Raw genomic sequence first — 68574 nt, 5'->3', positions numbered from 1 at the left:
GCTAGTTAGATCAATTTTATTAATCTTTCCAGGGAACTAGCTTTTGGTTTCATTTATTTTTTTCTATTGTTATTCTATTTTCAATTTTCTTGATTTCTTCTCTTATCTTTATTATGTTCTTCCATCAGCTTGCTTTAGGTTTAATTTGTCTTTTTCTCATTTTGTAAGGTGGAAGCTTAGATGTGAGGCTTCCGTTTCTATTTTTTCTTCCCATTGTCCAAATCCAAGCTTTCATTTCTAACATAAGCATTTCATGCTATAACTTTTCCTCTAAGCACTGCTTTAGCCTCATGTCACAAATTTTGATATGTTGTATTTTTGGTGTCATTTAATTCAAACTATTTTCTAAGCTGCTTTGCGACTTATTCTTTGACTCATAGGTTATTTATAAGTATGTTCAACTTCCAAATATTTGGAGATTTTCTAGATATTTTTGTCATTGATATCCAGTTTAGTTTCGTTAGAAAACATCCTGTGCATTATTTCAGTTCTTTTAAATTTGTTTAGATTTTTGTTATGACCTAGATAATCCAAGATTATCTCCCCATGTCAAGATGCTTAACTTAATCACATCTGCGAAGTTCCTTTGCTGTGTAAGGTAATATATTCACAGATTCTGGAAATTAGGACATGGGCATCTTTGGGGGCCATATTCTTCATACCACACCCAGTTTCCCTCCCTAAGCCTTTGTGGTGACTGTCACTGTCCCCACATTGGACCACAGAGGTGGACACAGATGGGGCCTAGCTCTGTGAATAGCAAGGAGAAAAATACAGCAGTGGTTGACAGCCACCAGGAATAATAATAATGACAATGTTGATAATAACAGCTACCATTTACCCCAGGCTTGGCATGTGCCATCACTTTGCAGGGATCATAGGTGCCACCATCCCCATTTTACAATGAGAAATCTGAGGCCCAGGGAGGCTCTGTGATTTGCCTGGTGTCACACAGATGGCAGGCAGCAGAGGAGCCAGAGTTAGTGCTCAGGTTTTCTCTGCAGCCTGTGCCCCTAAGCCCTACCTCAAGTCATTACCCCCGAGAAGTTGGGGAAGGCCTCCTCAGAGTGGATCATTTATGGAGCTAGAACTGTAGGATGGATTTTAGGAATTTGCTAGTGGCCAAATCGCTATCACTTCTGGACCTGCAAAGAGGCTGTTTGACTCCACCTTTCTCTCTCTCCCCCTTCCTCCTTCTCTCTCTCTCTCTGACACACACACACACACATACACACACACACACACACACACACACGCCATGGTGTCTTATATTCATGGTTTAACCTCTATTACTCAGGGTTGTTTACGAGTGGGTCATGACCCTCAGCACACATGGGGGCCTGCCTTACACAAAACTCTGCAGCTAGTGTAGAAAAACCCACAGCTCTGTCTCCCATTAAAGTGGCCTCTGCTGTTGAAGGTCAGCGGGAGGCAGTCAGGGGGAGTTAGTTTCCTGTGGGCATCTTGGGAACGGGTGAGCAACAGACTGTGAATGATGCAGGTGTCTGGACCAGGACTTCTGGGACACCTCACCATATCTTTCCCCAAATCCCTATGCCTGCTGGCTACTGGGGTCTGTCACAACATCCTTATTAGGGCAGAACTGGAAATGTCTCCCAGATCCAGATGATACTCCAGACCCAGACTGAGAGTCCAGGGCAATTCACCTAGGGCTGGAGGAGGCGGTGTGGGATTCCTGAAGGAGATGCTGGGGTGAGTGTCACCTCAGGAGATGGAAGGACACTGCAGAGCTGGGTCTGTGAGGACAGAGAAGGGACCCTGGGAGGGACAGGGGCAGCGTGAGCATAGGGAGTGCCCCAAGTGCGGTCATCCTGGCATTGGCATCTGGCCCCAGCTCTGCCCCACCCTAGCTGGAGGGCCTGAGCCAGGGACCTGCCTTCTCAGTGCCTCAGTGTCCTCATCAGTGACAGGGGTGACAGGGTTTTCTTCCAAGGGTCCTGGTGGGAATTAAATGAGATAGCACAAAAGAAGTGCTTAGGATACTGCAAGTCAGATCTGTGGTGACCTAAAACAAAGTTGTTCTTTAAACTTAAGATTGATGCTTTCTTGTTATGGCCCATGGAAAAAATTAATTAATTAATTAAAAAATAAATTTAAGATTGAAAGCTTCATGACACTTTTACCATATCTCATCAAATCTCAGATGCTACAGATTGTGTGTCACACTCTTCTTGTAGGCAACCCTAAGAAAGCATGCTACTAATTGAACTATGGCCTGTTGCCTTCTCACCTCAGTGACTGTACGATGCATTCCTGATTTCAGATACATTAAAATATTTTAAGATTGGGTGCACTGGCTCACACTGGTAAACGCAGCACTTTGGGAGGCCAAGACAAGATGATCACTTGAGCCTAGGAGTTCCAGACCAGCCTGGGCAACATAGAGAGACCCCTTATCTACAAAAAAAAAAAAAAAAAAATTAGCCAGGCATGGTGGTGCATGCCTGTAGCCCTTGCTACTTGGGAGGATGAGGTGGGAAGATCATTTGAGACCAGGAGTTTGACGTTGCAGCGAGCTATAATCATGGCACTGCACTCCAGCCTGGGTGATAGAGTGAGACCCTGTCTTAAAGAAATATATATTTATATATAATATCAAAATATATTTTAAAGTACATTTTAGAACTGATAAAACAGGATATTTTTCATTGTTTACTTTTACAGTTACCTTCTGTGGCAACTGTTTCTAATTTTGTATAGTGATAGAATCTTTTCAAAACATTTAATTTAAGAACAAAAGCGATTTGACCTTAGGGAAAATTTGAGATGGCTCTATTAGTCTGAATGGGATTGTGACAGAGCAGTTCCCTCAGGTGGGAAGTGAGTGACTGGAGTTCAGGAACCACTGCTGAAGTCACGCCTCAGGGCACGCCTGGCCCCTCAGCCTCTCCCAACTGCCCAGAAGGACCTTCCTGGGGGCAGGTACACAATCACACCCCATGGTGTCCACTCTGAGGATGGATGCCCAGGATGGAAGGAAGAGGAGTTAATTCACTGATTCAGCATCTGTCCAGGGATGCCCACACAATGTCAGGTGCATCCTGACTGCTGGAAACCCGGCAGTGACACAAGCATCACACAAATCCTCAGGTGTCACAGTGTGGTGAGGGAGACTGACACACACAAGCACAACAAAAAGAAAAAGAAAAGGCATAGCAGTAGGTAGTTATGAGATAGAACTCTGGATCCAGATGGACTAGGTTCAAATCCTGGTTCCATGATTTCCCAGCTGTGTGATCTCTGGCGGGTTACTTAACCTGTTTCTCAGGTGCCTCATTTGTAAAATGGAGGAAACAACATTATTTATTTCATTAGGTTATTGTGAGGACTATTAGGTGAGTTAATATTTGTAAAAAACTTAGAATGGGTCTTGACATAACATTAAATGGTCAATACGTGCTTGCTAGTGAAAACACTTTAAAGCATTGAATTAGAAGTGCAGCCCATGAGGCTGGGCACGGTGGCTCACGCCTGTAATAACAGCACTTTGGGAGGGCAAGGCGTGCAGATCACCTGAGGTCAGGAGTTTGAGACCAGCCTGGCCAATATGGTGAAACCCCTGTCTGTACTAAAATACAAAAATTAGTGGGGGGTGATGGCGCATGCCTGTAATCCCAGCTACTCGGGAGGCTGAGGCAGGAGAATCACTTGAATCTGGGAGTCAGAGGTTGCAGTGAGCCGAGATCACACCACTGCACCAGCCTGGGCAACAGAGAGAGACTCTGTCTGAAAAAAGAAAAAGAAAAAGAAAGAAATGCAGCCCATGGAAGATCAAGAAGGGACACGGGAAGAGAACATAATGTAAAGTGGGGATGCTGAAAGCACTACCCTCCAAGGTTTGCTGTGCTTATTTCATTACGTCTTTCTTAACGTGTAGTCGTAGTGTTAAGTCCCCATCCCTTAGCAGGAGCCCTGTCCCCCTCCTCCATTCTGGATGCCACTTTTGTTATTGTGGCTCCAGGCTCTGAGATTTCCCTGTGGCTCCCAAGGGCCCTTTCCGAACTGATATGGAGTCCCCTTTCCCTGCCTGAAGTCCAGCTGGGCTTCAGGGCTTTACACCCGGCTCCCTGGAGGAGGTCTGTCTCCTCCCCTCCTGTTAGGATCTGGAGATTCTTGTCCTCTCATTGTCAGTCTGAATGAGCCTCATTGTGTCTTCATCCAAGTCATAAAGGTAAATGTCAGCCCACAGTATTTGTGAGTGAGTGAATGAAGAGTGACCAAATGAAGCAAAAAGAGATGGCTCACCCTCTCCCAAGCTCCTGAGTCAGCCCTCCCTAAGCCCACCCATCTGAGACAGCCTACGGAGTCGTGTGGGGCCAGACCTCAGGTTAACAAAGCTGTCTTCCCCTCCTTTCATGGGGATGAGGCACTAGCCTCTTGGGATTGGAGACACACACACACACACACACACACACACACACACACACACACACCCCCATCCACTTTTCCCTGCTTACAGTGTTGTCTTGTAAAAGGCATTTCCCCTGCCCCCTGTCCCCTGCAGGCGCACACAGATCCTATTCATTCTGTTTCATGTCCAGTGAGGGGGGTCTGTGGTATAACATGAACCCCATCGTTAATTTTACTCTGCAAGTCATTGGCTATAAGTGGTCATTTAGAGTCTCCCCCACCTCAGGCCAGTAGTTTGCTCTGGACATTGTTGTCCACATTGCTCTGTGCACACGTGCGAGCGTTTTTTCTTTTTCCTTTTCTTTTCTTTCTTTTCCTTTTCTTTTCTTTTTTCTTGTTGTTGTTTTTGAGACCAAGTTTCATTCCTGTTGCCCAGGTTGGAGTGCAGTGGTAATCTCGGCTCACCGCAACCTCTCCCTCCCAGGTTCAAGTGATTCTCCTGCCTCAGCCTCCCCAGTAGCTGGGACTACAGGCATGCGCCACCGCGCCCAGCTAATTTTGTATTTTTAGTAGAGCTGGGGTTTCCCCATGTTGGTCAGGCTGGTCTCGAACTCCCGACTCAGGTGATCCGCCCACCTCGGCCTCCCAAGGCGTTGGATTACAGGCGTGAGCCACCGCACCCGGTGAGATTTTCTTTTAAGGTCACATTCTTAGAAGTGGAATAGTTTCGTCAAAGGAGCCATTCATTCAACAAACACCTAATGACTGCCTACTATGTGGTGGGTGCTGTTCTAGGTGCTGGGAAGACATCAGGGAATTAGAAAGTCACATGTGCCTGCCTTGATGGAGCTGACATTCTTGTGAAGGATGTTTCCAGTTTTTATTTTGGTAAATGCTGCCACATTGCTGTCCAATTACCGGCATCCTCGGCTCACCCCTGGGGTGGGGGCTTTGAGGCAGGTGAATAAAAGCCTTGGCCTTTGCTCTCTGCATGATCTTCAGGGCCAGGACCTGGGACGGGCGATCCCTCTGGGGTCGTGAGTATGAAATGACGGGAGGTGGGGATGGAAGGGTCCACTGGAGAGCAGGGAGGCGGAGAAGGAACGGTTTCCAAGGCATTTGCACAGAAGCTTCCTCGATCGCACCACTAGGGGGCCTACGGGAGGCGGGGACAACAAATCAAGGATGGAAACATCCTGCCAGGCGATACCACTGCGGTAGGCAGAGACAGAACAGTCAGCTCTGGGAGGCACCACTGGGTAGGGGGCTTGGATCAAACCATTGTGTGCGTGTTGGGGGGACTAGAAGGGCCGCTTCCACCCCATGCAAGTGGTTTCAGCCCAAGCCTCTGAAGAAGGCAGGAATGACACTACCTTGACGGTCCGTAGCCCACACCCATCCTCTCGTTTCCCATCCCAGGCAGGCACCTGCTAGCATGAGAGGCCTCCACCTCTCCTCGGCTCCAGTTCCAGCTCCTCTGGCTCCGCCTTTCTTGGCTTTTTGACTTTGAAACCGTGGCTTGCGCGTGCAAGGGCACGCGATTGGATCCCAGCAGAAGGGAGCGGACCGCAAGGCTCGTTCTGGGATCTGACTGGTCAACGCGAGCTTTCATTTCTCCTAAGCTTTTTCTGCGCGCAATAGGGGCAAACTGCCGCACCTCAACTCGGTGGCGCGCCGAGCTCCAATTGGCCGCTCGTTCGGCGCAGGCGCAATAGTTGCTTGGCTAGAGTTCCGGGCTGCGGTTCCTGGGACTTTCGGGATGAGAAGAGAGGTTCGAATCCTGTCTCGATGCCTCAAGACTGACATTTGTCAAAGGGGCCAAAGATAGTAACTCCTGTAGTAGAATTCACAGAGATCACTGGCTCGTAGCCGTGCTCTGCCTCTTAGTGCACGGGTGATGGGGGCTGACTTCATGTAAGCTCCTGCAGTCTTGTGCTACCCATTCATCCCTAAACTCAGTCACAAGCCCAGCAGGCGCCTTGCCTCCACTCAGTCATTCTTGCAGTGTATTTATTCTTCTTTCCTTCCTTCCTTCCTTCCTTCCTTCCTTCCTTCCTTCCTTCCTTTCCATTGCTAAAATTGCATCGTCGGATTTGGGATTTAGGGAAACTTCAAAGAAAAAATTTGATTAAGTAGAATTCCTGCCCTGGTAGACGCCCCTCACCCCAGGACCACAGAGCAGGAGTCCCTTAGACAAGCCCAGTCTCCAGCAGCTGGTACTTCTGTGATGAAATATTTTCCCATGTGGGTTTTCTTTCTTTGATTTTGATTTTTCCATCAAATATGGCTTTGTGATTTTGTTATTTATTTATTTATTATTTTTTAAAATTATACTTTAAGTTCTGGGTTACATGTGCAGAACGTGCAATTTTGTTACATAGGTATACACGTGCCCTGGGGTTTGCTGCACCCATCAACCTGTCACCTAAATTAGGTATTTCTCCTAATGTTATCCCTCCCCTAGCCCCCTACCCCCCGACAGGCCCCAGTGTGTGATGTTCCCCTCTCTGTGTCCATGTGTTCTTATTGTTCAACTCCCACTTATGAGTGAGAACATGCAGTGTTTGGTTTTCTGATCTTGTGATAGTTTGCTGAGAATGATGGTTTCCAGCTTCATCCATGTCCCTGCAAAGGACATGAACTTATTCTTTTTTATGACTGCATAGTATTCTACGGTGTATATGTGCCACATTTTCTTAATCCAGTGTATCATTGATGGACATTTGGGTTGGTTCCAAGTCTTTGCTATTGTGAATAGTGCCGCAATAAACATACGTGTGCATGTGTCTTTATTGTAGAATGATTTATAATCCTTTGGGTATATACCCAGTAATGGGATTGCTGGGTCAAATGGTATTTCCAGTTCTAGATCCTTGAGGAATTGCCACACTGTCTTCCACAATGGTTGAACTAATTTACATTCCCACCAACAGTGTAAAAGCATTCCTATTTTTCCACAACCTCTCCAGCATCTGTTTTTTCCTGACTTTTTAATGATAGTCATTTTAACTGGCGTGAGATGGTATCTCATTGCAGTTTTGATTTGCATTTCTCTAATGACCAGTGACGATGAGCATTTTTTCATACGTCTGCTGGCTGCATAAATGTCTTCTTTTGAGAAGTGTCTGTTCATATCCTTTGCCCATTTTTTGATGGGGCTGTTTGTTTTTTTCTTGTAAATTTGTTTAAATTCTTTGTGGATTCTGGATATTAGCCCTTTGTCAGATGGATAGATTGCAAAAATTTTCTCCCATTCTGTAGGTTGCCTGTTCACTCTGATGATAGTTTCTTTTGCTGTGCAGAAGCTCTTTAGTTTAATTAGATCTGATTTGTCAGTTTTGGCTTTTGTTGCCATTGCTTTTGGTATTTTAGACATGAAGTCTTTGCCCATGCCTATGTCCTGAATGGTATTGCTCAGGTGTTCTAGGATTTTTATGGACCTAGATCTTACGTTTAAGTCTTTGGTCCATCTTGAGCTGATTTTTGTAAAAGGTATAAGGAAGGAGTCCAGTTTCAGTTTTCTGCATATGGCTAGCCAGTTTTCCTAACACCATTTATTAAATAGGGAATATTTTCCCCATTGCTTGTGTGTGTCAGGTTTGTCAAAGATCAGATGGTTGCAGCTGTGTGTTATTTCTGAGGCCTCTGTTCTGTTCCATTGGTCTATATATCTGTTTTGGTACCAGTACCATGCTGTTTTGGTTACTGTAGCCTTGTAGTGTAGTTCAAAGTCAGGTAGCGTGATGCCTCCAGCTTTGTTCTTCTTGTTTTCTTTTTGCTATTAATTCCAGAAGTACATTAAGGACCTGGAGCCAGGTTTGATATCTTGAGATGGTATAGCAATCTAGTTTTTTTTTTTTTTCTTTGAGACAGAGTCTTACTCTGTTGCCCAGGCTGGAGTGCAGTGGCACAATCTCAGGTCACTGTAACCTCTGCCTCCCGGGTTCAAGCAATTCTCCTGCCTCAGCCTCCCAAGTAGCTGGGATTACAGGCATGCACCACCACGCCAGGCTAATTTTTGTATTTTTAGTAGAGGTGAAGTTTCTCCACGTTGGCCAGGCTGGTCTCAAACTCCTGACCTCAGGTGATCCACTCGCCTTGGCCTCCCAAAGTGCTGGAATTACAAGCATGAGCCACTTTGCCTGGCCCAGCAATCTACTTTTAAAACACAACGTAACTCTTTATCTAAAGGCAATTAAAATTTCTTCTGTTTGCAGTGTATGTTTCCAACATTTCCTCTTGTGATGCATAGGAAAATGAAAAAAAGCTACGTAGTTTAAAAAAAAAAAAGGTAAAAGTAAATGGGAGAAATAAAGCAAACCCCAAAAGTGAATACAAGCATAAGTATATGAACCTAACTCTTAATCAAAGCCATAACCCACAAGGAAAAGTATTCTTCCAGATAACTTTGAATACAGTTTCCTGGCTGTGTCAGTCTTGGTTATCACGGAGGAAGGGCTCCATGTGCACAGCCTTCATTATTCAATTTTATTTTCTTTTTGTCAAGAGTTCTGAATGCTTCCTGTTTCTTTTAATCAGACGTTGACATTTACCTGAAGTCAATTTCTCCAGGACAAGGGCAGCAAACTGTTAGCAAACAATCCGGACTGTTTTCAAATCAGTTCTTTGTTGGGAATTGCCTGGGAATACAAGTCAGAACTCACAAGAAGGTGGCTGGAGCAATCTCACTCTTCTCCCTGGTCCCATCACTTCTCCAGCCCCTGGAGTAGCCCAGGCCACTTGTTTCTGGCTGCTGAAGGCCATGCTTGTCACTATCCCTTTCCTAGGATCCCACTCTAAACTTTGTCTTTTCATATCAAAGTGGCTGCTGAGAAGTCATGATTTGTGACTGCTTCTTCTTGCAACTGTCTGTCCTATTGGCCCTAATATGGCTCTAAAACCCCACATTATACTCCTCTGCTGGAAAAAGCATAGAAATGGGACTGTTCACAGTGCTATTAGCAGCTATTAATAGCCTGATTGACCAGATGAATGAATCACTTAGCACCTGTCTAAGAGAATGAAACATTAGAGGGGTAATGAAGCATTGGTCCTTTTTGGTGGACAGGGGAAGGGGATGGAGGAAAAGGTCCTGGAGATTTTCTGGGGACCCAGGTCGCGGTGCAGTTGGCATGGATAATAGAGAAGAAGGAAGAGAGTGCAGAGGGGATGCCAAAAGGATAAAGGGAAAACCCTGAAGAAACACACCCTCTTTACAATGTTACTGAGAACGTTCCCTTTCCTTTACATCTTTTAGTGTATGCACTGCCCTTTCTCTGTTAGAGAGCCTCAACGTGTTCCCAAGGCAGGGTACCCAGAACATAGCAGTTTTGTTGAGATAATAGTAAAGATATCAATTGACCTCACACAGGTCTTTTTTTTCAAAACAAATTAAGTTCTGGGATACATGTGCAGAGCATGTAGGTTTGTTACATAGGTATACATGTGCCATGATGGTTTGCTACACCTATGAACCTGTCATCTAGGTTTTAAGCCCCGCATGCATTAGGTATTTGTCCTAATGCTCTCCCTCCCCTTGCTCCCCACCTTCCGACAGGCCCTGGTGTGTGATGTTCCCCTCCCTGTGTCCATGTCACACAGCTCTTAATAAAGAACTGATTCTCTGTCCTATCCAGGCGCTTGCCCTTGTAACATTTCTATGCTGCCTCTGATATCTGTTGAAGTACACTTTTCAAGAAGTCACAGGCATGGCCCTGATACAAATATGGAGCGAACATGTATCACAAGGTGCATTCTCTGGCAACTGTTGCTGAGATGGAGTCTGTTGGCAAGACTTTGCTTATTTATTTAGAGACACGGTCTCGCTATGTTGCCCAGGTCGGAGTGCAGTGGCAGGATCTTGGCTTACTGCAGCCTCCAACTCCTGGGCTCAAGTGGTCCCCCTGCTTCAGCCCCCAAGTTGCTGGGACTATAAATATGCACCACCATGGCCAGCTAATTTTTTTTTTCTTTTTTTAGACAGGGACTTGCTCTGTCATCCACGCAGGAGTGCAATGACATGATGGCTAATTTTTTTTTTCAGAGATGGGTGTCTCTCTGTGTTGCCCAAGCTGGTCTTGAACTCCTGGCCTCAGGCGATTCTTCTACCTTGGCCTCCCAAAGCTCTGGGATTGCAAGTGTGAGCTACTGAGCCTGACAAGAACTTTAGTAAGCATCAGTACCTGTAAAAGGGAGGGGACAGAAGTATGACTGGGCAGAGGAACAAACAGAACTACAATGGAGAGCCCAACAAAGCCCTGGCCAGCTAATCTGGACAGGAGTTCTGGAGTAAGTGTCTTAGCTTGGGCTACTGGAACACATTAACTATAGATTGGGAGGCTCAAACACAAAAAGTATTTATTTCTCCCTGTTCTGGAGGCTGGAAGTCCAAAATCAGGGTGCCAGTATGGCTGGGTTCTGGTGAGGGCCCTCTTACGGTTGCAGACATGCCTACTTCATGTTGTGTCCTCACATGGTGGAAAGAGAGCTAGCTAGCTCTCTGGCCTCTAATCCCATTAGCAGGCGCTAATCCCATTAGCAGAATCCTCATGACCTCATGACCTCTCACAGGCCACACCTCCTAACACTATCACATTGGGATTAGGGTTTCCATATGTGAATTTCGGTGGAGTGGGGAGTGTAGAGGAACAAACATTCAGTCCATTGCAGTGCGTACTGCTCACCTGAGTGTCTTGTGTTGGGCCAAGATGGCTGGCCCTTTATTCCCCCGTGGCTTCACTGAGTCACTGCTTGCGGGCCATCCTAGGAAACATGTGAACTCAGCCCAGGCAGCTGTGAAGCTGAGGCAGGCCCTGAAAGAACCTGAAGGGGGTCTGGTGGTATGGGTTTGTATTTGCATGGTCTATTCCTCTACATATAATCAAGGAGCTGTTCCTTTAAAATTGTGGTGGCCTGGTGTTCTTTCAGGGTAACTTAATGAGGGCAACTAGTGGGATGAATCATAACCCTTGCCACTGGAGCTGGTCTTAGACAACTGCACTAGGAAAAGAAAAATATCCAGACTTTTTAAGGACTATTGGACACAGGGTCTGAGTTTACATTGATATCTAGAGACTCAAAGTGTCATTGTGGCCCCTCTGTTAGAGTGGGGTGTACAAAGGCCAGATAATGAATAGAGTCCTGGCCCAAGTCCACCTTAGTGGGACTTTATGGTGCTTACAGTGGGGCAATGGGGCCAAGGTCCCAACTGGTTGTCATTTTACTGGTCTTTGAATATATAATTGGGATTGACATAATCGGTAGTTAGTGTAACTCCTACATTGGTTCCTTGGCCTGTGGGGTAAGAGCTGGGATGTGGGGAAGGCTAAGTGGAAACCTCTGGAACTGCCTGTATTGGTTTCCTGGGGCTGCCATAACAAAGTATTACAAACTGGGTGACTTAAATAACAGAAGTTCGTCATCTTACAGTTCTGGAGGCCAGAAGTCCAAAATCAAGGTGTTGTCAGGGTTGGTTCCTTCTGAGGGCTACGAGGGAGAATATATTCCCTGCCTCTTCCCCAGCTTCTGGTGGTTTGCTGCCAATCTTTGGCTTCCTTGGCTTGTAGAAGCATCACTCCAATTTCTGCCTTCATCTTCATGTGGCATGTGTGTGTGTGTGTGTGTCTATGTCTATGTGTGTCTGTGTGTCTGTGTCCAAATTTCCCCTTCTTATAAGAACACCAGTCATATTGGATTAGGGGTCCACCTGCTTCAGTATGATCTCATCCTAACTTAACTAATTTACATCTGTAATGCCTTTATTTCCATATAAGATTACTTTCTGAAGTACTGGGGGTTAGGACTCCAACATCTGAATTGTAGTGGGGTGGAGGAACACTATTCAACCCACAACACTACCCTCCACTCAGCAGAATATCAAAAGCAATATTGGATCCTGGGGGTATGGCTGAGATTAGTGCCACCTTTAAGAATCTAGAAGATGCAGGGATAGTGAGTCTCATCGTGTCTCCATCTAATTTGTCAGTCTGGCTCCTTCAGAAACTGGCTGGATCCTGAAGGTTGACAGCGGACTGCCATAGTTCAACCAAAAAACAGCAGCCCCAGTGGCAGCCAGATGTTGTATCATTTCTAGGGAACCTTAACCTGGCCTCAGGTCCATGGTATGTGGCCCTCAATTTGTCGAATGCATGCTTTTCTATTCCTATCAGAAAATAAGATCAAAAACAGTTTACAATCATACAGAATGGGAGACAATATTCATTTACAGTTTTGTCCCAAAGGTATTTTAACTCTCCTGACTTCTGTCATAATTAGTAAAAGGGGATCTGGACAGTCTGGATACCCCACAGAACATCACATCAAGTCATGATGTCGATTACCTTATGTAAGAGGGGGCCAGCACAATGAAGGACTTGGTAAGACACATGGGCTCTAGAGGGTGGGAGATGAACACTTAAAATTCAGGAACCTGCCACATGCCTGTCAGGAGTTCAGTGGTCTGGAGTTCAGTCCTAGAACGTTCCCTCCAAAGTAAAGGACAAGTCAGGCATGGTGACTCATGCCTGTAATCCCGGCCGTTTGGAAGGCCAAAGGAGCCAGATCGCTTGAGGTCAGGAGATCAACACCAGACGGGCCTACATGGTGAAACCCAGTAGCCGAGCATGGTGGTGCATGCCTGTAATCCCAACTACTTGGGAGGCTGAGGGAGAATTGCTTGAACTCAGGAAGCGGAGGTTGCAGTGAGCTGAGATTCATTTGAATCTATGTTGAGTTTCATCAAACAGTGGATCTATTTCGATTACCACAGCATTTTTTTTTCCAATTCATCTGTTAATATAGAGAATTCAATTGATAAAATTGTACGTTTTTATGTTCAATTTTTAAAACTTGAGACAGGGTCTCACTCTGTCATCCAGGCTGGGGTGCAGTGGTGTTATCAGAGCTCACTGCAGCTTTGACCTCCTGGGCTCAAGTGATCCTCCCACCTCAGCCTCCTGAGTGGCTGTGAGTCTAGGTACATGCCACCATGCCCAGGTAATTTTTTGACGGCTTTTTCTTTGTTTTTTTTTGTAGTGATGACATTTTCTGATGTTGCTCAGGCTGGTCTCGATGGAAGTCCTGAGCTCAGGTGATCTGGCCATCCCAGCCTCCCAAAATACTAGGATTACAGGCGTGAGACTTGGCCTGATCAGGTTTTTCTTATATAGGGGTCTTATCTATATAAAGACTAAACTTATCTGTATCTTTGTGCAGGTGGGCAAAGAGCATGATGAAATTTATCATTCTGTTGATTTAAAGACAACTATCCTTGACTTACCAGTGTGTAAGTCCATGAGAGCATAATTATGTTGAAAGCATGTATCGTTATGGGTGTTGGGAACCCTGCAGCTTCCGCTGCTGTGGGGGCATGTCCGTGGAGGTACCTTTCGTCTGTTTTCTCAACTCCAAACATCTTAGGACCATGGGTTGTGACTGGTAGGACTATGTATCTTGCTAGTTTCAAGACGGAGTTGATTTTCACATGATGCCACTCTGGCTGTCCCGTTTCCCTAATACTGTCACTTCTCCTTCTGTGACTCTGATGCTACAAATGATAGATATCGTTTTAGTATTTCTTTACAGGTCCTAGAGATTGTATTCATTTTTCTTTCAGTCTCTTTCTGTGACTTGTTCACATTGAACAATTTCCTTGTGGGGTAGGTTGCTATTGCCATTTTTGCAGGTGGTCTACCTGTCTTCCCAGGCAGTCACCATGGTTCTTGTCCCCATGATGGGGCCAGGGCAAGAGAGGACCCTGGGTGTGTGTGTGGGGGGGGGGGGGTTCAGTTGAAGATCAAGTGAGTTTTGAGGGGAGCACTACTTGAGGTATTTGAGTCCCAGAAGCATAGGAAACAGCAAAGGGAGGTTGGATTCCATTATCCTCAGTGTGGATGCGAATCGGGGGTTGGGGGCATGGGGCTTCGAACGGCAGCCCGCCCAGGCCCACAGCCGCGCATGCTCTCTGGGCTCCCTTCTCAGTGCGCATGTTCACTGGGCGTCTTCCGCCCGGCCCCTTAGCCCACGTGAAGAACGCCAGGAAGCTGTGAGGCTGTGTGCTCTCGTTCCTGCCGTCCGGACTCTTTTTCCCCTACTGAGATTCATCTGGTAGGTCTGCAGGCCAGTTATCCCGGGGGCTGAAGTGTGAGTGAGGGTGAAGAGGGTCTCGGGTGGGTCCAGTGGATCCCACTTCCTGGTCTGTGGCCTCTGAGGGAGGAGGGCCTCGAGGTCGTCCTCCTTCTCTTCTCAGGCTGCTAGGCACCAATCGACTTTGTGGTCGTGAGGGGGCCTGGACAGGGAGGAAGGTGGGCCACAGAGGGAAGGCAGTCAGGGGCTCAGGTGAAGATGGGGTGAGTGCTGTTTGGGGGATGGAAGTCCCGAGGTGCCCAGAACCCCTGACAACACAGGGCAGATCCCTGAATGGGGTGCCCGGTGGGGGCGGGGTGGGCGGTAAAGAAGGAACCTGGCACCTGGGAATGCTACGGCCTGGTGAGCGCCCCCCAGCGGTGTGGAGTGCGGGGCGCCCGAGTGAGAAGCACTGCAAAGTCTCACCTCCGCCATGGAAAGTCCGGGAAAAGTGGGAAGGAGTGGGCGAGGCAGTGCGGTGCAACCAAACTTAATGTGAGAGGGGGTGAATGGCTCTAGGAAGCGGGAGTTGCCCAAAGCAGCCATCACGGGAATTGTGATTCACTAGTGTTTTCGTGGGGAGTCAGCTTGTGAAACTAAACCTCATCAGAAATGACCTCTATCTGCGGGGCACAGTGGCGCTCGCCTGGTCCGAATTACTCAGGACACAGAGGCGGGAGGATCCCTTGAGCAGGAGGTCGAGGCTGCAGTGAGCTGTGATCGCGCCCCTGCACTCCAGCCTGAGCACCACAGCGAGACCCCGCGTCCGAAAGAAATTTAGAAAAAAAAGTCCTTTGCCTCTTGCCACATGCCTTAAGATGCCTGCTCTGCCAGCTTGGCCAGCATAAATGGCTTTGTAGGCACTTAGAAAACATACACACGTATGCTTAACTCTGGGACTTATTTTGAGAGTATTTTCAAAATTAAAACGACAAGTTAACATTGATCCATGGAAGTGATGGAATATAGCAGCCCTCTGGAGCGCATGTTCCCAATCACGGTTGTCTGTTTTCAGTGTGAAATATGAGTTGGCGAGGAAGATCGACCTACCGGCGTAGACCAAGACGCTATGTAGAGCCTCCTGAAATGATTGGGCCTATGCTGGTGAGAGCTTAAACGTTAATTCAATGTTTTCTGTTAGGAGAAATTAATTTTTGCAAAAGTGTTGTTGCATTAGTATGGAAATGCTGAGAAACGTCTTTCCTGCTGATAAAACATGATTATGGCGTCTCATGAAGGAAACATTTATTCTGGAGGATTTTTTTGTTTTTCCTCTCGTGTTCTTCAGCTTTTGCCCATGACTTCTTTCTCATGCTTTGTTTGTTAATTACAGATCGTACGCATGTATTCCAACATAGAGTATAATAGCTTCCAAAGTCCTTGTGTGTCACTTTTCTCACAGTAACCTCCCTGTGGGTAGAGTAACGTTCTTGGCCATAGAGAATAGAGTTGGAGAAATGTCTTTGGGCTTAGTTATGATCAGAAACAGCTATGTATTCTGTGTATATATGTAAAATTTTGCATCAGTAGCAAAACTTATTATTTTTTTTTCTTTGCACACCCACACCTATTCCTCAGCCTGAGCAGTTCAGTGATGAAGAAGTGGAACCACCAAAACCTGAAGAAGGGGAACCAGCAACTCAAAGTCAGGATCCTGCACCTGCTCAGGAGGGAGAGGATGAGGGAGCATCTGCAGGTCAAGGTGATGGAAAGGGAAGAAGAATGCCCGCTGGTGTGTGTGTCTGTGTGTGTGCATGTGCGTGTGTGCATGTGTGTGTGTGTTATGCATTGGCGCATAGGAGGAACAGAGGAAAGCAATCAATGGAAAGAATGCCTGAAATTGACTGCAAAAGCAGGAGGCTATGTAGTTTGCAGCTTAGCTTAGGCAAATCCCTCACTATGATAAAATTTCTCGACTTTATGAATGAGAGAATAGAGGTGCCGGGATTGTGTTTTATCCGAGAACCCTTGACTGGTGAATACACAATTTGTACTTTTTTCCAAGGTTTGTGTCTTCCTATCATCTGTGTTGTTATACAGAAGGAAAGATTTTGCTGAAAATGTTTAAAACTCAAATGCTTTCCTGTAAGGTAGCTTAGTACTGGCCCAAGAAGAGACCCAGCTCAGAGGAGCAGGAGCAGTTCCAAAAACCGAGTCACTGAATGTTGGCCACCGTTGCCTTCGATTGATATTTTTATATGGTACGTTCGATAAAAGCTGGGTACACAAGGGTACTGCCATACAGGTAGCTGGTTTAATGATTTTCTAAGTGGCTTGTAGGAGGTGATTAAATACTTTTATGGTTAGAAAAGCAAAAAAGGAATTATCCTGAGATTAACATGAGATGGAAATAATTTCTCCGAGATAAAATGTTTTGAAAGGAAACATTTATGTAACTGAGGTCATGGATTATTCCAGGGATTCACTGTTAAAAGTTTCTACAATATGATTGACAACAATGCCCATTACTTGCTGTCCACCCACTCCCTTATTCTCAGTGCGGGACAGTATATTTTGTGTGATTCACAAACAGTGTTATATGTGGTGCTTTGTTCTTCATGGGGTTCATGTATGGATTATAACATTTAAGACCTTCGGACCTAAATATAACTTTGTTTGAACAAAGTTAAGTTTCTCTGTACCCCAGTAGGTAATGGGTGTCATGACTGTAATTTTCCATAGTCCTCAAATCCATTCAGCTAATCAATCCTTCAGAAATTGACATTGTAATTGTAACTGAAATCCTGTCCATGTTGTAGACTTCAGATTTCTTAGGTGATGCACACTGCTCTTGGTACTCTACGGCTGAATATAAGCATTATGCATGTCCTGTGGTTTATCCTCAGATTGTCATTTAGGAGAAAGGTCTCAAGCTGGGCTGAATGCCGTGCACTCATAGTCCCAGCTACTTGGGAGGTTGAAGTGAGAGGATCGCTTGAGCCCTGGCGTTCAAGCCCAGCCTGGGAACACGGGAAGACTTCATTCCTAATAAACAAACAAACAAGTAAATAAAGATTTCATGGTATAGGAAAACACAGATTCAAAGTTTGTGCCCAGTGGCTGGTAATGTTGCAGACATAACTCCTTAGTGAACCGTACCACTTAAAAATAGTTAAGACGGCAAATTTGATGATATGTGTGTTTTTTACCACAATTTAAAGAAAACCTCCTGTCTTTCTAAAGTTCAGTGTAGTTGTCATATATTCTTTAAAAGTTTTACTGTGTCTATATTCAAGACATAACATTTTTAGAAAATTTGCAAGAATAGTACAATGAACTCATATACTTTTCACCGTGATTCACCAATTGTCAATAGCTTTCGCTCCGTAGATTTCATATCTCTTCCCTCCCTCTCTTACCCGGATGCCCCCACACTCACACCCACACGCGGATATATGTTTACTGTTATTAATGCTGACTTGTTTAGATAAAGTTTCAGGTATCATGGTCCTTTCCCCTATGTACTCGAGGGTGTGTATATCGTCAGCACAAAGAGAAAGTCATTTCTTGGATCATCACTGCAGAAAGATCAAAATCAGGAAATTTAACAATGAGAAAATGCAGTCATTTAATACACAGTGGATACTCAAATTTTGCCAGCTCCCCAGACAACTTCTTTCTTCCTTTCGTTATTCTTTGTTGAGACGGAGTCTCCCTCTGTTGCCCAGGTTGGAGTGCAGTAGTGCGATCTTGGCTCACTGCAACCTACACCTCCCAGGTTCTAGGGATTCTCACGCCTCGGCCTGCCGTGTAGCTGGGCCTACAGGCGCCGGCCACTGCGGTCTTGAACTTCTGACCTCACCTGATCTGCCCACCTTGGCATCCCAAAGTGTTTGGATTGCAGGCGTGAGACCCCACGCCCGGCCCAGATAATGTTATTGATAGGATTTCTTTTTCTGATCCAGAGTCCGGTTCAGGATCACGTCTTACCTGTGCTTTTCAGGTGTTTTTAGTTTCCTTTAATCTGGAATGTTTCCTTAATTTTTCTTTGTCATTCATGATACGGACATTTTTGAAGAGGATAGACCAGTTGGTTTGCAGAATGTTCTGCAGTTTGGGCTTTTTCGTGTATTTTTTAAAGACCTTTTTTCAACTCAGCGTTGATTGGTGGCTACTCAGGCCATAGGAGAGTCTGAGTGCTAGGAGTGTAAGTGCTGTGAGAGACAGGATTTCAGCCTTGAGTCATTTGATGAGGTAAGGACAATCAAAAGAAGAATAACAGAGAAGAGCAAAGGAGGCCACAACGTTGTCTGAGGGCAGTCTTCGGAAAGGAAGAGGGTAATATTTGGAACACCTTGTTTTCCTGTTTTCTGCTAACAGACTCCTGAAATAATGTTCCTGGGATTCTTGTCAACACATCTATTATTACAGTAGCTAAAGCTTTGATAAAATAACACCGAGAGCATGAGTATTATTTTCTTATTGACATTTTATGTTTTACTGCTTAAATTGATATGTATTTTTTATTTTCAAGGGCCAGAGCCTGAAGCTGAGAGCCAGGAAGAGGTTCGCCCGACGCCCGATTATGAGCGTGAAGATGGTCCTGATGTCCAGGAGATGAGCCTGCCAAATCCAGAGGAGGTGAAAAGGCCTGAATAAGGTAGGCACTCCATTAGACATGCAGATCGTGGGGTGTCTGTTTCCACAGTATTGTATAATAATAATAATAGTTATTTTTTGAGACAGAGTCTCGCTCTGTCGACCAAGCTGGAGTGTAGTGGTACCACCTCGGTCACTGGAACTTCAGCCTCCTGGGTTCAAGTCATTCTCCCGCGTGTGCCTCCCGAGTATCCAGGCTTACAGATGTGCTCCACCGTTCCCAGCTAATTTTTGTATGTTTAGTATTGATGGGGTTTCGTTCGGTTGCACAGGTTGGTCCCGAACTCCTGGCCTCGGGTTATCCACGTGCCTCGCCTTTGAAATTTCCGGGATTACAGGCGAGAGCCACGGAGCCCGACCCAGCATTCTATTTTTAATAGCAGAGAGGTAACAGTACTGCCTCTGTAATACTAGAGTTCTTATATAGAAAGGTTATTTGAAACGTAGTTCAGGCCCCAGCACCCGACTGATAGGCTGTCAGATATAGAAACAAACTGAGTCAAAGCCATGTTGAATGAAGATTTGAGTCTAAATCCTTGAACCAATAGCTCATAATTTTCAGATGCTTTTGTAAAGATCTGCTTTTAACAAATACATAACACATTTGTAACACCCATCGCTTGGTGTGAAAAATGCCGAAGCACTGATGCGGGTTCTAATACCAGTTCTTACAGCCTTGGCGAGATGCTGAGTGAGTCCTTTCACTTCTAAACCTGTCTTTGGTTCTTATGAAAATAGTGAGTTGAAGTCAGAGATTTTAAAACCATTTTCCCTTCTGGTTCCTTCATACTCTGATCCTGTTGTATAGAATGCATGGGATACAGAGATCATCTGCTTCGCATGATGTGTTGATCCCAAATCATGAAACCCTGCCTGAGTCATCTGAAAATCTCTAAATTGAGATTTCATTGCTACTAAGAAAGTGAGCGGTCACTCTGCTTCATCTTAGTTTTTCCGTGTGGAGAGCTGAATATATATGGTAGCATCTTGTCAAATTGTGAATTCTCCCTCCTCTTTGTTTGTTTGAGACAGAGTCTCAGTCTGTCACCCAGGCTGGAGTACAGTGGTGTGATTTCAGCTCACTGCAACCTCTGGCTCCCTGACTAAAGCAGTCCTCCCACCTCAGCCTCCTGAGTGGCTGAAAGTATATGCACAAGCCACCGTGCCTAAGTTGTTTTTTTCTTTTTTTTTTTCTGTTAAATTAAAAAAAAATTTTTTTTTGTCGAGATGAGGTCTCACTATGTTGCCCAGGCTGGGATTCTCTGGCTTTTAATGAACAATTGCTTTTAAAATCTTTCCTCACGGAAACCTTGAGTGATGAAATTATCAACTGGCGAGAGACCGGTTAGTTCCTATCCTCTGTGGCATGTAGGTCAGTGATGCTCAGCATGGGTGTGAGTAAGATGCCTGTGCTATGCACGCTCCCTGCCACACTGTCAGTCTTCATGAGCCAGTATTTCTAATAAGACTGTTGACACATATGTGATATAATCATCTCTCACCATATCAAATGTTACATGTAAGTTTCAGCTTTAGAGACATGGATTGATCAGATTTAAAGTTGAAAGACCATGACTTTAGGACTTCCTGACTAATCAACTGAACTATGTTTTACACTTGTGTTTTCCAAATTCCTGACTGTGAATTGTAAGTGCTTTTGAATTGAAAGGAAGCACTGGATGTTTAGGGAAGAAATTACCTTTAAATTCTACAGGTCCGTCCTCAAAGTGTATTGAGGTTTAATTGGATGTAAGACACAGGATCACCCTTTGGGTTTTGTTTCTAGTCCATTTAACAAAATCCAAACTGTAGTGTGTTTTGTATGCCTTTAGGGTCATTTAATCTGTTGCTAAGTCACGTTGCTAATTGTTATGTTTCTGTTACAGGTGAAAAGCAATGACAGTGTTAAAAGAAGACACGCTGAAATGATGCAGGCTGCTCCTATGTTGGAAATTTGTTCATTAAAATTCTCCCAATAAAGCTTTACAGCCCTCTGCAAAGAAGTCTTGCGCATCTTTTGTGAACTTTATTTCTAGCTTTTTGATGCTGTGAGACATGTATCATTCTTTGAAATGTTATATTCCAACTGTTTGAGCTGGTATGTAGACACATCATTCTTTTTTCTTTCTTTCATTTTTCCCTTTGGCGACAGAGTCTCGCTGTGTCACCCAGGCTGGAGTGCAGTGGCGCGATCTCTGCTCACTGCCACCCCCGCCTCCCGGATTCAAGCAATTCTCTGCCTTAGCCTCCCAAGTAGCTGGGATTACAGGCGCCCACCAGCACTCCCGGCTAAGTTTTGTATTTTTAGTAGAGATGGGGTTTCACCATCTTGGCTAGGGTGCTCTTGAATTCCTGACCTCGTGATTCACCCGCCTCGGCCTTCCAAAGTGTTGGGATTACAAGCGTGAGCCACCATGCCCGGCGGAGACATAATTCTTATATATTGGTTTTCTATCCAGCAGCCTTGTGAAATATGCTTATGAACTCTAAAAGTTTATTTCTAGATCATTTTCAGTCTTCAACATACAGAAGCATATCATCCTTCAATAAGAGCAATTTTATTTCTGCCATTTATTTTTCTTTGTCCTTTTGTATTGTTTGTAGAGACGGGGTTTTGCCATGTTTCCCGTGCTGTTCTTGGACTCCTGAGTGCAAGTGATGCACCCGCCTTCCCTCCCACAGTGCTGGGATTACAGGCGTGGGCCTCCGCACCAGGACTGTTGCTGCCGTTGTGAAGACTTTTATTTCCTTTTCTGATTTTATGGCATTGCGCAGACCCACCTGTTCCATGGTGATAGTGGACATCCTTGTCTTATCCCTGATGAGAAACGGAAAACTTTCAACATTTCACTGTCATATTTACTGTCCTTTTTTTGTAGACGGACTTCTTCAGAGTAAGTCATTCCATTCTGTTCTAAATATGCTGAGCGTATTCATTTGAATCTATGTTGAGTTTCATCAAACAGTGCATCTATTTCGACCACAGCATTTTTTCCCATTCATCTGTTAATATAGTGAATTCGATTGATAAAATTGGATGTTTTTATGTTCAATTTTTAAAACTTGAGAGAGGGTCTCACTCTGTCATCCAGGCTGGGGTGCAGTGGTGTTATCAGAGCTCACTGCAGCCTTGACCTCCTGGGCTGAAGCGATCCTCCCACCTCAGCCTCCTGAGTAGCTGTGAGTCTAGGTACATGCCACCATGCCCAGGTAATTTTTTGATGGCTTTTTCTTTGTTTTTTGTAGTTTTGAGATTTTCTGATGTTGCTCAGGCTGCTCTCGATGGAAGCCCTCAGCTCAGGTGTTCTGGCCAGCACAGCCTCCCAAAATACTACGATTACAGGCGTGAGACTTGGCCTGATCAGGTTTTTCTTATATAGGGGTCTTATCTCTTTAAAGACTAAACTTACCTGTACCTTTGTGCAGGTGGGCAAAGACTTGCATGATGAAATTTATCATTCTGTTGATTTAAAGACAACTATCCTTGACTTACCAGTGTATAAGTCCATGAGAGCATAATTATGTTGAAAGCATATATTGTTGGGTGTTGGGAACCCTACAGTTTCTGCTGCTGTGGGGGCATGTCCGTGGAGGTACCTTTCGTCTGCTTTCTCAACTCTAAACATCTTAGGACCATGGGTTGTGACTGGTAGGACTATGTATCTTGCTAGTTTCAAGATGGAGTTGATTTTCACATGGTGCCACTCTGGCTGTCCCGTTTCCCTAATACTGTCACTTCTCCTTCTGTGATTCTGATTCTAAAGAGTATAGATACCGTTTTAGTATTTCTTTACAGGTCCTAGAGATTGTATTCATTTTTCTTTCAGTCTCTTTCTGTGACTTGTTCACATTGAACAATTTCCTTGTGGGGTAGGTTGCTATTGCTGTTTTTGCAGGTGGTCTACCTGTCTTTCCAGGCAGTCACCGTGGTTCTTGTCCCCATGGTGGGGCCAGGGCAAGAGAGGACCCTGGGTTTGTGTGTGTGTGTGTGTGTGTGTGTGTGTGTGTGTGTGTGTCGGGGTCGGTTCAGTTGAAAATCGAGTGAGTTTTGAGGGGAGCACTACTTGAGGTATTTGAGTCCCAGAAGCATAGAAAACAGCAAAGGGAGGTTGGATTCCATTATCCTCAGTGTGGATGGGAATCGGGGGTTTGGGGCATGGGGTTGGGAACGGCAGCCCGCCCAGGCCCACAGCCGCGCATGCTCTCTGGGCTCCCTTCTCAGTGCGCATGTTCACTGGGCGTCTTCCGCCCAGCCCGTTAGCCCACGTGAAGAACGCCAGGGAGCTGTGAGGCTGTGCGGTCTCGTTCTTGCCGTCCGGACTCTTTTTCCCCTACTGAGATTCGTCTGGTAGGTCTGCAGGCCAGTCATAACGGGGGCTGAAGTGTGAGTGAGGGTGAAGAGGGCCTCGGGTGGGTCCGGTGGATCCCGCTTCCTGGTCTGTGGCCTCTGAGGGAGAAGGACCTCGAGGTCGTCCTCCTTCTCTTCTCAGGCTACCAGGCCACCATCGACTTTGTGGTCGTGAGGGGGCCTGGACAGGGAGGAAGGTGGTCCGCAGAGGGAAGGTGGTCAGGGGCTCAGGTGATGATGGGGTGAGTGCTGTTTGGGGGATGGAGTCCCGAGGTGCCGAGAACCCCCGACGACACAGGGCAGATCCTGAATGGGGTGCCCGGTGGGGGTGAGGCAGTCGGTAAAGAAGGAACCTGGTACCTGGGAAGGCTACGGCCTGGTGAGCGCCCCCCAGCGGTGTGGAGTGTGGAGCGCCTGAGTGAGAAGCACTGCAAGGTCTCACGTCCTCCGTGGAAGTTCTGGGAAAAGTGGGAAGGAGTGGGCGAGGCAGTGCGGTGCAACCAAACTTGATGTGAGAGGGGGTGAATGGCTCTAGGAAGCGGGAGTTGCCCAAAGCAGCCATCACGGGAATTGTGATTCACTAGTGTTTTCGTGGGGAGTCCGCTTGTGAAACTAAACCTCATCAGAAATGACCTGTATCTGCGGGGCATAGTGGTGCTCGCCTATAGTCCGAGTTACTCGGGACACAGAGGCGGGAGGATCCCTTGAGCAGGAGGTCGAGGCTGCAGTGAGCTGTGATCGCGCCCCTGCACTCCAGCCTGAGCAACACAGCGAGACCCCGCGTCCAAAAGAAATTTAGAAAAAAATGTCCTCTGCCTCTTGCCACACGCCTTAAGATGACTGCTCTGCCAGCTTGGCCAGCATAAATGGCTTTGTAGGCACTTAGAAAACGTACACACGTATGCTTCACTCTGGGACTTATTTTGAGAGTATTTTCAAAATTAAAACGACAAGTTAACATTGATCCATGGAAGAGATCGAATATAGTAGCCCTCTGGAGCGCATGTTCCCAATCACGGTTGTCTGTTTTCAGTGTGAAATATGAGTTGGCGAGGAAGATCGACCTACCGGCGTAGACCAAGACGCTATGTAGAGCCTCCTGAAATGATTGGGCCTATGCTGGTGAGCGCTTAAATATTAATTCGATGTTTTCTATTAGCAGAAATTAATTTTTGCGATAGTGTTGTTGCATTAGTATGGAAATGCTGAGAAACGTCTTTCCTGCTGATAAAACATGATTATGGCGTCTCATGAAGGAAACGTTGATTCTGGAGAATTTTTCGTTTTTCCTCTCGTGTTCTTCAGCTCTTGCCTATGACTTCTTTCTCATGCTTTGTTTGTTAATGACAGATCGTACACATGTATTCCAACACAGAGTATAATAGCTTCCAAAGTCCTTGTGCGTCACTTTTCTCACAGTAACCTCCCTGTGGGTAGAGTAACGTTCTTGGCCATAGAGAATAGAGTTGGAAAAATGTCTTTAGGCTTAGTTATGATCAGAAATAGCTATGTATTCTGTGTATATATGTAAAATTTTGTATCAATAGCAAAACTTGTTTTTTTTTTCTTTATTTGCATACCCACACATATTCCCCAGCCCGAGCAGTTCAGTGATGAAGAAGTGGAACCACCAAAACCTGAAGAAGGGGAACCAGCAACTCAAAGTCAGGATCCTGCACCTGCTCAGGAGGGAGAGGATGAGGGAGCATCTGCAGGTCAAGGTGATGGAAAGGGAAGAAGAATGCCCGCTGGTGTGTGTGTCTGAGTGTGTGCGTGTGCATGTGTGTGTGTGTTATGCATTGTTACATAGCAGGAACAGGAGGAAAGAAATCAGTGGAAAGAATGCCTGAAATTGTCTGGAAAAGCCAGGAGGCTATGTAGTTTGCAGCTTAGCTTAGGCAAATCCCTCACTGTGATAAAATTTCTCGACTTTATGAATGAGAGAATAGAGGTGCCGGGATTGACTGGTGAATACACAATTTGTACTTTGTTCCAAGGTTTGTGTCTTCCTATCATCTATGTTGCTGTAAAGAAGGAAAGATTTTGCTGAAAATGCTTAAAACGCAAATGCTTTTCTGTAAGGTAGCTTAGTACTGGCCCAAGAAGAGACCCAGTTCAGAGGAGCAGGAGCAGCTCCAAAAACCAAGTCACTGAATGTTGGCCACCGTTTCCTTAGATTGATATTTTTATGGTACGTTTGATAAAAGCCGGATATACGAGGATACTGCCATACAGGTAGCTGGTTTAGTGATTTTCTAAGTGGCTTTTAGGAGGTGATTAAATCGTTTTATGGTTGGAAAAACAGAAAAGGAGTTATCCTGGGATTAACATGAGATGGAAATCATTTCTCCGAGATAAAATGTTTTGAAAGGAAACATTTATGTAACTGAGGTCATGGATTATTCCAGGGATTCATTGTTAAAAGTTTCTAGAATATGACTGATAACAATGCCCATTACCTGCTGTCCACCCACTCCCTTATTCTCAGTGCGGGACAGTATATTTTGTGTGATTCACAAACAATGTTATATTTGGTGCTTTGTTCTTCACGGGGTTCATTTATGGAATATTACATTTGGGACCTTCGGACTAAATATAACTTTGTTTGAAGAAAGTTAAGTTTCTGTTTATCCCAGTAGGTAATGGGTGTCATGACTGTAAGATTTTCCATAGTCCTCATATCCATTCAGCTAATCAGTCCTTCAGAAATTGACATTGTAATTGTAACTGAAATCCTATCCATGTTGTAGACTTCAGATTTCTTAGGTGATGCACACCGCTCTTGGTACTCTATGGCTGAATATAAGCATTATGCATGTCCTGTGGTTTATCCTCAGATTGTCATTTAGGAGAAAGGTCTCAAGCTGGGCTGAACGCCGTGCACTCATAGTCCCAGCTACTTGGGAGGCTGAGGTGAGAGAATCGCTTGAGCTCTGGCGTTCAAGCCCAGCCTGGGAAACATAGCAAGATCTCATCAGTAGTAAACAAACAAACAAACAAGTAAATAAATAAAGGTTTCATGGTATAGGAAAACACAGATTCAAAGTTTGTGCCTAGTGGCTGGTAATGTTGCAGACATAACTCCTTAGTGAACTGTACCACTTAAAAAAAGACGGTAAGTTTGAGGATATGTGTATTTTTTTTACCACAATTGAAAGAAAACCTCCTCTCTTCCTAAACTTCAGTGTAGTTGTCATATATTCTTTAAAATTTTTACTGTGTCTATATTCAAGACATAACATTTATAGAAAATTTGCAAGAATAGTACAACGAACTCATATACTTTTCACCTAGATTCACCAATTTTTAATAGCTTTCTCTCCGTAGGTTTTATATCTGTTCCCTCCCTCTCTAACCCGGCTGCCCACACACTCACACACACCCACACGCGGATATATGTTTACTGTTATTAATGCTGACTTGTTTAGATAAAGTTTCAGGTATCATGGTCCTTTCCCCTATGTACTCGAGGGTGTGTATATCGTCAGCACAAAGAGAAAGTCATTTCTTGGATCATCACTGCAGAAAGATCAAAATCAGGAAATTTAACAATGAGAAAATGCAGTCATTTAATACGCAGTGCATACTCAAATTTTGCCAGCTCCCCAGACAACTTCTTTCTTCCTTTCGTTATTCTTTGTTGAGACGGAGTCTCCCTCTGTTGCCCAGGTTGGAGTGCAGTAGTGCGATCTTGGCTCACTGCAACCTACACCTCCCAGGTTCTAGGGATTCTCACGCCTCGGCCTGCCATGTAGCTGGGCCTACAGGCGCCGGCCACTGCGGTCTTGAACTTCTGACCTCACCTGATCTGCCCACCTTGGCATCCCAAAGTGTTTGGATTGCAGGCGTGAGACCCCACGCCCGACCCAGATAATGTTATTGATAGGATTTCTTTTTCTGATCCAGAGTCCGGTTCAGGATCACGTCTTACCTGTGCTTTTCAGGTGTTTTTAGTTTCCTTTAATCTGGAATGTTTCCTTAATTTTTCTTTGTCATTCATGATACAGACATTTTTGAAGAGGATAGACCAGTTGGTTTGCAGAATGTTCTGCAGTTTGGGCTTTTTCGTGTATTTTTTAAAGACCTTTTTTCGACTCAGCGTTGATTCGTGGCTACTCAGGCCATAGGAGAGTTTGAGTGCTAGGAGTGTAAGTGCTGTGAGAGACAGGATTTCAGCCTTGAGTCATTTGATGAGGTAAGGACAATCAGAAGTAGAATAACAGAGAAGAGCAAAGGAGGCCACAACGTTGTCTGAGGGCAGTCTTCGGAAAGGAAGAGGGTAATATTTGGAGCACCTTGTTTTCCTGTTTTCTGCTAACAGACTCCTGAAATAATGTTCCTGGGATTCTTGTCAACACATCTATTATTACAGTAGCTAAAGCTTTGATAAAATAACACCGAGAGCATGGGTATTATTTTCTCATTGATATTTTATGTTTTACTGCTTAAATTGATACGTATTTTTTATTTTTAAGGGCCAGAGTCTGAAGCTGAGAGCCAGGAAGAGGTTCGCCCGACGCCCGATTATGAGCGTGAAGATGGTCCTGATGTCCAGGAGATGAGCCTGCCAAATCCAGAGGAGGTGAAAAGGCCTGAATAAGGTAGGCAATCCATTAGACATGCAGATCGTAGGGTGTCTGTTTCCACAGTATTGTATAATAATAATAATAATAGTTATTTTTTGAGACAGAGTCTCGCTCTGTCGACCAAGCTGGAGTGCAGTGGTCCCACCTCGGTCACTGGAACTTCAGCCTCCCGGGTTCAAGTCATTCTCCTGCGTGTGCCTCCCGAGTAGCCAGGCTTATAGACGTGCTCCACCGTTCCCAGCTAATTTTTGTATGTTTAGTATTGATGGGGTTTCGTTCCGTTGCACCGGTTGGTCCCGAACTCCTGGCCTCGGGTTATCCACGTGCCTCGCCTTTGAAATTTCCGGGATTACAGGCGAGAGCCACGGAGCCCGACCCAGCATTATATTTTTAATAGCAGAGAGGTAACAGTACTGCCTCTGTAATACTAGAGTTCTTATATAGAAAGGTTATTTGAAACGTAGTTCAGGCCCCAGCACCCGACTGATAGGCTGTCAGATATAGAAACAAACTGAGTCAAAGCCATGATGAATGAAGATTTGAATCTAAATCCTTGAACCAATAGCTCATAATTTTCAGATGCTTTTGTATAGATCTGCTTTTAACAAATACATAACACATTTGTAACACCCATCACTTGGTGTGAAAAATGCCGAAGCACTGATGCGGGTTCTAATACCAGCTCTTACAGCCTTGGCGAGATGCTGAGTGAGTCCTTTCACTTCTAAACCTGTCTTTGGTTCTTATGAAAATAGTGAGTTGAAGTCAGAGATTTTAAAACCATTTTCCCTTCTGGTTCTTTCATACTCTGATCCTGTTGTATAGAATGCATGGGATACAGAGATCATCTGCTTCGCATGATGTGTTGATCCCAAATCATGAAACCCTGCCTGAGTCATCTGAAAATCTCTAAATTGAGATTTCATTGCTACTAAGAAAGTGAGCGGTCACTCTGCTTCATCTTAGTTTTTCCGTGTGGAGAGCTGAATATATATGGTAGTATCTTGTCAAATTGTGAATTCTCCCTCCTCTTTGTTTGTTTGAGACAGAGTCTCAGTCTGTCACCCAGGCTGGAGTACAGTGGTGTGATTTCAGCTCACTGCAACCTCTGGCTCCCTGGCTAAAGCAGTCCTCCCACCTCAGCCTCCTGAGTGGCTGAAAGTATATGCACAAGCCACCGTGCCTAAGTTGTTTTTTTTTTTTTTTTTTCTGTTGAATTAAAAAAAAATTTTTTTTTTCGAGATGAGATCTCACTATGTTGCCCAGGCTGGGATTCTCTGGCTTTTAATGAACAATTGCTTTTAAAATCTTTCCTCACGGAAACCTTGAGTGATGAAATTATCAACTGGCGAGAGACCGGTTAGTTCCTATCCTCTGTGGCATGTAGGTCAGTGATGCTCAGCATGCGTGTGAGTAAGATGCCTGTGCTATGCACGCTCCCTGCCACACTGTCAGTCTTCATGAGCCAGTATTTCTAATAAGACTGTTGACACATATGTGATATAATCATCTCTCACCATATCAAATGTTACATTTAAGTTTCAGCTTTAGAGACATGGATTGATCAGATTTAAAGTTGAAAGACCATGACTTTAGGACTTCCTGACTAATCAACTGAAGTATGTTTTACACTTGTGTTTTCCAGATTCCTGACTGTGAATTGTAAGTGCTTTTGAATTGAAAGGAAGCACTGGATGTTTAGGGAAGAAATTACCTTTAAATTCTACAGGTCCGTCCTCAAATTGTATTGAGGTTTAATTGGATGTAAGACACAGGATCACCCTTTGGGTTTTGTTTCTAGTCCATTTAACAAAATCCAAACTGTAGTGTGTTTTGTATGCCTTTAGGGTCATTTAAATAATCTGTTGCTAAGTCACGTTGCTAATTGTTATGTTTCTGTTACAGGTGAAAAGCAATGACAGTGTTAAAAGAAGACACGCTGAAATGATGCAGGCTGCTCCTATGTTGGAAATTTGTTCATTACAATTCTCCCAATAAAGCTTTACAGCCCTCTGCAAAGAAGTCTTGCGCATCTTTTGTGAACTTTATTTCTAGCTTTTTGATGCTGTGAGACATGTATCATTCTTTGAAATGTTATATTCCAACTGTTTGAGCTGGTATGTAGACACATCATTCTTTTTTCTTTCTTTCATTTTTCCCTTTGGCAACAGAGTCTCGCTGTGTCACCCAGGCTGGAGTGCAGTGGCGCGATCTCTGCTCACTGCCACCCCCGCCTCCCGGATTCAAGCAATTCTCTGCCTTAGCCTCCCAAGTAGCTGGGATTACAGGCACCCACCAGCACTCCCGGCTAAGTTTTGTATTTTTAGTAGAGATGGGGTTTCACCATCTTGGCTAGGGTGCTCTTGAATTCCTGACCTCGTGATTCACCCGCCTCGGCCTTCCAAAGTGTTGGGATTACAAGCGTGAGCCACCATGCCCGGCGGAGACATAATTCTTATATATTGGTTTTCTATCCAGCAGCCTTGTGAAATATGCTTATGAACTCTAAAAGTTTATTTCTAGATCATTTTCAGTCTTCAACATACAGAAACATATCATCCTTCAATAAGAGCAATTTTATTTCTGCCATTTATTTTTCTTTGTCCTTTTGTATTGTTTGTAGAGACGGGGTTTTGCCATGTTTCCCGTGCTGTTCTTGGACTCCTGAGTTCAAGTGATGCACCCGCCTTGCCTCCCACAGTGCTGGGATTACAGGCGTGGGCCTCCGCACCAGGACTGTTGCTGCCGTTGTAAAGACTTTTATTTCCTTTTCTGATTTTATGGCATTGCGCAGACCCACCTGTTCCATGGTGATAGTGGACATCCTTGTCTTATCCCTGATGAGAACCGGAAAACTTTCAACATTTCACTGTCATATTTACTGTCCTTTTTTTGTAGACGGACTTCTTCAGAGTAAGTCATTCCATTCTGTTCTAAATATGCTGAGTGTATTCATTTGAATCTATGTTAAGTTTCATCAAATAGTGCATCTATTTCGACCACAGCATTTTTTCCCATTCATCTGTTAATATAGTGAATTCGATTGATAAAATTGGATGTTTTTATGTTCAATTTTTAAAACTTGAGAGAGGGTCTCACTCTGTCATCCAGGCTGGGGTGCAGTGGTGTTACCAGAGCTCACTGCAGCCTTGACTTCCTGGGCTGAAGCGATCCTCCCACCTCAGCCTCCTGAGTAGCTGTGAGTCTAGGTACATGCCACCATGCCCAGGTAATTTTTTGATGGCTTTTTCTTTGTTTTTTGTAGTTTTGAGATTTTCTGATGTTGCTCAGGCTGCTCTCGATGGAAGTCCTCAGCTCAGGTGTTCTGGCCAGCACAGCCTCCCAAAATACTAGGATTACAGGCGTGAGACTTGGCCTGATCAGGTTTTTCTTATATAGGGGTCTTATCTATATAAAGACTAAACTTACCTGTACCTTTGTGCAGGTGGGCAAAGACTTGCATGATGAAATTTATCATTCTGTTGATTTAAAGACAACTATCCTTGACTTACCAGTGTGTAAGTCCATGAGAGCATAATTATGTTGAAAGCATATATTGTTGGGTGTTGGGAACCCTGCAGTTTCTGCTGCTGTGGGGGCATGTCCGTGGAGGTACCTTTCGTCTGCTTTCTCAACTCCAAACATCTTAGGACCATGGGTTGTGACTGGTAGGACTATGTATCTTGCTAGTTTCAAGATGGAGTTGATTTTCACATGGTGCCACTCTGGCTGTCCCGTTTCCCTCATACTGTCACTTCTCCTTCTGTGATTCTGATTCTAAAAAGGATAGATACCGTTTTAGTATTTCTTTACAGGTCCTAGAGATTGTATTCATTTTTCTTTCAGTCTCTTTCTGTGACTTGTTCACATTGAACAATTTCCTTGTGGGGTAGGTTGCTATTGCTGTTTTTGCAGGTGGTCTACCTGTCTTTCCAGGCAGTCACCGTGGTTCTTGTCCCCATGGTGGGGCCAGGGCAAGAGAGGACCCTGGGTTTGTGTGTGTGTGTGTGTGTGTGTGTGTGTGTGTGTGTGTGTCGGGGTCGGTTCAGTTGAAAATCGAGTGAGTTTTGAGGGGAGCACTACTTAAGGTATTTGAGTCCCAGAAGCATAGGAAACAGCAAAGGGAGGTTGGATTCCATCATCCTCAGTGTGGATGGGAATCGGGGGTTTGGGGCATGGGGTTGGGAACGGCAGCCCGCCCAGGCCCACAGCCGCGCATGCTCTCTGGGCTCCCTTCTCAGTGCGCATGTTCACTGGGCGTCTTCCGCCCAGCCCGTTAGCCCACGTGAAGAACGCCAGGGAGCTGTGAGGCTGTGCGGTCTCGTTCTTGCCGTCCGGACTCTTTTTCCCCTACTGAGATTCATCTGGTAGGTCTGCAGGCCAGTCATAACGGGGGCTGAAGTGTGAGTGAGGGTGAAGAGGGCCTCGGGTGGGTCCGGTGGATCCCGCTTCCTGGTCTGTGGCCTCTGAGGGAGAAGGACCTCGAGGTCGTCCTCCTTCTCTTCTCAGGCTACCAGGCCACCATCGACTTTGTGGTCGTGAGGGGGCCTGGACAGGGAGGAAGGTGGTCCGCAGAGGGAAGGCGGTCAGGGGCTCAGGTGATGATGGGGTGAGTGCTGTTTGGGGGATGGAAGTCCCGAGGTGCCGAGAACCCCCGACGACACAGGGCAGATCCTGAATGGGGTGCCCGGTGGGGGTGAGGCAGTCGGTAAAGAAGGAACCTGGTACCTGGGAAGGCTACGGCCTGGTGAGCGCCCCCCAGCGGTGTGGAGTGTGGAGCGCCTGAGTGAGAAGCACTGCAAGGTCTCACGTCCGCCATGGAAGGTCCGGGAAAAGTGGGAAGGAGTGGGAGAGGCAGTGCGGTGCAACCAAACTTAATGTGAGAGGGGGTGAATGGCTCTAGGAAGCGGGAGTTGCCCAAGCAGCCATCACGGGAATTGTGATTCACTAGTGTTTTCGTGGGGAGTCCGCTTGTGAAACTAAACCTCATCAGAAATGACCTCTATCTGCGGAGCATAGTGGTGCTCGGCTATAGTCCGAGTTACTCGGGACACAGAGGCGGGAGGATCCCTTGAGCAGGAGGTCGAGGCTGCAGTGAGCTGTGATCGCGCCCCTGCACTCCAGCCTGAGCAACACAGCGAGACCCCGCGTCCAAAAGAAATTTAGAAAAAAATGTCCTCTGCCTCTTGCCACACGCCTTAAGATGACTGCTCTGCCAGCTTGGCCAGCATAAATGGCTTTGTAGGCACTTAGAAAACGTACACACGTATGCTTCACTCTGGGACTTATTTTGAGAGTATTTTCAAAATTAAAACGACAAGTTAACATTGATCCATGGAAGAGATCGAATATAGCAGCCCTCTGGAGCGCATGTTCCCAATCACGGTTGTCTGTTTTCAGTGTGAAATATGAGTTGGCGAGGAAGATCGACCTACCGGCGTAGACCAAGACGCTATGTAGAGCCTCCTGAAATGATTGGGCCTATGCTGGTGAGCGCTTAAATATTAATTCGATGTTTTCTATTAGCAGAAATTAATTTTTGCGATAGTGTTGTTGCATTAGTATGGAAATGCTGAGAAACGTCTTTCCTGCTGATAAAACATGATTATGGCGTCTCATGAAGGAAACGTTGATTCTGGAGGATTTTTCGTTTTTCCTCTTGTGTTCTTCAGCTCTTGCCTATGACTTCTTTCTCATGCTTTGTTTGTTAATGACAGATCGTACACATGTATTCCAACACAGAGTATAATAGCTTCCAAAGTCCTTGTGCGTCACTTTTCTCACAGTAACCTCCCTGTGGGTAGAGTAACGTTCTTGGCCATAGTGAATAGAGTTGGAAAAATGTCTTTAGGCTTAGTTATGATCAGAAATAGCTATGTATTCTGTGTATATATGTAAAATTTTGTATCAATAGCAAAACTTGTTTTTTTTTCTTTATTTGCATACCCACACATATTCCCCAGCCCGAGCAGTTCAGTGATGAAGAAGTGGAACCACCAAAACCTGAAGAAGGGGAACCAGCAACTCAAAGTCAGGATCCTGCACCTGCTCAGGAGGGAGAGGATGAGGGAGCATCTGCAGGTCAAGGTGATGGAAAGGGAAGAAGAATGCCCGCTGGTGTGTGTGTCTGAGTGTGTGCGTGTGCATGTGTGTGTGTGTTATGCATTGTCACATAGCAGGAACAGGAGGAAAGAAATCAATGGAAAGAATGCCTGAAATTGACTGGAAAAGCCAGGAGGCTATGTAGTTTGCAGCTTAGCTTATGCAAATCCGTCACTGTGATAAAATTTCTCGACTTTATGAATGAGAGAATAGAGGTGCCGGGATTGACTGGTGAATACACAATTTGTACTTTGTTCCAAGGTTTGTGTCTTCCTGTCATCTATGTTGCTATAAAGAAGGAAAGATTTTGCTGAAAATGCTTAAAACGCAAATGCTTTTCTGTAAGGTAGCTTAGTACTGGCCCAAGAAGAGACCCAGTTCAGAGGAGCAGGAGCAGCTCCAAAAACCAAGTCACTGAATGTTGGCCACCGTTTCCTTAGATTGATATTTTTATGGTACGTTTGATAAAAGCCGGATATACGAGGATACTGCCATACAGGTAGCTGGTTTAGTGATTTTGTAAGTGGCTTTTAGGAGGTGATTAAATCCTTTTATGGTTGGAAAAACAGAAAAGGAGTTATCCTGGGATTAACATGAGATGGAAATCATTTCTCCGAGATAAAATGTTTTGAAAGGAAACATTTATGTAACTGAGGTCATGGATTATTCCAGGGATTCATTGTTAAAAGTTTCTAGAATATGACTGATAACAATGCCCATTACCTGCTGTCCACCCACTCCCTTATTCTCAGTGCGGGACAGTATATTTTGTGTGATTCACAAACAATGTTATATTTGGTGCTTTGTTCTTCACGGGGTTCATTTATGGAATATTACATTTGGGACCTTCGGACTAAATGTAACTTTGTTTGAAGAAAGTTAAGTTTCTGTTTATCCCAGTAGGTAATGGGTGTCATGACTGTAAGATTTTCCATAGTCCTCAAATCCGTTCAGCTAATCAGTCCTTCAGAAATTGACATTGTAATTGTAACTGAAATCCTATCCATGTTGTAGACTTCAGATTCCTTAGGTGATGCACACTGCTCTTGGTACTCTATGGCTGAATATAAGCATTATGCATGTCCTGTGGTTTATCCTCAGATTGTCATTTAGGAGAAAGGTCTCAAGCTGGGCTGAACGCCGTGCACTCATAGTCCCAGCTACTTGGGAGGCTGAGGTGAGAGGATCGCTTGAGCCCTGGCGTTCAAGCCCAGCCTGGGAAACATAGCAAGATCTCATCAGTAATAAACAAACAAACAAACAAGTAAATAAATAAAGGTCTCATGGTATAGAAAACACAGATTCAAAGTTTGTGCCTAGTGGCTGGTAATGTTGCAGACATAACTCCTTAGTGAACTGTACCACTTAAAAAAAGACGGTAAGTTTGAGGATATGTGTATTTTTTTACCACAATTGAAAGAAAACCTCCTCTCTTCCTAAACTTCAGTGTAGTTGTCATATATTCTTTAAAATTTTTACTGTGTCTATATTCAAGACATAACATTTATAGAAAATTTGCAAGAATAGTACAACGAACTCATATACTTTTCACCTAGATTCACCAATTTTTAATAGCTTTCTCTCCGTAGGTTTTATATCTGTTCCCTCCCTCTCTAACCCGGCTGCCCACACACTCACACACACCCACACGCGGATATATGTTTACTGTTATTAATGCTGACTTGTTTAGATAAAGTTTCAGGTATCATGGTCCTTTCCCCTATGTACTCGAGGGTGTGTATATCGTCAGCACAAAGAGAAAGTCATTTCTTGGATCATCACTGCAGAAAGATCAAAATCAGGAAATTTAACAATGAGAAAATGCAGTCATTTAATACGCAGTGCATACTCAAATTTTGCCAGCTCCCCAGACAACTTCTTTCTTCCTTTCGTTATTCTTTGTTGAGACGGAGTCTCCCTCTGTTGCCCAGGTTGGAGTGCAGTAGTGCGATCTTGGCTCACTGCAACCTACACCTCCCAGGTTCTAGGGATTCTCACGCCTCAGCCTGCCGTGTAGCTGGGCCTACAGGCGCCGGCCACTGCGGTCTTGAACTTCTGACCTCACCTGATCTGCCCACCTTGGCATCCCAAAGTGTTTGGATTGCAGGCGTGAGACCCCACGCCCGGCCCAGATAATGTTATTGATAGGATTTCTTTTTCTGATCCAGAGTCCGGTTCAGGATCACGTCTTACGTGTGCTTTTCAGGTGTTTTTAGTTTCCTTTAATCTGGAATGTTTCCTTAATTTTTCTTTGTCATTCATGATACAGACATTTTTGAAGAGGATAGACCAGTTGGTTTGCAGAATGTTCTGCAGTTTGGGCTTTTTCGTGTATTTTTTAAAGACCTTTTTTCAACTCAGCGTTGATTGGTGGCTACTCAGGCCATAGGAGAGTCTGAGTGCTAGGAGTGTAAGTGCTGTGAGAGACAGGATTTCAGCCTTGAGTCATTTGATGAGGTAAGGACAATCAGAAGTAGAATAACAGAGAAGAGCAAAGGAGGCCACAACGTTGTCTGAGGGCAGTCTTCGGAAAGGAAGAGGGTAATATTTGGAACACCTTGTTTTCCTGTTTTCTGCTAACAGACTCCTGAAATAATGTTCCTGGGATTCTTGTCAACACATCTTTTATTACAGTAGCTAAAGCTTTGATAAAATAACACCGAGAGCATGAGTATTATTTTCTCATTGATATTTTATGTTTTACTTCTTAAATTGATACGTATTTTTTATTTTTAAGGGCCAGAGCCTGAAGCTGAGAGCCAGGAAGAGGTTCGCCCGACGCCCGATTATGAGCGTGAAGATGGTCCTGATGTCCAGGAGATGAGCCTGCCAAATCCAGAGGAGGTGAAAAGGCCTGAATAAGGTAGGCAATCCATTAGACATGCAAATCGTAGGGTGTCTGTTTCCACAGTATTGTATAATAATAATAATAATAGTTATTTTTTGAGACAGAGTCTCGCTCTGTCGACCAAGCTGGAGTGCAGTGGTCCCACCTCGGTCACTGGAACTTCAGCCTCCCGGGTTCAAGTCATTCTCCTGCGTGTGCCTCCCGAGTAGCCAGGCTTACAGACGTGCTCCACCGTTCCCAGCTAATTTTTGTATGTTTAGTATTGATGGGGTTTCGTTCGGTTGCACAGGTTGGTCCCGAACTCCTGGCCTCGGGTTATCCACGTGCTTCGCCTTTGAGATTTCCGGGATTACAGGCGAGAGCCACGGAGCCCGACCCAGCATTATATTTTTAATAGCAGAGAGGTAACAGTACTGCCTCTGTAATACTAGAGTTCTTATATAGAAAGGTTATTTGAAACGTAGTTCAGGCCCCAGCACCCGACTGATAGGCTGTCAGATATAGAAACAAACTGAGTCAAAGCCATGTTGAATGAAGATGTGAGTCTAAATCCTTGAACCAATAGCTCATAATTTTCAGATGCTTTTGTAAAGATCTGCTTTTAACAAATACATAACACATTTGTAACACCCATCACTTGGTGTGAAAAATGCCGAAGCACTGATGCGGGTTCTAATACCAGCTCTTACAGCCTTGGCGAGATGCTGAGTGAGTCCTTTCACTTCTAAACCTGTCTTTGGTTCTTATGAAAATAGTGAGTTGAAGTCAGAGATTTTAAAACCATTTTCCCTTCTGGTTCTTTCATACTCTGATCCTGTTGTATAGAATGCATGGGATACAGAGATCATCTGCTTCACATGATGTGTTGATCCCAAATCATGAAACCCTGCCTGAGTCATCTGAAAATCTCTAAATTGAGATTTCATTGCTACTAAGAAAGTGAGCGGTCACTCTGCTTCATCTTAGTTTTTCCGTGTGGAGAGCTGAATATATATGGTAGTATCTTGTCAAATTGTGAATTCTCCCTCCTCTTTGTTTGTTTGAGACAGAGTCTCAGTCTGTCACCCAGGCTGGAGTACAGTGGTGTGATTTCAGCTCACTGCAACCTCTGGCTCCCTGGCTAAAGCAGTCCTCCCACCTCAGCCTCCTGAGTGGCTGAAAGTATATGCACAAGCCACCGTGCCTAAGTTGTTTTTTTTTTTTTTCTGTTAAATTAAAAAAAAAATTTTTTTTGTCGAGATGAGGTCTCACTATGTTGCCCAGGCTGGGATTCTCTGGCTTTTAATGAACAATTGCTTTTAAAATCTTTCCTCACGGAAACCTTGAGTGATGAAATTATCAACTGGCGAGAGACCGGTTAGTTCCTATCCTCTGTGGCATGTAGGTCAGTGATGCTCAGCATGGGTGTGAGTAAGATGCCTGTGCTATGCACGCTCCCTGCCACACTGTCAGTCTTCATGAGCCAGTATTTCTAATAAGACTGTTGACACATATGTGATATAATCATCTCTCACCATATCAAATGTTACATGTAAGTTTCAGCTTTAGAGACATGGATTGATCAGATTTAAAGTTGAAAGACCATGACTTTAGGACTTCCTGACTAATCAACTGAAGTATGTTTTACACTTGTGTTTTCCAAGTTCCTGACTGTGAATTGTAAGTGCTTTTGAATTGAAAGGAAGCACTGGATGTTTAGGGAAGAAATTACCTTTAAATTCTACAGGTCCATCCTCAAAGTGTATTGAGGTTTAATTGGATGTAAGACACAGGATCACCCTTTGGGTTTTGTTTCTAGTCCATTTAACAAAATCCAAACTGTAGTGTGTTTTGTATGCCTTTAGGGTCATTTAAATAATCTGTTGCTAAGTCACGTTGCTAATTGTTATGTTTCTGTTACAGGTGAAAAGCAATGACAGTGTTAAAAGAAGACACGCTGAAATGATGCAGGCTGCTCCTATGTTGGAAATTTGTTCATTACAATTCTCCCAATAAAGCTTTACAGCCCTCTGCAAAGAAGTCTTGCGCATCTTTTGTGAACTTTATTTCTAGCTTTTTGATGCTGTGAGACATGTATCATTCTTTGAAATGTTATATTCCAACTGTTTGAGCTGGTATGTAGACACATCATTCTTTTTTCTTTCTTTCATTTTTCCCTTTGGCGACAGAGTCTCGCTGTGTCACCCAGGCTGGAGTGCAGTGGCGCGATCTCTGCTCACTGCCACCCCCGCCTCCCGGATTCAAGCAATTCTCTGCCTTAGCCTCCCAAGTAGCTGGGATTACAGGCACCCACCAGCACTCCCGGCTAAGTTTTGTATTTTTAGTAGAGATGGGGTTTCACCATCTTGGCTAGGGTGCTCTTGAATTCCTGACCTCGTGATTCACCCGCCTCGGCCTTCCAAAGTGTTGGGATTACAAGCGTGAGCCACCATGCCCGGCGGAGACATAATTCTTATATATTGGTTTTCTATCCAGCAGCCTTGTGAAATATGCTTATGAACTCTAAAAGTTTATTTCTAGATCATTTTCAGTCTTCAACATACAGAAACATATCATCCTTCAATAAGAGCAATTTTATTTCTGCCATTTATTTTTCTTTGTCCTTTTGTATTGTTTGTAGAGACGGGGTTTTGCCATGTTTCCCGTGCTGTTCTTGGACTCCTGAGTGCAAGTGATGCACCCGCCTTGCCTCCCACAGTGCTGGGATTACAGGCGTGGGCCTCCGCACCAGGACTGTTGCTGCCGTTGTAAAGACTTTTATTTCCTTTTCTGATTTTATGGCATTGCGCAGACCCACCTGTTCCATGGTGATAGTGGACATCCTTGTCTTATCCCTGATGAGAACCGGAAAACTTTCAACATTTCACTGTCATATTTACTGTCCTTTTTTTGTAGACGGACTTCTTCAGAGTAAGTCATTCCATTCTGTTCTAAATATGCTGAGTGTATTCATTTGAATCTATGTTGAGTTTCATCAAACAGTGCATCTATTTCGACCACAGCATTTTTTCCCATTCATCTGTTAATATAGTGAATTCGATTGATAAAATTGGATGTTTTTATGTTCAATTTTTAAAACTTGAGACAGGGTCTCACTCTGTCATCCAGGCTGGGGTGCAGTGGTGTTATCAGAGCTCACTGCAGCCTTGACCTCCTGGGCTGAAGCGATCCTCCCACCTCAGCCTCCTGAGTAGCTGTGAGTCTAAGTACATGCCACCATGCCCAGGTAATTTTTTGATGGCTTTTTCTTTGTTTTTTGTAGTTTTGAGATTTTCTGATGTTGCTCAGGCTGCTCTCCATGGAAGTCCTCAGCTCAGGTGTTCTGGCCAGCACAGCCTCCTAAAATACTAGGATTACAGGCGTGAAACTTGGCCTGATCACGTTTTTCTTATATAGGGGTCTTATCTATATAAAGACTAAACTTACCTGTACCTTTGTGCAGGTGGGCAAAGACTTGCATGATGAAATTTATCATTCTGTTGATTTAAAGACAACTATCCTTGACTTACCAGTGTGTAAGTCCATGAGAGCATAATTATGTTGAAAGCATATATTGTTGGGTGTTGGGAACCCTGCAGTTTCTGCTGCTGTGGGGGCATGTCCGTGGAGGTACCTTTCGTCTGCTTTCTCAACTCCAAACATCTTAGGACCATGGGTTGTGACTGGTAGGACTATGTATCTTGCTAGTTTCAAGATGGAGTTGATTTTCACATGGTGCCACTCTGGCTGTCCCGTTTCCCTCATACTGTCACTTCTCCTTCTGTGATTCTGATTCTAAAAAGGATAGATACCGTTTTAGTATTTCTTTACAGGTCCTAGAGATTGTATTCATTTTTCTTTCAGTCTCTTTCTGTGACTTGTTCACATTGAACAATTTCCTTGTGGGGTAGGTTGCTATTGCTGTTTTTGCAGGTGGTCTACCTGTCTTTCCAGGCAGTCACCGTGGTTCTTGTCCCCATGGTGGGGCCAGGGCAAGAGAGGACCCTGGGTTTGTGTGTGTGTGTGTGTGTGTGTGTGTGTGTCGGGGTCGGTTCAGTTGAAAATCGAGTGAGTTTTGAGGGGAGCACTACTTGAGGTATTTGAGTCCCAGAAGCATAGGAAACAGCAAAGGGAGGTTGGATTCCATTATCCTCAGTGTGGATGGGAATCGGGGGTTTGGGGCATGGGGTTGGGAACGGCAGCCCGCCCAGGCCCACAGCCGCGCATGCTCTCTGGGCTCCCTTCTCAGTGCGCATGTTCACTGGGCGTCTTCCGCCCAGCCCGTTAGCCCACGTGAAGAACGCCAGGGAGCTGTGAGGCTGTGCGGTCTCGTTCTTGCCGTCCGGACTCTTTTTCCCCTACTGAGATTCGTCTGGTAGGTCTGCAGGCCAGTCATAACGGGGGCTGAAGTGTGAGTGAGGGTGAAGAGGGCCTCGGGTGGGTCCGGTGGATCCCGCTTCCTGGTCTGTGGCCTCTGAGGGAGAAGGACCTCGAGGTCGTCCTCCTTCTCTTCTCAGGCTACCAGGCCACCATCGACTTTGTGATCGTGAGGGGGCCTGGACAGGGAGGAAGGTGGTCCGCAGAGGGAAGGCGGTCAGGGGCTCAGGTGATGATGGGGTGAGTGCTGTTTGGGGGATGGAAGTCCCGAGGTGCCGAGAACCCCCGACGACACAGGGCAGATCCTGAATGGGGTGCCCGGTGGGGGTGAGGCAGTCGGTAAAGAAGGAACCTGGTACCTGGGAAGGCTACGGCCTGGTGAGCGCCCCCCAGCGGTGTGGAGTGTGGAGCGCCTGAGTGAGAAGCACTGCAAGGTCTCACGTCCGCCATGGAAGGTCCGGGAAAAGTGGGAAGGAGTGGGAGAGGCAGTGCGGTGCAACCAAACTTAATGTGAGAGGGGGTGAATGGCTCTAGGAAGCGGGAGTTGCCCAAGCAGCCATCACGGGAATTGTGATTCACTAGTGTTTTCGTGGGGAGTCCGCTTGTGAAACTAAACCTCATCAGAAATGACCTCTATCTGCGGGGCATAGTGGTGCTCGCCTATAGTCCGAGTTGCTCGGGACACAGAGGCGGGAGGATCCCTTGAGCAGGAGGTCGAGGCTGCAGTGAGCTGTGATCGCGCCCCTGCACTCCAGCCTGAGCAACACGGCGAGACCCCGCGTCCAAAAGAAATTTAGAAAAAAATGTCCTCTGCCTCTTGCCACACGCCTTAAGATGACTGCTCTGCCAGTTTGGCCAGCATAAATGGCTTTGTAGGCACTTAGAAAATGTACACACGTATGCTTAACTCTGGGACTTATTTTGCGAGTGTTTTCAAAATTAAAACGACAAGTTAACATTGATCCATGGAAGAGATCGAATATAGCAGCCCTCTGGAGCGCATGTTCCCAATCACGGTTGTCTGTTTTCAGTGTGAAATATGAGTTGGCGAGGAAGATCGACCTACCGGCGTAGACCAAGACGCTATGTAGAGCCTCCTGAAATGATTGGGCCTATGCTGGTGAGCGCTTAAATATTAATTCGATGTTTTCTATTAGCAGAAATTAATTTTTGTGATAGTGTTGTTGCATTAGTATGGAAATGCTGAGAAACGTCCTTCCTGCTGATAAAACATGATTATGGCGTCTCATGAAGGAAACATTGATTCTGGAGGATTTTTCGTTTTTCCTCTCGTGTTCTTCAGCTCTTGCCTATGACTTCTTTCTCATGCTTTGTTTGTTAATGACAGATCGTACACATGTATTCCAACACAGAGTATAATAGCTTCCAAAGTCCTTGTGCGTCACTTTTCTCACAGTAACCTCCCTGTGGGTAGAGTAACGTTCTTGGCCATAGAGAATAGAGTGGAAAAATGTCTTTAGGCTTAGTTATGATCAGAAATAGCTATGTATTCTGTGTATATATGTAAAATTTTGTATCAATAGCAAAACTTGTTTTTTTTTCTTTATTTGCATACCCACACATATTCCCCAGCCCGAGCAGTTCAGTGATGAAGAAGTGGAACCACCAAAACCTGAAGAAGGGGAACCAGCAACTCAAAGTCAGGATCCTGCACCTGCTCAGGAGGGAGAGGATGAGGGAGCATCTGCAGGTCAAGGTGATGGAAAGGGAAGAAGAATGCCCGCTGGTGTGTGTGTCTGAGTGTGTGCGTGTGCATGTGTGTGTGTGTTATGCATTGTCACATAGCAGGAACAGGAGGAAAGAAATCAATGGAAAGAATGCCTGAAATTGACTGGAAAAGCCAGGAGGCTATGTAGTTTGCAGCTTAGCTTATGCAAATCCGTCACTGTGATAAAATTTCTCGACTTTATGAATGAGAGAATAGAGGTGCCGGGATTGACTGGTGAATACACAATTTGTACTTTGTTCTAAGGTTTGTGTCTTCCTATCATCTATGTTGCTATAAAGAAGGAAAGATTTTGCTGAAAATGCTTAAAACGCAAATGCTTTTCTGTAAGGTAGCTTAGTACTGGCCCAAGAAGAGACCCAGTTCAGAGGAGCAGGAGCAGCTCCAAAAACCAAGTCACTGAATGTTGGCCACCGTTTCCTTAGATTGATATTTTTATGGTACGTTTGATAAAAGCCGGATATACGAGGATACTGCCATACAGGTAGCTGGTTTAGTGATTTTGTAAGTGGCTTTTAGGAGGTGATTAAATCCTTTTATGGTTGGAAAAACAGAAAAGGAGTTATCCTGGGATTAACATGAGATGGAAATCATTTCTCCGAGATAAAATGTTTTGAAAGGAAACATTTATGTAACTGAGGTCATGGATTATTCCAGGGATTCATTGTTAAAAGTTTCTAGAATATGACTGATAACAATGCCCATTACCTGCTGTCCACCCACTCCCTTATTCTCAGTGCAGGACAGTATATTTTGTGTGATTCACAAACAATGTTATATTTGGTGCTTTGTTCTTCACGGGGTTCATTTATGGAATATTACATTTGGGACCTTCGGACTAAATATAACTTTGTTTGAAGAAAGTTAAGTTTCTGTTTATCCCAGTAGGTAATGGGTGTCATGACTGTAAGATTTTCCATAGTCCTCAAATCCGTTTAGCTAATCAGTCCTTCAGAAATTGACATTGTAATTGTAACTGAAATCCTATCCATGTTGTAGACTTCAGATTTCTTAGGTGATGCACACTGCTCTTGGTACTCTATGGCTGAATATAAGCATTATGCATGTCCTGTGGTTTATCCTCAGATTGTCATTTAGGAGAAAGGTCTCAAGCTGGGCTGAACGCCATGCACTCATAGTCCCAGCTACTTGGGAGGCTGAGGTGAGAGGATCGCTTGAGCCCTGGCGTTCAAGCCCAGCCTGGGAAACATAGCGAGATCTCATCAGTAATAAACAAACAAACAAGTAAATAAATAAAGGTTTCATGGTATAGGAAAACACAGATTCAAAGTTTGTGCCTAGTGGCTGGTAATGTTGCAGACATAACTCCTTAGTGAACTGTACCACTTAAAAAAAGACGGTAAGTTTGAGGATATGTGTATTTTTTTACCACAATTGAAAGAAAACCTCCTCTCTTCCTAAACTTCAGTGTAGTTGTCATATATTCTTTAAAATTTTTACTGTGTCTATATTCAAGACATAACATTTATAGAAAATTTGCAAGAATAGTACAACGAACTCATATACTTTTCACCTAGATTCACCAATTTTTAATAGCTTTCTCTCCGTAGGTTTTATATCTCTTCCCTCCCTCTCTAACCCGGCTGCTAACACACTCACACACACCCACATGCGGATATATGTTTACTGTTATTAATGCTGACTTGTTTAGATAAAGTTTCAGGTATCATGGTCCTTTCCCCTATGTACTCGAGGGTGTGTATATCGTCAGCACAAAGAGAAAGTCATTTCTTGGATCATCACTGCAGAAAGATCGAAATCAGGAAATTTAACAATGAGAAAATGCAGTCATTTAATACGCAGTGCATACTCAAATTTTGCCAGCTCCCCAGACAACTTCTTTCTTCCTTTCGTTATTCTTTGTTGAGACGGAGTCTCCCTCTGTTGCCCAGGTTGGAGTGCAGTAGTGCGATCTTGGCTCACTGCAACCTACACCTCCCAGGTTCTAGGGATTCTCACGCCTCAGCCTGCCGTGTAGCTGGGCCTACAGGCGCCGGCCACTGCGGTCTTGAACTTCTGACCTCACCTGATCTGCCCACCTTGGCATCCCAAAGTGTTTGGATTGCAGGCGTGAGACCCCACGCCCGGCCCAGATAATGTTATTGATAGGATTTCTTTTTCTGATCCAGAGTCCGGTTCAGGATCACGTCTTACGTGTGCTTTTCAGGTGTTTTTAGTTTCCTTTAATCTAGAATGTTTCCTTAATTTTTCTTTGTCATTCATGATACAGACATTTTTGAAGAGGATAGACCAGTTGGTTTGCAGAATGTTCTGCAGTTTGGGCTTTTTCGTGTATTTTTTAAAGACCTTTTTTCGACTCAGCGTTGATTGGTGGCTACTCAGGCCATAGGAGAGTCTGAGTGCTAGGAGTGTAAGTGCTGTGAGAGACAGGATTTCAGCCTTGAGTCATTTGATGAGGTAAGGACAATCAGAAGTAGAATAACAGAGAAGAGCAAAGGAGGCCACAACGTTGTCTGAGGGCAGTCTTCGGAAAGGAAGAGGGTAATATTTGGAACACCTTGTTTTCCTGTTTTCTGCTAACAGACTCCTGAAATAATGTTCCTGGGATTCTTGTCAACACATCTATTATTACAGTAGCTAAAGCTTTGATAAAATAACACCGAGAGAATGAGTATTATTTTCTCATTGATATTTTATGTTTTACTGCTTAAATTGATATGTATTTTTTATTTTTAAGGGCCAGAGCCTGAAGCTGAGAGCCAGGAAGAGGTTCGCCCGACGCCCGATTATGAGCGTGAAGATGGTCCTGATGTCCAGGAGATGAGCCTGCCAAATCCAGAGGAGGTGAAAAGGCCTGAATAAGGTAGGCAATCCATTAGACATGCAAATCGTAGGGTGTCTGTTTCCACAGTATCGTATTATAATAATAATAGTTATTTTTTGAGACAGAGTCTCGCTCTGTCGACCAAGCTGGAGTGCAGTGGTCCCACCTCGGTCACTGGAACTTCGGCCTCCCGGGTTCAAGTCATTCTCCTGCGTGTGCCTCCTGAGTAGCCAGGCTTACAGACGTGCTCCACCGTTCCCAGCTTATTTTTGCATGTTTAGTAGAGATCGGTTTCGTTCCATTGCACAGGTTGGTCCCAAACTCCTGGCCTCAGGTTATCCACGTGCCTCGCCCTTTGAAATTTCCGGGATTACAGGCGAGAGCCACAGAGCCCGACCCAGCATTATATTTTTAATAGCAGAGAGGTAACAGTACTGCCTCTGTAATACTAGAGTTCTTATATAGAAAGGTTATTTGAAACGTAGTTCAGGCCCCAGCACCCGACTGATAGGCTGTCAGATATAGAAACAAACTGAGTCAAAGCCATGTTGAATGAAGATTTGAGTCTAAATCCTTGAACCAATAGCTCATAATTTTCAGATGCTTTTGTAAAGATCTGCTTTTAACAAATACATAACACATTTGTAACACCCATCACTTGGTGTGAAAAATGCCGAAGCACTGATGTGGGTTCTAATACCAGTTCTTACAGCCTTGGCGAGATGCTGAGTGAGTCCTTTCACTTCTAAACCTGTCTTTGGTTCTTATGAAAATAGTGAGTTGAAGTCAGAGATTTTAAAACCATTTTCCCTTCTGGTTCTTTCATACTCTGATCCTGTTGCATCGAATGCATGGGATATAGAGATCATCTGCTTCACATGATGTGTTGATCCCAAATTATGAAACCCTGGCCTGAGTCATCTGAAAATCTCTAAATTGAGATTTCATTGCTACTAAGAAAGTGAGCGGTCACTCTGCTTCATCCTAGTTTTTCCGTGTGGAGAGCTGAATACCTATCGTAGTATCTTGTCAAATTGTGAATCCTCCCTCCTCTTTGTTTGTTTGTTTGTTTGTCTGAGACAGAGTCTCAGTCTGTCACCCAGGCTGGAGTACAGTGGTATGATTTCAGCTCACTGCAACCTCTGGTTCCCTGGCTAAAGCAGTCCTCCCACCTCAGCCTCCTGAGTGGCTGAAAGTACATGCACAAGCCACCGTGCCTAAGTTGTTTTTAGTTTTGTTTTGTTTTGTTTTTTTAAATTTTTTTTTTAACTTTTTTTTTTGTTGAGATGAGGTCTCACTATGTTGTCCAAGCTGAGATTCTCTGGCTTTTAATGAACAATTGCTTTTAAAATCTTTCCTCATGGAAACCTTGAGTGACAGAATTATCAACTGGCGAGAGACCGGTTAGTTCTTATCATCTGTGGCATGTAGGTCAGTGATGCTCAGCATGGGTGTGAGTAAGATTCCTGTGCTATGCATGCTCCCTGCCGCAGTGTCAGTCTTCATGCGCCAGCATTTCTAATAAGACTGTCGACACATATATGATATAATCATCTCTCACTATATCAAATGTTACATGTGAGTTTCAGCTTTAGAGACATGGATTGATCAGATTCAAATTTGAAAGACCATGACTTTAGTACTTCCTGACTAATCAACTGAAGTATGTTTTGCACATGTGTTTTCCAAATTGCTGACTGTGAATTGTAAGTGCTTCTGAATTGAAAGGAAGCACTGGATGTTTAGGGAAGACATTACCTTTAAATTCTGCAGGTCTGTCCTCAAAGTGTATAGAGAGGTTTAATCGGATGTAAGACACAAGATCACCCTTAGTGTTCTGTTTCTAGTCCATTTAATAAAACCCAAACTGTAGTGTGTTTTGTATGCCTTTAGAGTCATTTAAATAATCTGTTGCTAAGTCATGTTCCCAATTGTTACGTTTCTGTTACAGGTGAAAAGCAATGACAGTGTTAAAAGAAGACACGCTGAAGTGATGCAGGCTGCTCCTATATTGGAAATTTGTTCATTACAATTCTCCCAATAAAGCTTTACAGCCCTCTGCAAAGAAGTCTTGCGCATCTTTTGTGAACTTTATTTCTAGCTTTTTGATGCTGTGAGACATGTATCATTCTTTGAAATGTTATATTCCAACTGTTTGAGCTGGTATGTAGACACATCATTCTTTTTTCTTTCTTTCATTTTTCTCTTTGGCGACGGAGTCTTGCTGTGTCACCCAGGCTGGAGTGCAGTGGTGCGATCTCTGCTCACTGCTTGAATTGCAGAGATTCAAGCAATTCTCTGCCTCAGCCTCCCAAGTAGCTGGGATTACAGGCGCCCACCAGCACTCCCGGCTAAGTTTTGTATTTTTAGTAGAGATGGGGTTTCACCGTCTTGGCCAGGGTGCTCTTGAATTCCTGACCTCGTGATTCACCCGCCTCGGCCTCCCAAAGTGCTGGGATTAGAGGCGTGAGCCACCGCGCCTGGCGGAGAGATAATTCTTATATATTGGTTTTCTATCCAGCAGCCTTGTGAAATATGCTTATGAATTCTAAAAGTTTATTTCTAGATCATTTTTAGTCTTCAACATACAGAAACATATCATCCTTCAATAAGAGCAATTTTGTTTCTGCCATTTATTTTTCTTTTTCCTTTTGTATTGTTTGTAGAGACGGGGTTTTGCCATGTTTCCCGTGCTGTTCTTGGACTCCTGAGTGCAAGTGATGCACCCGCCTTGCCTCCCACAGTGCTGGGATTACAGGTGTGGGCCTCCGCGCCAGACCTGTTGCTGCCATTGTAAAGAGTTTTATTTCCTTTACTGATTTTATGGCATTGCGCAGACTCACCTGTTACCATGGTGATAGTGGACATCCTTGTCTTATCCCTGATGAGAAACGGAAAACTTTCCACATTTCACCGTCTTATTTACTGTCCTTTTTTGTAGACAGACTTCTTCAGAGTAAGTCATTCCATTCTGTTCTAAATATGCTGAGCGTATTCATTTGAATCTATGTTGAGTTTCATCAAACAGTGCATCTATTTCGATGACCACAGCATTTTTTCCCATTCATCTGTTAATATAGTGAATTCGATTGATAAAATTGGATGTTTTTATGTTCAATTTTTAAAACTTGAGAGAGGGTCTCACTCTGTCATCCAGGCTGGGGTGCAGTGGTGTTATCAAAGCTCACTGCAGCCTTGACCTCCTGGGCTCAAGCGATCCTCCCACCTCAGCCTCCTGAGTAGCTGTGAGTCTAGGTACATGCCACCACGCCCAGGTAATTTTTTAACGGCTTATTCTTTGTTTTTTGTAGTGATGAGATTTTCTGATGTTGCTCAGGCTGGTCTCGATGGAAGTCCTGAGCCCAGGTGTTCTGGCCAGCACAGCCTCCTAAAATACTAGGATTACAGGCGTGAGACTTGGCCTGATCACGTTTTTCTTATATAGGGGTCTTATCTATATAAATACTAAACTTATCTGTACCTTTGCGCAGGTGGGCAAAGACTTGCATGATGAAATTTACCATTCTGTTGATTTAAAGACAACTATCCTTGACTTACCAGTGTATAAGTCCATGAAAGCATAATTATATTGAAAGCATATGTTGCTTTGGTTGTTGGGAACCCTGCAGTTTCTGCTGCTGTGGGGGCATGTCCGTGGAGGTACCTTTCGTCTGTTTTCTCAGCTCCAAACATCTTAGGACCATGGGTTGCGACTGGTAGGACTATGTATCTTGCTAGTTTCAAGATGGAGCTGATTTTCACATGGTGCCACTCTGGCTGTCCCGTTTCCCTAATACTGTCACTTCTCCTTCTGTGATTCTGATGCTACAAATGATAGATATCGTTTTAGTATTTCTTTACAGGTCCTAGAAATTGAATTCATTTTTCTTTCAGTATGTTTCTGTGACTTGTTCACATTGAACAATTTCCTTGTGGTGTAGGTTGCTATTGCCGTTTTTGCAGGTAGTCTACCTGTCTTCCCAGGCAGTCACCATGGTTCTTGTCCCCATGATGGGGCCAGGGCAAGAGAGGACCCTGGGGTAGGGGGATGGTGTGTATGTGTGTCGGGGTCGGTTCAGTTGAAAATCGAGTGAGTTTTGAGGGGAGCACTACTTGAGGTATTTGAGTCCCAGAAGCATAGAAAACAGCAAAGGGAGGTTGGATTCCATTATCCTCAGTGTGGATGGGAATCGGGGGGATTTGGGGCATTGGGCTGGGAACGGCAGCCCGCCCAGGCCCACAGCCGCGCATGCTCCTTGGGCCCCCGTCTCAGTGCGCATGTTCACTGGGCGTCTTCCGCCCGGCCCGTTAGCCCACGTGAAGAACGCCAGGAAGCTGTGAGGCTGTGCGGTCTCGTTCCTGCCGTCTGGACTCTTTTTCCCCTACTGAGATTCATCTGGTAGGTCTACAGGCCAGTCATCCCTGGGGCTGAAGTGTGAGTGAGGGTGAAGTTGGCCTCAGGTGGGTCCGGTGGATCCCGCTTCCTGGTCTGTGGCCTCTGAGGGAGAAGCGCCTCGAGGTCGTCCTCCTTCTCTTCTCAGGCTGCTAGGCCACCATCGACTTTGTGGTCGTGAGGGGGCCTGGACAGGGAGGAAGGTGGGCCACGGAGGGAAGGCAGTCAGGGACTCAGGTGAAGATGGGGTGAGTGCTGTTTGGGGGATGGAAGTCCCGAGGTGCCCAGAACCCCTGACGACAGAGGGCAGATCCCTGAACGGGGTGCCCGGTGGGGGTGAGGCGGTCGGTAAAGAAGGAACCTGGCACCTGGGAAGGCTACGGCCTGGTGAGCGCCCCCCAGCGGTGTGGAGTGTGGAGCACCCGAGTGAGAAGCACTGCAAGGTCTCACGTCCGCCATGGAAGGTCTGGGAAAAGTGGGAAGGAGTGGGCGAGGCAGTGCGGTGCAACCAAACTTGATGTGAGAGGGGGTGAATGGCTCTAGGAAGCGGGAGTGTGCCCAAAGCAGCCATCAAGGGAATTGTGATTCACTAGTGTTTTCGTGGGGAGTCCGCTTGTGAAACTAAACCTCATCAGAAATGACCTGTATCTGCGGGGCACAGTGGCGCTCGCCTATAGTCCGAATTACTCGGGACACAGAGGCGGGAGGATCCCTTGAGCAGGAGGTCGAGGCTGCAGTGAGCTGTGATCGCGCCGCTGCACTCCTACCTGAGCACCACAGCGAGATCCCGCGTCCGAAAGAAATTTAGAAAAAAAAGTCCTTTGCCTCTTGCCACATGCCTTAAGATGCCTGCTCTGCCAGCTTGGCCAGCATAAATGGCTTTGTAGGCACTTAGAAAACATACACACGTGTGCTTAACTCTGGGACTTATTTTGAGAGTATTTTCAAAATTAAAACGACAAGTCAACATTGATCCATGGAAGTGATGGAATATAGCAGCCCTCTGGAGCGCATGTTCCCAATCACGGTTGTCTGTTTTCAGTGTGAAATATGAGTTGGCGAGGAAGATCAACCTATCGGCGTAGACCAAGACGCTATGTAGAGCCTCCTGAAATGATTGGGCCTATGCTGGTGAGCGCTTAAACATTAATTCGATGTTTTTCTATTAGCAGAAATGAATTTTTGCGATAGTGTTGTTGCATTAGTATGGAAATGCTGAGAAACGTCTTTCCTGCTGATAAAACATGATTATGGCGTCTCATGAAGGAAACATTGATTCTGGAGGATTTTTTTGTTTTTCCTCTCGTGTTCTTCAGCTTTTGCCCATGACTTCTTTCTCATGCTTTGTTTGTTAATGACAGATCGTACACATGTATTCCAACACAGAGTATAATAGCTTCCAAAGTCCTTGTGCGTCACTTTTCTCACAGTAACCTCCCTGTGGGTAGAGTAACGTTCTTGGCCATAGAGAATAGAGTTGGAGAAATGTCTTTAGGCTTAGTTATGATCAGAAATAGCTATGTATTCTGTGTATATATGTAAAATTTTGTATGAATAGCAAAACTTTTTTTTTTCTTTATTTGCACACCCACACATATTCCCCAGCCCGAGCAGTTCAGTGATGAAGAAGTGGAACCACCAAAACCTGAAGAAGGGGAACCAGCAACTCAAAGTCAGGATCCTGCACCTGCTCAGGAGGGAGAGGATGAGGGAGCATCTGCTGGTCAAGGTGATGGAAAGGGAAGAAGAATGCCCACTTGTGTGCTCATGTGTGTGCGTGTGCGTGTGTGCATGTGTGTGTGTGTTATGCATTGTCACAGAGCAGGAACAGGAGGAAAGAAATCAATGGAAAGAATGCCTGAAATTGACTGGAAAAGCCAGGAGGCTATGTAGTTTGCAGCTTAGTTTAGGCAAATCCCTCACTATGATAAAATTTCTCAACTTTATGAATGAGAGAATAGAGGTGCCAGGATTGTGTTTTATCCGAGAACCCTTGACTGGTGAATACACAATTTGTACTTTTTTCCAAGGTTTGTGTCTTCCTATCATCTATGTTGCTATACAGAAGGAAATGATTTTGCTGAAAATGCTTAAAACTCAAATGCTTTTCTGTAAGGTAGCTTAGTACTGGCCCAAGAAGAGACCCAGCTCAGAGGAGCAGGAGCAGCTCCAAAAACCGAGTCACTGAATGTTGGCCACCGTTTCCTTTGATATTTTTATATGGTATGTTCGATAAAAGCTGGGTACACAAGGGTACTGCCATACAGGTAGCTGGTTTAATGATTTTCTAAGTGGCTTGTAGGAGGTGATTAAATACTTTTATGGTTAGAAAAGCAAAAAAGGAATTATCCTGAGATTAACATGAGATGGAAATAATTTCTCCGAGATAAAATGTTTTGAAAGGAAACATTTATGTAACTGAGGTCATGGATTATTCCAGGGATTCACTGTTAAAAGTTTCTACAATATGACTGACAACAATGCCCATTAATTGCTGTCCACCCACTCCCTTATTCTCAGTGCGGGACAGTATATTTTGTGTGATTCACAAACAGTGTTATATGTGGTGCTTTGTTCTTCATGGGGTTCATGTATGGATTATAACATTTAAGACCTTCGGACCTAAATATAACTTTGTTTGAACAAAGTTAAGTTTCTCTGTACCCCAGTAGGTAATGGGTGTCATGACTGTAATTTTCCATAGTCCTCAAATCCATTCAGCTAATCAATCCTTCAGAAATTGACATTGTAATTGTAACTGAAATCCTGTCCATGTTGTAGACTTCAGATTTCTTAGGTGATGCACACTGCTCTTGGTACTCTACGGCTGAATATAAGCATTATGCATGTCCTGTGGTTTATCCTCAGATTGTCATTTAGGAGAAAGGTCTCAAGCTGGGCTGAATGCCGTGCACTCATAGTCCCAGCTACTTGGGAGGTTGAGGTGAGAGGATCGCTTGAGCCCTGGCGTTCAAGCCCAGCCTGGGAACACGGGAAGACTTCATTCCTAATAAACAAACAAACAAGTAAATAAAGATTTCATGGTATAGGAAAACACAGATTCAAAGTTTGTGCCTAGTGGCTGGTAATGTTGCAGACATAACTCCTTAGTGAACCGTACCACTTAAAAATAGTTAAGACGGCAAATTTGATGATATGTGTGTTTTTTACCACAATTTAAAGAAAACCTCCTGTCTTTCTAAAGTTCAGTGTAGTTGTCATGTATTCTTTAAAATTTTTACTGTGTCTATATTCAAGACATAACATTTATAGAAAATTTGCAAGAATAGTACAACAAATTCATAACTTTTCACCTTGATTCACCAATTGTTAATAGCTTTCGCTCCGTAGGTTTCATATCTCTTCCCTCCCTCTCTTACCCGGCTGCCCCCACACTCACACACACCCACACGTGGATATATGTTTACTGTTATTAATGCTGACTTGTTTAGATAAAGTTTCAGGTATCATGGTCCTTTCCCCTATGTACTCGAGGGTGTGTATATCGTCAGCACAAAGAGAAAGTCATTTCTTGGATCATCACTGCAGAAAGATCAAAATCAGGAAATTTAGCAATGAGAAAATGCAGTCATTTAATACACAGTGGATACTCAAATTTTGCCAGCTCCCCAGACAACTTCTTTCTTCCTTTCGTTATTCTTTGTTGAGACGGAGTCTCCCTCTGTTGCCCAGGTTGGAGTGCAGTAGTGCGATCTTGGCTCACTGCAACCTACACCTCCCAGGTTCTAGGGATTCTCACGCCTCAGCCTGCCGTGTAGCTGGGCCTACGGGCGCCTGCCACTGCGGTCTTGAACTTCTGACCTCACCTGATCTGCCCACCTTGGCATCCCAAAGTGTTTGGATTGCAGGCGTGAGACCCCACGCCCGGCCCAGATAATGTTATTGATAGGATTTCTTTTTCTGATCCAGAGTCCGGTTCAGGATCACGTCTTGCATGTGCTTTTCAGGTGTTTTTAGTTTCCTTTAATCTGGAATGTTTCCTTAATTTTTCTTTGTCATTCATGATACAGACATTTTTGAAGAGGATAGACCAGTTGGTTTGCAGAATGTTCTGCAGTTTGGGCTTTTTCGTGTATTTTTTAAAGATCTTTTTTCAACTCAGCGTTGATTGGTGGCTACTCCCGCCATAGGAGAGTCTAAGTGCTAGGAGTGTAAGTGCTGTGAGAGACAGGATTTCAGCCTTGAGTCATTTGATGAGGTAAGGACAATCAGAAGAAGAATAACAGAGAAGAGCAAAGGAGGCCACAACGTTGTCTGAGGGCAGTCTTCGGAAAGGAAGAGGGTAATATTTGGAACACCTTGTTTTCCTGTTTTCTGCTAACAGACTCCTGAAATAATGTTCCTGGGATTCTTATCAACACATCTATTATTACAGTAGCTAAAGCTTTGATATAATAACTCAGCATGAGTATTATTTTCTTATTGATATTTTATGTTTTACTGCTTAAATTGATATGTATTTTTTTTTTTCAAGGGCCAGAACCTGAAGCTGAGAGCCAGAAAGAGGTTCGCCCGAAGACTGATTGTGAGCCTGAAGATGGTCCTGATGTCCAGGAGATGAGCTTGCCAAATCCAGAGGAGGTGAAAAGGCCTGAATAAAGTAGGCAATCCATTAGACATGCAAATCGTAGGGTGTCTGTTTCCACAGTATTGTATAATAATAATAATAGTTATTTTTTGAGTCAGAGTCTCGCTCTGTCGCCCTGGCTGGAGTACAGTGGTCCCACCTCGGTCACTGGAACTTCAGCCTCCCGGGTTCAAGTCATTCTCCTGCGTGTGCCTCCCGAGTAGCCCGGCTTACAGATGTGCTTCACCGTTCCCAGCTAATTTTTACATTTTTAGTAGAGATGGGGTTTCGTTACATTGCACAGGTTGGTCCCGAACTCCTGGCCTCGGGTTATCCACGTGCCTCGCCCTTTGAAATTTCGAGGATCACAGACGAGAGCCACGTAGCCCGAACCCAGCATTATATTTTTAATAGCAGAGAGGTAACAGTACTGCCTTTTTAATACTCGAGTTCTTATATAGAAAGGTTATTTGAAACGTTGTTCAGGCCCCAGCACCCGACTGTTAGGCTGTCAAATATGGAAACAAACTGAGTCAAAGCCATGTTCAATTAAAAGTTTTCAGTATAAATCCTTGAACCAATAGCTCATAATTTTCAGATGCTTTTGTAAAGGTCTACTTTTAACAAATATATAACACATTTGTAACACCCATCACTTGGTGTGAAAAATGCCGAAGCACTGATGCGGGTTCTAATACCAGCTCTTACAGCCTTGGCGAGATGCTGAGTGAGTCCTTTCACTTCTAAACCTGTCTTTGGTTCTTAAGAAAATAGTGAGTTGAAGTCAGAGATTTTAAAACCATTTTCCCTTCTGGTTCTTTCATACTCTGATCCTGTTGCATAGAATGCATGGGATATAGAGATCATCTGCTTCGCATGATGTGTTGATCCCAAATCATGAAACCCTGGCCTGAGTCATCTGAAAATCTCTAAATTGAGATTTCATTGCTACTAAGAAAGTGAGCCTGCACTCTGCTTCATCTTAGTTTTTCCGTGTGGAGAGCTGAATACCTATCGTAGCATCCTGTCAAATAGTGAATTCTCCCGCTTCTTTGTTTGAGACAGAGTCTCAGTCTGTCACCCAGGCTGGAGTACGGTGGTGTGGTTTCAGCTCACTGCCACCTCCGGCTCCCTGGCTAAAGCCATCCTCCCACCTCAGCCTCCTGAGTGGCTAAAAGTACATGCACAAGCCACCGTGCCTAAGTTTTTTTTGTTTCTTTTTTTTTTTTTTTACTTTTTCTTAAACTTTTTGTTTTGTCGAGATGAGGTCTCACTGTGTTGCCCAGGCTGGGATTCTCTGGCTTTTAATGGACAATTGCTTTTTAAATCTTTCCTCACGGAAACCTTGAGTGACAGAATTATCAACTGGCGAGAGACTGGTTAGTTCCTATCATCTGTGGCATGTAGGTCAGTGATGCTCAGCATGGGTGTGAGTCAGATGTCTGTGCTATGCACGCTGCCTGCCGCACTGTCAGTCTTCATGAGCCAGTATTTCTAATAAGACTGTCGACACATACATGATATAATCATCTCTCACCATATCAAATGTAACATGTAAGTTTCAGCTTTAGAGACATGGATTGATCAGATTTAAAGTTGAAAGACCATGACTTTAGTACTTCCTGACTAATCAACTGAAGTATGTTTTACACATGTGTTTTCCAAATTGCTGACCGTGAATTGTAAGTGCTTCTGAATTGAAAGGAAGCACTGGATGTTTAGAGAAGAAATTACCTTTAAATTCTGCAGGTCTGTCCTTTAAGTACATAGAGAGGTTTAATTGGATGTAAGACACAGGATCACCCTTAGGGTTCTGTTTCTAGTCCATTTAATAAAACCCAAACTGTAGTGTGCTTTGTATGCCTTTAGGGTCATTTAAATAATCTGTTGCTAAGTCATGTTCCCAATTGTTACGTTTCTGTTACAGGTGAAAAGAAGACACGCTGAAATGATGCAGGCTGCTCCTATGTTGGCAATTTGTTCATTAAAATTCTCCCAATAAAGCTTTACAGCCTTCTGCAAAAATGTCTTATGCATCTTTTGTGAACTTTATTTCTAGCTTTTTGATGCTGTGAGACATGTATCATTCTTTGAAATGTTATATTCCAACTGTTTGAGCTGGTATGTAGACACATCATTCTTTTTTCTTTCTTTCATTTTTCTCTTTGGCGACGGAGTCTCGCTGTGTCACCCAGGCTGGAGTGCAGTGGCGCGATCTCTGCTCACTGCCACCCCGGCCTCCCGGATTCAAGCAATTCTCTGCCTCAGCCTCCCGAGTAGCTGGGATTACAGGCGCCCACCAGCACTCCTGGCTAAGTTTTGTATTTTTAGTAGAGATGGGGTTTCACCATCTTGGCCAGGGTGCTCTTGAACTCCTGACCTCGTGATTCACCTGCCTCGGCCTCCCGAAGTGTTGAGATTACAGGCGTGAGCCACCGCGCCCGGCGGAGACATAATTCTTATATATTGGTTTTCTATCCAGCAGCCTTGTGAAATATGCTTATGAATTCTAACAGTTTACTTCTGGATCGTTTTCAGTCTTCAACATACAGAAACATATCATCCTTCAATAAGAGCAATTTTGTTTCTGCCATTTTTTTTTCTTTCTTTTTCCTTTTGTATTGTTTGTAGAGACGGGGTTTTGCCATGTTTCCCAGGCTGTTCTTGAACTCCTGAGTGCAAGTGTTGCACCCGCCTTGCCTCTCACAGTGCTGGGATTACAGATGTGGGCCTCCGCGCCGGGCCTGTTGCTGCCATTGTAAAGAGTTTTATTTCCTTTTCTGATTTTATGGCATTGCGCAGACCCACCTGTTACCATGGTGATAGTGGACATCCTTGTCTTATCCCTGATGAGAAACGGAAAACTTTCAACCTTTCACCGTCTTATTTACTGTCCTTTTTTTGTAGACGGACTTCTTCAGAGTAAGTCATTCCATTCTGTTCTAAATAGGCTGAGCGTATTCATTTGAATCTATGTTGAGTTTCATCAAACAGTGCATCTATTTCGATGACCACAGCATTTTTTCCCATTCGTCTGTTAATATAGTGAATTCGATTGATAAAATTGGACGTTTTTAAGTTCAATTTTTAAAACTTGAGACAGAGTCTCGCTGTGGCATCCAGGCTGGGGTGCAGTGGTGTTATCAGAGCTAACTGCAGCCTTGACTTCCTGGGCTCAAGCGATCCTCCCACCTCAGCCTCCCGAGTAGCTGTGAGTCTAGGTACATGCCACCATGCTTAGGTAATTTTTTGATGGTTTTTTCTTTGTTTTTTGTAGTGATGAGATTTTCTGATGTTGCTTAGCCTGGTCTTAGTCGAAGTCCGGAGCTCAGGATCTGGGCAGCGCAGCCTCCCAGAATACTAGGATTGCAGGCGTGAGACTTGGCCTGATCAGGTGACAGAGTGAGACTCCGTCCGTCTAATTAAAAAAAGTGTTTGGAGAATCAGACATACCATTAGTAAGGATTCACAAAGGGCTGTTCTATGGGCAACACTACAGATATGACTTCTGAGAGGATAAAGGACGATAAAGGAGCTATACAAGAAATTTCTTCAGATTTCCAAAAAGATTACTTTCTGACTAAGGAGAAGTAGGGGTCCATCTGAGGGTCTACCTTAGCCACCATTTTTGCCTTGGAAAATAGAAGTTTTCTGATAAAATTAGTAAGTTGCAATCACTAGAAAGGAGGCTTAACTTCAATGTGATTGCTGAATTTTAAGAAAAGGAGACAAGGAAACCATGGGCAGCAATTGTATTCAACTCTTTAAAGCTCCTGGAAGGCAGTAAGCAGTTCCTGACAAAACAAAGATCCAATTCCAAGGACAAGTGTAAAGGGTGAGGGGGAAGAGGCTGGTTGTTCAGCACTAGAGGAGGGATGCTCTGCCTTAGAGATGATAAGAATATTTATCCAAAAACTTGGAAATAGAGCAAGTGGAGATCAGTGTGCCTTGTGTGTGTATGTATGTATGTATGTATGTATGTATGTATGTATGTATGTAGAGATAGTTTCTCGCAGTTGCCCAGGCTGGAGGGCAATTGTATGATCAAGCTCACTATAACCTCAAACTCCTGGGCGCAAGCAATAGCATGTCTTTTTAATGTCATACTGGAGCACTGTTTAACAGGCTCGCCCAGGAAATACTGAATTCTGTAGGTAGAATGTGCCTTTCTTTGATACACTGTCTACTATTGATCAAAAGCCTAGACTCTGTGAAGTTTTCTATTAACTTGCAGATGTTTGTCCAGTAGAGAAACAAATGATTTTTGTTCTGTCAAAAAGATAACTCCAAAGGATATGGTTTTATTGCCCTGTGACACATTAATCAGTTTTGTACCTAACAGTATTAATCGAATATTCTTTTTTATAAAGGATTATACAAATCCAGTTCCTCAAATGCTCTTGGAACCAGCATTACCATACTGCTGGTTCCTCAGTGATAAGTTGAATGAAATATTTGATACTTTGAGGTAAACATAGAGATGCACTACCCAGACCACCTTTCAAGGAAAGACTCCCTGTGCAACTGCACGGAGTGCGGTGGGCAGGCAGCCTCCAGTTGTCAGCTCCATCAGGGTTCGCTCCAGCTGCAAAGAGCTACCTCTTGAAGATCATGCCCTTTCCCCAAAACAGGGGACACTCTGCTGGGCTGTCCCTGCTCCAGAGCTCCCCGCTGGGTTGGCCAAGGCTTTGTGTGGCCTGCGTCCCATTCAGCTGTCCCTCTGCCTGATCCTGTTTATTCACCCCTTCCTTTCATATCAATTGATCCCCAATAAATCTCTTGTACCCAAAACTTCATCTTAGCAACTGCCTCAGGAAAACCTGCCCTGTGATAGATAATACTGGGAAGGGTCTAAGAAAGTAAGAGACGGATGGGCCCAGTGGCTCACACCTGTAATCCCAGCACTTTGAGAGGCCAAGATGGGCAGATCACGAGGTCAGGAGATCGAGACCATCCTGGCTAACATGGCGAAACCCCGTTCTACTAAAAATACAAAATATTAGCCAGGTGTGGTGGCACGTGCCTGTAGTCCCAGCTACTCGGGAGGCTGAGGCAGGAGAATCACTTGAACCTGGGAGGCAAAGGGAGCAGTGAGCCGAGATCGCACCACTGCACTACAGCCTGGGTGACAGAGCAAGACTCCAAACGAGAGAGAAAGAGAGAGAGAGAGAGAGAGGAGGCAGGGAGGGAGGGAGGGAGGGAAAGAGAAAGAAAGAAAAAGAAAAAGAGAAGGAAGGGAGGGAGGAAGGAAGGAAGGAGGGAGGGAGGGAAGAAAGGAAGGGAGGGAGGGAGGGAGGGTAAGAGATAAGATGGGCATTTGGAGCTGGATCATTCACCATCAGCTGGCAATGAGGACCCCGTCCTTGGCGGCAGGTGGAGCACAGACAGCCCCGGTACAAAATAGGGGTTTGGCTGTTAAAGCTTTCACTGCTTGTGAATTGGGAGGCTATACAGGTGGGAAGGAATGCATGACTGGATAAGATGTATCAGGCGTTAGAGACATATGAGGGAAACAGTAGATGAAAGGATCTAAGGGTAAAAGCATTGGATGGCTATTGCAAGTACCACTGATGCTCTACAAAAAGATAATGCTATTCAGACAACTGGACTGTGACAAATGACTGAAAGCCAGATGTGAACACCAGAAGGCCTCCTTATTTGCATTCAGAATCCCAGCTTATGACAGGCAGCTCCAGATGCATGATGTCTAAATGCTCCATGGCCAAGCATTCCATGTCTACCACAGCCTAGCAACACATCAGGACTTTTTTTTTTTTTTTTTTTTTTTTTTTTAGAGGAAACAGTGCTCACTGTTTTTATTTTTAAGATTCTGAAATCTCTTCTTTGTTACCCACTTAACCATTTCCAAGTGTATGGTCCAGTGGTGTTAACTCAGTTCACATTGTTGTGAAACAGATCTCTAGAACCTTTTCATCTTGCATAACTGAAATTCTTTTCTTTTCTTTTCTTTTCGTTTTTTTTTTTTTTTTTTGAGATGGGGTCTCGCCCAAGCTGGAGAGCAGTGGTGCAATCTTGGCTCTCTGCAACCTCTGCTTGCCTCCCAGACTTAAGTGATCCTTCTACCTCAGCCTCCCAAGTAGCTGGGACCACAGGGCTGCGCCACTACACCCAGCTAATTTTTTGTATTTTTGATAGAGACAGGGTTTCGACATGTTGCCCAGATTGGTCTTGAACTCTTAGGCTCAAGCAATCTACCTGCTTCGGCCTCCCAAAGTATTGGGATTACAGGTGTGAGCCACTGCACCCAGCTGCATAACTGAAATTCTATACCCATTAAACAACTCCCCATTCTCCCACTCCCCTCAGCCCCTGGCATCCCCCATTCTGCTTTGTCTCTATGATTTTGACTTCTCTAGGTACCTCATAATATGTGGAATTATATAGTATCTGCTCTTTTGTAACTAGCTTATTTCACTTAACATAATGTCCTCCACGTTCATCCATGTTGTAGCCTGTATCAGGATTTGCCTGGGCCTTTTTTTAAAAAAACAATTCACACATTGTCTCGCTATGTCGCCCAGGCTAGAGTGCAGTGGAGTGATCATGGCTCACTGCAACCTCGGCCTCCCAAAGTACTGGTATTACAGGCATGAGCCACCAGGCCCTGCCCAGGGTCTATTTTTAAAAAATGTATAATTCTCCACTGTACATGTCATGGGCCTGCTCCAGAACCTCAGGAGTCTGAACTTGGATACGCTCACTGGGGCTTACTACGAATTCTATACCATATTTTCCCACCACTGATACTTCCAACACTCTAGTGGCTGCCAGGTCACATGGCCCAAGCAGTAGAGCTGTTTGAACTGCATCCTGAACCTGCTATGAGGCGCTTTCCTGCTCTGGGTTCCATTCAAAGCTGGTAGCCTTCTGTATCATGTGGTATATGGGCCAAAGCAACATTCCCAGGTGTCAAATATGCTGCCTGCAGAATCTGATGAAGCCCACCAGGCATTGTCCCTCCTTCATGGTGGGAGATGCAAGATGCAATCATCTGTCCCTTACTTTGTGGATTTTTTTGGTTTTTTTTTGTTTTTGTTTTGAGGCAGAGTCTCACTCTGTCGCCCAGGCTGGAGTGCAATGGCGCAATCTCAGCTCACTGCAACCTCCGCCTCCTGAGTTCAAGCGATTCTCCTGCCTCAGCCTCCCGAGTAGCTGGGATTACAGGCACATGCCACCATGTCCAGCTAATTTTTGTATTTTTTTGTAGAGATGGGGTTTCACCATGTTGGCCAGGCTGGTCTTGAACTCCTGACCTCAGGTGTTCCACCCACCTCGGCCTCCCGAAATGTTGGGATTACTGGCGTGAGCCACGGCGCCTGGCCTGAACACCTTTTGTATTTGTCATCATCTACGTTTTTTATGTTTCTTCCTGTCGATATCTTCTTACCACTTTATCCCCTACACCAATTCTCCGTATCCGTGCAAATGCTCCTCATCCATCAAGTTTCAGTCTCATCTCCTCCATGAGTAACATTTCCCCAAGGACATCGTGTGCTCTTTGAGGGTAGTAATTGTGTCCTTTACAATTTTTTTACAACTTTATTGAGGTACATTTATTGACATACAATACATGGCACACATTTAAATTGTACAATTTAGTGAGTTTTGACATATGTTTACACTATGAAACCATCACCACAATCAATATAGTGAACATATTCATCAACCCTGAAAGTGTCGTCATGCCCTTTTGTCATCCCTCCTTCTGGGCCCTCCCTGCCACCACCTCCTCAGAAAATCGAAGATCTGCTGTCTGTCAGTAAAGGTATTTTTCATTTTCTATAATTTATATAAATGGAATCATACAGTATGCATTCTTTTTTGTCTTCTTTTACTCATATTACTGTAAGATTCATCCAAATTGTTGCACGTATCAATAGGTCATTTATTTTCATTACTGAGTAGGATTTTATTGTGTAAATATAACACAATTTATCTATTCACCTATTGATGAACATTTGCGTTGTTTCCAGCTGTGGGCTATTACAAATAAAGCTGCTCTGAACATTTGTGTACAAGTCTTTCTTGGACTTATACTATCATTTCTTTGGGGTAAATACCTAGGAGTGGAATGACTGGATTATATGTATATGTTTAACTTTTTAAGAAGCTGCCAAATAATTTTCCAAAGTGATTGTATCTTACATTCTTACCAGTGGTGTATAAGGGTTCCAGTTTCTTCACATTCTCATCAGCACATAGTATGGTCAGCTTTTAAAAAGTTTTTAGCCATTCTAATAAGTGTGTACCTGCAGAATGGTACCTCATTGTGGTTTTATTTTGCATTTCCCTGATGACTAATAACGTTGAGCATCTTTTTATGTGCTTCTTTGCCAATTGGGTGTCTCCTTTGGTGAAGTGTCTGTTCAAATTCTTTGCCTATTTTTTTTTTTTTTGGTTGCTTGTTTTCTCATTTTTCAGTTTTAAGAGTTCTTTATAAATTCTGGATAAAAGTCCCTTATCAGATATATGCTTTGCAAATATTTTTTCCTTGTCTGTGGCTCATCAGTTTATTCTCCTGCATCTTTTGAAAAGCAGAAATGTTTTAGTTTTGATGAAGTCAAATTTATTAATTTGTTCTTTTTTTTTTTTTTGAGACGGAGTCTCGCTCTGTAGCCCAGGCTGGAGTGCAGTGGCCGGATCTCAGCTCACTGCAAGCTCCGCCTCGGGTTCACGCCATTCTCCGGCCTCAGCCTCCAGAGTAGCTGGGACTACAGGCGCCCGCCACCTCGCCCGGCTAGTTTTTTGTATTTCTTTAGTAGAGACGGGGTTTCACCGTGTTCGCCAGGATGGTCTCGATCTCCTGACCTCGTGATCCGCCCGTCTCGGCCTCCCAAAGTGCTGGGATTACAGGCTTGAGCCACCGCGCCCGGCCTAATTTGTTCTTTTTGACTTGTTCTTTTGCTGTCATATCTAAGAAAACTTTGCCTAATCCAACATCACAAAGATTTTGTCCTACAGGTTTTATAGTTTGAGGTTTTATGTTTAGATTTATGATCCATTTGAAGTAATTTTGCACATGGTAGGAAGCATGTCTTGAGGTTCTTTGTTTTTTTTTCCGCATATGGATATCCAATTGTTCTATTGCCATTTATTTGTTGAGATTATCCTTTCTCTACTGCGTTTCCTTTGTACCTTTGTAAAATATCAGTGATCTGTATCTTTGTAGGTTTATTTCTTGAATGTTTTCTGTTTCATTGGTCTATTTGTCTACCTTGATGCCAAAACTACACTCTTTTAATTACTATAACTTTATGTTATAGTGGAATGGCTCCTCAAAGATATCCATGCTGTAATCTCTGAAACCTGTGAATTTGTTATGTAACATTGGCGAAAATGACTTTTTAAAAAAATTATTTATTTTATTTATTTAGTTTTTGAGACAGAGTCTCATTATGTTGCCCAGGCTAGAGGGCAGTGGCGCAATCTCGGCTCACTGTAGGCTCGACCTCCTAGGCTCAAGTGATCCTCCCATCTCAGCCTCCTGAGTAGCTGGAACTACAGGCATGTGCCAACACACCTGGCTACTTTTTTTATTTTTATTTTTTGTACAGATGGAGTCTTGCTATGTTTCCCAGGTTGGTCTCAAACTCCTGGTCTCAGGCGATCCTCCCACTTTGGCTTTCTAAAGTGCTGGGATTACAGGCCTGAGTCACTGCACCTTGCTGGCAAGGACTTTGCAGATGTAAATAAAGTTACGGACTTTAAAATAGGGAAATTATCTTGGATTATTTGGGTGTGCCCAATCTAATCACATGAACCCTTAAAGCAGATAGCTTTCTGCAGCCGAAGTCAGAGAGACAAGGTGATAGAGTCAGGTAGGAGAGATGCAGCAGAGAGATGCGAGAAATCAGAGAGATGCCAAGAGTAAGAAGGATTCCACACACTGTTGCTGTCTCTGCGATGGAGGAGTCCACAGAAAGGACCAAAGAGGACTCTAGGAGCAAAGAGTGGCTTCCAGCTGACAGCCAGCAAGACAACAAGAACCCCATTTCTGTAACTGCAAGGAACTAAATTCCGTCAACAGCCTGAATAACCCTGGAAGTGGATTCATAGCCCAACTGAACTACTGACTTACAGGAACTGTGACTTAATAAATTTGTATTGTTTTAAAGGTCTGTGATAATTGTTATGGCAGCAATAAAAATTAATATGCTTTATGATGTCTTGAAATCAGGTAGTGTTAGTCCACCTTTTTCCTTTTTCAAAGCTGTGTTGGCTGTTTTCAAATTTATTGGTGTAAAGTTTATAATATTCCCTTAAATCACCTTTAATATCATTTAAATATCATAATATACCCCTAGTTATCCTTTTAATAGAATCAGTAGTGATGTTACCTCTCTCATTCCTAATATTGACCATTTACGCTGTTCCATCTGGTAATTCTTTGTCAACTCTGTAAACCAAAACTAAAATTCTAAGCCCCTCACTCATCTGAATGGACCTCTTCTCTCAGCCAAGAGTATTCCAAAGTTAACCTGAAAAACTAGTTTAGGTCATGATGGGAAGGAGGAGTAGGACATGCCCCATTATGCCCTCCTCCCTTTTAGAATTCTGGCACAGCTGACCAGTATTAACATTGAAACAGACCTTAAGGCTGACAAAGCAGACTCTTTGTAATAAGAAGATATCAAATTCCAGCCTGACTCTAGTATAGCATCACATGACAGATAGCATGCCCTGAAATAAATCAAAGTATTTTACCCCAAATTATGTTTCTTTGCCATATCTTGAAATAGTCCTGCAAAGCTGTCTCTTATGGGGAAAATCTACACTCTGAAGAGAATCCCCTTCCTTTTCCAGGCCTTTTCCCTGATCCAGGAGAGAATCAACTCTGGTAAGAAACATTTACAATCTATTCTCTCTGAAGCCTGCTACCTGGAGGCTTCATTGGCATAATGGGAACCTTGGTCTCCACAACTCCTCCTTTACCCAGACATTCCTTTCTGTTGATTCTGTCTGCATAATGGAAACCCCGGTGTCCACAACCCCTTATCTTAACCCAGACATTCCCTTCTATTGATTCTAGGTCTTTAAACAATAACTTATCTCTTTCAACCAACTGCCAATCAGAAAATCTTGAATCTACCTGTAACATGGAAGGACCCTCACACTTGGAGTTGTCCTGTCTCTCCTGACCGAACCAATGTACATCTTACATGTGCTAATTGATGTCTTATGTCTCCCTAAAATGTATATAACCAAACTGTACCCCCACCACCATGGGCACATGTTCTCAGGATCTCCTGAGGGCTGTGTCACAGGCAATTGGTCACTCATATTTGGCTCTGAATACATCTTTTCAAATACTTTACAGAGTTTGACTCTTTTCATCAACAACACCCATCTCACCTCTGAATCACTCCAAAGAAGGGGCTCCACAACCACTTCTGTTAACTTGTCAGTGGATTAGTTCTGTAGTTGTCACAGGATTCCCGGGGTGTTGCTTTTCTGGCTGGAAACCTCTGTGACCAGTAGCACCTTTGCCCAAGTTTTGCTCAGGCCCGTTGGGCTGATTTCACCCACTTAGCCTGTCAGGCTGTGCTTGGCTCATGCTATTGCCCTGGACCCCACACCTGCCAAGGGCAAACCAGGCATGGAACAGAGAAGGGTGTGTGAGCAAGTAAGCATGGGGTCCAGCCACTGCACATAGTCAAGCATGTTGGCTGCTGCAGCGGGACAGGCAACTCCAGGTGCAGCATGGATGCTGGCTCACTGCAAGGCTGCAGCTGGACCAGGCACACAACAAGCAGCTTCCATGGCTGTCACTGGGGAACGGTGGTGCCTGGAAGCTTGGAGACTCCAGGAACCACAGGACCCCAAAGAGGAAGTCACAGTCCTGGCTCAGGGAGCACCCATGTCTGGGATCCCTGAAAGGCTGCAGCTCTTCTTTCCTTCTCCGCCTGCAACGTGGCGAGCAAGTGGTGTGTTTCAGCTCTGTTTGTGTTACAGCTCTTTCAACTCTGCCATTCGGCAGCTCCCGAGTTCTGGTCTTGTGTCCAGGAAGAATGAGGTACATGGACAAGTGGAGGGTGAGCAAGGTGAAGAAGAGCTTTATTGAGTGACCGAATAGCTCAGAGGAAACGCTGGAGTGGGTAGCTCCTCTCTGAAGGCAGGTCATCCTGTTGAGTGTTCAGCTCTCAGCAGAGAGGAGGCCCTGAAGTGGGTAGCTCTTCTCCAAGCAGGTTATGGTGATGTCTCCCAGAGTCTGGCTGAGTCCAGGGTTCTCATGGGCCTCAGAGGGGAGGAAGTGTGTGCTGACTGGTCTATGGGCAGCCATGGGTGGGCCCAGGAAAAACATCACCAGTTCCCCCTCTGGTCAGCATGACTGGAGGCCTTGCTTCCAGGCTTCAGGCCTTTCCCAGCCTGAAGGTAGAGCTTCACCAGAGACCCACTACTTTCTACCCTAGAGCCTGTCTCTTATGGCTTTCTATGGTGCCCAAGTTGTTCATGCCAAGGAGTGCCTGCAGGCCAGTGTAGAGCTGCCCTTAGCACCCCCTCGGCCTCCCTCCTGTGCTGGTCAGTGCCCAAAGTCTGGAGGGGTCTGAGGGGGCAGGGGGCTGGCATGTCAGCACTGCCTAGGCTGTGATAGCACCTGGGCTTGGCCCCAACCTTGCCCTGAGATTGGAGCATGCGCTGGGAGTGTGGAGAAGCCAGGCAGAAGGAGCAGACCCCTCTGAGCCTGTGGGGGGACGGGGGTCTTCCTGGGATGCTGAGAGTGCAGAGATGCCCAGGTCTGCAGCTGTGACTTGGGTGGTTGCAGCTATGTCCAGGAGGGTGGGGCTCCTACCTGCTCCCAGCCCCCAAGAACACAGGGAGGCCTGGGTCTGGAGCCATGGCAGGGCAGCTGCAGCAGCTCCCTCCCCACCAACTTGGAAGGGACAGGGCTCCTGCTCGTCCCTGGCTCCCACCAGCTCCCTGTAGCTTGCAGCCCCGGCCGTACCGCTCCACTGTAGCCAGCATCTTGGCAGTAGCTGCTCCAGATGAGTTGCTGCTGCCATCATAGTCGCTCTGGTTCATCTGGCTCTCTCTGATAGTCTTAGCACCTGGAGTGTAAATAGGGCAACCTAGTCCTGCTTATGCTTCCTAAAATCCTAGGCTCCTTCATCTTCTTATGCCAGCTGGAGTATGGGCTCCCTTAAAGCAGGAAATAGTGCTGAGGTTCCTTCTTTTTCTTACATCCCTCTTGGTGCAGTGTACTACTGACCTGGGGACACGATAGGTATATGATGTATAAGTGAGGACTGGTTCTTTCCTCCTACAGTAAATATTTATGTTTTTGACCTGATTCCATTAATGTCCAAGTTGAGCTTTCTGTTTCAGAGCACATCCAATTATTCATGAATATTTATAGACATTACCTTTAATCACATGAGAGTATCCATTAGGGCAAGTTGCCCTCAGAGAAAATTACAGGGGCATGTGGGTTCTCTTCCCTATGGTGGTGGGTAGTGGAGCCACACCCAGGATTCCTTCTCTTCCTCCTGCCCATCAGCCCAAGACACTTAATATCACTCGTGTCCGTGTGAAGAGACCACCAAATAGGCTTTGTGGGAGCAACAAGGCTGTTTATTTCACCTGGGTGCAGGCGGGCTGAGTCTGAAAAGAGAGTCAGCGAAGGGAGATAGGGATGGGGCTGTTTTACAGGATTTGGGTAGGTAAAGGAAAATTACAGTCAAAGAGGGGT

General features: G+C 44.6%; 5 protein-coding genes across 12 annotated transcripts; all 5 read left to right on the top strand.

Annotated features, from left to right (window-relative positions):
* Window positions 1-14366: 14366 nt before the first annotated feature.
* Window positions 14367-21095, top strand: LOC105493965 (G antigen 10-like). 4 transcript variants are annotated; one of them, XM_071088659.1, is made up of 5 exons: window positions 14367-14475; window positions 15509-15597; window positions 16072-16195; window positions 18968-19093; window positions 20979-21095. In XM_071088659.1, the coding sequence occupies exons 2-4, from the start codon at window positions 15517-15519 to the stop codon at window positions 19090-19092; spliced, it is 330 nt and encodes a 109-aa protein (XP_070944760.1). In that variant the 5' UTR covers window positions 14367-14475; window positions 15509-15516; the 3' UTR covers window position 19093; window positions 20979-21095. The 4 variants fall into 4 exon arrangements, with proteins under 4 accessions (XP_070944760.1, XP_070944757.1, XP_070944758.1 ...); XM_071088656.1 differs by having other exon boundaries at window positions 16072-16225; XM_071088657.1 differs by having other exon boundaries at window positions 14384-14511; window positions 16072-16225.
* Window positions 21096-23315: 2220 nt separating this feature from the next.
* On the top strand, window positions 23316-30066 carry LOC139360757 (G antigen 10-like). 2 transcript variants are annotated; one of them, XM_071088660.1, is made up of 5 exons: window positions 23316-23440; window positions 24474-24562; window positions 25038-25161; window positions 27916-28041; window positions 29932-30066. In XM_071088660.1, the coding sequence occupies exons 2-4, from the start codon at window positions 24482-24484 to the stop codon at window positions 28038-28040; spliced, it is 330 nt and encodes a 109-aa protein (XP_070944761.1). In that variant the 5' UTR covers window positions 23316-23440; window positions 24474-24481; the 3' UTR covers window position 28041; window positions 29932-30066. The 2 variants fall into 2 exon arrangements, with proteins under 2 accessions (XP_070944761.1, XP_070944762.1); XM_071088661.1 differs by having other exon boundaries at window positions 23337-23476.
* A 2247-nt stretch (window positions 30067-32313) lies between these two features.
* On the top strand, window positions 32314-39014 carry LOC139360642 (G antigen 10-like). Of its 2 annotated transcripts, none has more exons than XM_071088480.1 (5): window positions 32314-32393; window positions 33427-33515; window positions 33990-34143; window positions 36866-36991; window positions 38879-39014. In XM_071088480.1, the coding sequence occupies exons 2-4, from the start codon at window positions 33435-33437 to the stop codon at window positions 36988-36990; spliced, it is 360 nt and encodes a 119-aa protein (XP_070944581.1). In that variant the 5' UTR covers window positions 32314-32393; window positions 33427-33434; the 3' UTR covers window position 36991; window positions 38879-39014. The 2 variants fall into 2 exon arrangements, with proteins under 2 accessions (XP_070944581.1, XP_070944582.1); XM_071088481.1 differs by having other exon boundaries at window positions 32323-32393; window positions 33990-34113; window positions 38879-39013.
* A 2191-nt stretch (window positions 39015-41205) lies between these two features.
* Window positions 41206-56889, top strand: LOC105493933 (G antigen 10-like). 3 transcript variants are annotated; one of them, XM_071088478.1, is made up of 5 exons: window positions 41206-41330; window positions 42364-42452; window positions 42926-43079; window positions 45799-45924; window positions 56794-56889. In XM_071088478.1, exons 2-4 carry the CDS (start codon window positions 42372-42374, stop codon window positions 45921-45923), a joined length of 360 nt encoding a protein of 119 aa, XP_070944579.1. In that variant the 5' UTR covers window positions 41206-41330; window positions 42364-42371; the 3' UTR covers window position 45924; window positions 56794-56889. The 3 variants fall into 3 exon arrangements, with proteins under 3 accessions (XP_070944579.1, XP_070944580.1, XP_070944578.1); XM_071088479.1 differs by lacking the exon at window positions 56794-56889 and adding an exon at window positions 47837-47944 and having other exon boundaries at window positions 42926-43049; XM_071088477.1 differs by lacking the exon at window positions 56794-56889 and adding an exon at window positions 47837-47944.
* Window positions 50187-52453, top strand: LOC105493938 (G antigen 10-like). Its single transcript, XM_071088476.1, has 3 exons — window positions 50187-50284; window positions 51321-51409; window positions 51884-52453. The coding sequence occupies exons 2-3, from the start codon at window positions 51329-51331 to the stop codon at window positions 52169-52171; spliced, it is 369 nt and encodes a 122-aa protein (XP_070944577.1). The 5' UTR covers window positions 50187-50284; window positions 51321-51328; the 3' UTR covers window positions 52172-52453.
* Window positions 56890-68574: the final 11685 nt, after the last annotated feature.

The sequence above is a fragment of the Macaca nemestrina genome, chromosome X (genome assembly GCF_043159975.1).
Source record: "Macaca nemestrina isolate mMacNem1 chromosome X, mMacNem.hap1, whole genome shotgun sequence".
Taxonomy (NCBI): domain Eukaryota; kingdom Metazoa; phylum Chordata; class Mammalia; order Primates; family Cercopithecidae; genus Macaca; species Macaca nemestrina.
The sequence above is the reverse complement of the archived record's forward strand: the minus strand, read 5'-3'. Positions and strand labels throughout refer to the sequence as shown.

Excerpts from the sequence above, each read along its gene's own strand:
- LOC105493933 (XM_071088478.1), top strand. The coding sequence starts at position 42,372 with ATGAGTTGGCGAGGAAGATCGACCTACCGGCGTAGACCAAGACGCTAT. Across the intron at positions 42,453-42,925 it reads AAATGATTGGGCCTATGCTG|CCCGAGCAGTTCAGTGATGA; the intron begins GTGAGCGCTTAA and ends CATATTCCCCAG. Across the intron at positions 43,080-45,798 it reads GGGAAGAAGAATGCCCGCTG|GGCCAGAGCCTGAAGCTGAG; the intron begins GTGTGTGTGTCT and ends TTTATTTTTAAG.
- LOC105493938 (XM_071088476.1), top strand. The coding sequence starts at position 51,329 with ATGAGTTGGCGAGGAAGATCAACCTATCGGCGTAGACCAAGACGCTAT. Across the intron at positions 51,410-51,883 it reads AAATGATTGGGCCTATGCTG|CCCGAGCAGTTCAGTGATGA; the intron begins GTGAGCGCTTAA and ends CATATTCCCCAG.
- LOC139360757 (XM_071088660.1), top strand. The coding sequence starts at position 24,482 with ATGAGTTGGCGAGGAAGATCGACCTACCGGCGTAGACCAAGACGCTAT. Across the intron at positions 24,563-25,037 it reads AAATGATTGGGCCTATGCTG|CCCGAGCAGTTCAGTGATGA; the intron begins GTGAGCGCTTAA and ends CATATTCCCCAG. Across the intron at positions 25,162-27,915 it reads GGGAGCATCTGCAGGTCAAG|GGCCAGAGTCTGAAGCTGAG; the intron begins GTGATGGAAAGG and ends TTTATTTTTAAG.
- LOC105493965 (XM_071088656.1), top strand. The coding sequence starts at position 15,517 with ATGAGTTGGCGAGGAAGATCGACCTACCGGCGTAGACCAAGACGCTAT. Across the intron at positions 15,598-16,071 it reads AAATGATTGGGCCTATGCTG|CCTGAGCAGTTCAGTGATGA; the intron begins GTGAGAGCTTAA and ends CCTATTCCTCAG. Across the intron at positions 16,226-18,967 it reads GGGAAGAAGAATGCCCGCTG|GGCCAGAGCCTGAAGCTGAG; the intron begins GTGTGTGTGTCT and ends TTTATTTTCAAG.
- LOC139360642 (XM_071088480.1), top strand. The coding sequence starts at position 33,435 with ATGAGTTGGCGAGGAAGATCGACCTACCGGCGTAGACCAAGACGCTAT. Across the intron at positions 33,516-33,989 it reads AAATGATTGGGCCTATGCTG|CCCGAGCAGTTCAGTGATGA; the intron begins GTGAGCGCTTAA and ends CATATTCCCCAG. Across the intron at positions 34,144-36,865 it reads GGGAAGAAGAATGCCCGCTG|GGCCAGAGCCTGAAGCTGAG; the intron begins GTGTGTGTGTCT and ends TTTATTTTTAAG.